The 65,800-nt window shown below is 40.5% G+C and overlaps 3 protein-coding genes and 1 long non-coding RNA gene across 8 annotated transcripts in view; 2 read left to right on the top strand and 2 right to left on the bottom strand.

The window, feature by feature from the left end:
- The first annotated feature begins 7,299 nt into the window (after window positions 1–7,299).
- snphb (syntaphilin b) lies at window positions 7,300–37,742 on the top strand. 5 transcript variants are annotated; one of them, XM_036007806.1, is made up of 8 exons: window positions 7,300–7,477; window positions 18,790–18,921; window positions 22,421–22,597; window positions 28,803–28,982; window positions 29,609–29,716; window positions 30,252–30,401; window positions 31,476–32,145; window positions 32,200–37,742. In XM_036007806.1, exons 2-8 carry the CDS (start codon window positions 18,872–18,874, stop codon window positions 33,490–33,492), a joined length of 2,628 nt encoding a protein of 875 aa, XP_035863699.1. In that variant the 5' UTR covers window positions 7,300–7,477; window positions 18,790–18,871; the 3' UTR covers window positions 33,493–37,742. The 5 variants fall into 5 exon arrangements, with proteins under 5 accessions (XP_035863699.1, XP_035863698.1, XP_035863701.1 ...); XM_036007805.1 differs by having other exon boundaries at window positions 7,301–7,477; window positions 31,476–32,156; window positions 32,199–37,742; XM_036007808.1 differs by lacking the exon at window positions 28,803–28,982 and having other exon boundaries at window positions 7,301–7,477; window positions 31,476–32,156; window positions 32,199–37,742.
- Window positions 37,743–40,835: 3,093 nt separating this feature from the next.
- On the bottom strand, window positions 40,836–61,061 carry sdcbp2 (syndecan binding protein (syntenin) 2). Its single transcript, XM_036007811.1, has 9 exons — window positions 60,900–61,061; window positions 54,985–55,035; window positions 51,753–51,849; window positions 48,640–48,740; window positions 47,189–47,353; window positions 45,012–45,187; window positions 44,332–44,503; window positions 43,711–43,802; window positions 40,836–42,633 (listed from the first exon to the last, which is right to left on the bottom strand). The coding sequence occupies exons 2-9, from the start codon at window positions 55,033–55,035 to the stop codon at window positions 42,579–42,581; spliced, it is 909 nt and encodes a 302-aa protein (XP_035863704.1). The 5' UTR covers window positions 60,900–61,061; the 3' UTR covers window positions 40,836–42,578.
- Window positions 47,007–47,295, top strand: LOC116040636. The gene is made up of 2 exons (XR_004102723.2): window positions 47,007–47,093; window positions 47,156–47,295. It is a non-coding gene; the product is annotated as an uncharacterized LOC116040636 (long non-coding RNA).
- Window positions 61,062–62,760: 1,699 nt separating the features above from the next.
- fkbp1ab (FKBP prolyl isomerase 1Ab) overlaps window positions 62,761–65,800 on the bottom strand; it is a 9,298-nt gene continuing 6,258 nt past the window's right edge. Inside the window, exons 4-5 of the mRNA XM_031286697.2 lie at window positions 65,327–65,492; window positions 62,761–64,173 (exon numbers count right to left, since the gene is read on the bottom strand). Coding sequence (XP_031142557.1) covers window positions 65,364–65,492 — 129 coding nt within the window. The 3' untranslated portion in view covers window positions 62,761–64,173; window positions 65,327–65,363. The remainder of the gene's footprint in view (window positions 64,174–65,326; window positions 65,493–65,800) is intronic.

Here is a 65,800-nt window from a genome sequence, read left to right as displayed (position 1 = left end):
TACATGATTCTCTGAAAATGAGCCTCGATACGAAGCTTCAGCAGAAACTGCTATAAGTACTCGACACGCTTCTGAGCCTCGGTATCACACACAACACCACAAGTTACCAGAGATGTTCACAAGTTATTTTTTGGAAGTCCAAGTTGAGTCTCAAGTCTTTGAGCTTGAGTCCAAGTCAAGTCTCAAGTCTTTGAGGGGAAAGTTCACGTCAAGTCTCAAGTCTTTTGCCACGAGTCCAAGTCAAGTCTCAAGTCTCTGGCCATCTGATCTGTCCCTAACACTCTATTGTTAAATCTTATGAATTCAAAGCATGTCCTGTAGCTACCATCCATACAGTACAGTATCAAAATCAGTTGTAGGATAACTGTATGGGGTCTACTGCAATGCAATCTGAAAAAACACAAATTAAGAACTCTGTTATAATTTCATAACTGTATTTTTCAACATTTTGGTATCTGCACCAAAGAATACATGTTTGTCTGTGTTACTAACTGGCTGTAAAGCCCAACCTCATTATGCATTACATTTTTCAATGTTCAAAGTTTGAGGGAAACATCTGTATTGAAAGTTAATACACCAACCATGGTGCAAACATGTGAGAACTGATACTTTCTGTATTGCTTAACAACAACCTGGTGAAATATTAACCTGTCACATCATATGGATACAACTATAAAGATACAATGTGCCTGTTCCCAGCATTAGCACAACACTTTGCGATGGTTAGTTTGTTACCTGTGATATATGCTAAATTTAACGTCTCTTTCACATTAACAAGTGACTGACCTATCAGGGTGCGTTTCGAGATGCCTGATGAAGTTTGACGTTGTTGATCCGGCATCATTTATCTTGGTGCCACACACCTTGCATGTAGCTGTTCACTTACTGCCACTGTTTACCAAGTTATTGAAAGCAAAACTAATGACAAAAGGCACAACTCCGGGAGGACTTGGTGTCGCCATCGTCAATGCATTTTTTGATATGTGAGTGAGCGCACATAGCCATAGCGCATGCGTTATGTTGCACAATATGGCAAAGGGCAGGGGACATGCAGCTCGTCATACGTTTCCCCAACATATATGCGTCAATAAAAGAAAATAGAAATACATGAATAATTTTAGATTTAAAAAGCAATAATTGAATGAAAACAGGTTGTTGACGAGTCTCGAAGCTCGAGCCCAAGTCAAGCCTGAAGTCTTTTGGGTCGAGTCGCAAGTCAAGTCTGAAGTCACTGTTTGTGCGACTTAGGTGCGACTCGAGTCCCCATCTCTGCAAGTTACCAGGAAAATGGATTTAATTAATAACATAGAGACTGGAGCGTTTGATTTGTCTTATAGGGCACAGGTTAGCACTGTGACACTTGGTTTTAGCCTTTAATGGGATTTGTTGACAATAACGACTATAGCATATCACCGGCCTTATCCTTAACCTTTAACATGTTTAAAAAATATATTAATTTGAATTGTTCACACAGAGTGGCAGCAGATGTTGGTCTAAGGGCATTTTTACACATCTTCTTGAATTCTCCTTTTAAGGGTATTTGCATTTAACCTGATCCCTGTGTGTTGCATATCAAAATGTTCAGAACAAACTCAGCTTTCTGTACAGTGATGCCCAAATTTGTTCCAGAGCAATGTATAAGGAGATAATTTGGCCCTAAAGCTGAAAAAAGTTGTTGATGTTCGCTTTTTAAAATTTCTCAAATCTCTTGTGAAAACATACCTTCACTTAATTGTTTTGGTGCTTGAAATAAGTTTACAAAAGTCTTGGGTTCACAAAAGTAGCGTAATATATGAAGGAAATAGTAAATAAATGTCTAAAATGAAATTTTGTAATATAGCTTTTTGAGTAGGAGTGTTGTCAAACATTGCTTGGACTCGCGTCTTTCGTCCTGAGAGGGTTAATTTCAGAGTCATATTTATGATCAAAGTAGGTTTTTACTTGCAAGAAATTCACCTTGGTGTTTTTGGTGCATACAATAAACATTAAAGAGGGAACTAAAAATAAGGCTATGTACTACTACAGTCAGGAACATAAATACAGAGTAGATACACAAGATAACAAATATGTACAATATAATTGTTTCAGAAAGGAAAAAGAAGGAAGGCTGTACAGTTTAGAGCAGGGTGTGCTATAATATTGATATATATAATATGTGCAATGGTGTGAACAAATACTATATAGTCCTGTTGTCCTTTTTTCTTACCACTTGGCTGCTGCAAGTGCCTCTGTGCTGCATGAAATCTAAAACTTTTTTGTCAGAGAATGCAGGACTGTTTTTGTTGCATGATACAAAAAACTGTTCTCCTCAGAATGCTCCCCAATGATCCAAGCAGCACTTCATGCTGTGGTGTTAGGATCATTATTTATCAAAGAATGGACAAAAATCACTGGAGTTCTCTCAAAGTTCGTTTTTACTTGCCAGCAGAGTCAGTTTTACAGCACTTCAGAGTAAGCACAGAAAAATGACTGACTATCTGTTCACAGCAGTGTATTTTTATAACAATCAGGGAGTATAGCACGTTAAAAGAGATATTGTCTTTATCTCTGGTCAGGGCCAGCGTCGCCTCCACATGCGCTCTGCCTTCTGGGGCATTATGTGCTTTTCACAGGGTCGGTGGCTCTCATGATTATCTCATGAGAGGTAGAAATAGTTTGCACATAGACTTCATGCAAATAGTTTAACACTAAAAGAAAAACATCTGGAAAGCACAATGACCCTCCCCCAAGAGAAAACGTGATCCATAAAACCAGAGATGCTACCACTGAATTGTAATAAGAAGACAACAGGAAGGAGCAAAGCATAATCAGGCAGTAAAATGAGTGAGACTTCGTCACGTTATGAAGACCACCTCTTTGTCTTTATTGAACATGAAAACACTTGTGCTTTAGAGTTGTTAATGAGTCCATTTTAATGTTTTATTGCCAATTATGGGGTTTTCAACAGAGAGCCCAAGTGACGCCCTTCTACTTCCAGAATTGAGCCATGAATTACACATATGATGTTCATCAGTTTAATCGAGAATTTCGCATGTCAAGAAAGTCAGTTTATTGTTAAATTGTTGAAGTAGAAGACTGTGAAAATATGTAATTAGAAAGACTACACACTTCAAAGTCGCATGGATGACGTATCCCTGAAACTACGATTAGTAGACGGGCTCTGCTACGATGTATGTGTGTATCGTACCGGGGATGTAACGTTACTCAAATGAGCAGAGGACCTTGCTTGTTCTTTTGCTTATCTTCTGAAAACACTTCACTGGATAAAACACATCTGGTAAGATAACGTTACATGTGTTGTGGAACAGAGCTATGCTAGCTAGCTAGCGAGCAAGTGGAGCATCAAGCTAGGTGATGTAAATTGTGTGAGACGAGAGATGTAGTTCACTGAGCGGTTTCACACAAAACTAAGTGGTGATATGACAAACCTACGGCTAACTGAGACTTTCTTCGGTTGAAAAATTATCTTTTAAATTGACAAACATCATATTTGTAATCCATGGCTCAATTCAAACGGGATCAAAAGATTATTTTCCTCTCCCTCATATTTTTTCGGAATTAAGGTCCCATGAGGTCCACCGGAAGGGGAGGGACTTCGCCTCTCTATAGCAGGAGTCATGTTCATGATGTTTGAAATAGATGCGTATTAGCAAATTTTCCTTTAACTGGCATGCCAGACAAAAGAGATGAATAACCACAAAATGCATTTTAGATGTAAAACAGTGTTGATGAATGCCACATACGACAGAATAATCAAGAAACCAATATACCTCAGCAGGAGATAAAGTCAATTTAAAAAGTGTGTTTTTTAAAAATCAAAATGGGCTATTTTAGAAAGATTTTCCAGTCTTAATACAATTACAATCCCATTTGTGCTTTTTCATAACGTCACTGTCAATGTCAATTTATTCATATAGCACGTTTAAAAACAACTGGGTTGACCAAAGTGCTTTACAAGGTAAAAACAACAATAATACAACAATTGAATACAGAGTACATCACAAAGGAAAATAATAAACGAATAAAAGTTAAAGGTGCTCTCCCAAATCAAAACTGGCCAGTGCAACAACCCCCCCCCGAAAAAAAAAATATATATATATATATATATATTTGAATAAGTTAATTTCCTTTACATAAATAAAGACATTTGCTCTGAAACAATTTGCAGAAAAATTCACCAGAATGCAGGAAATGAAGTGATTGATGTGCTCAAAAGGGGAGATCTTACCCCCCCCTAATGTTGAACCCAAAGTTACGCCCTTGATGTGATATGATGTCAAAGGTTGCAGTTTGTCAGGAGTCCAGTCTGCTGTGGGATAAACACAAAGGTTATAGAGTTGGCACCTTGTGTTGCTTCTGTGTTTAGAGTAATCACCTCATCACGTTTAACATTTACTTTTTGTGGTTATTAATTGGACAGAAAATCTCTAATGCACAAAATAACACCACCATTGTCCACCTAAATCCAACAGCCTTTACAAAAGATGTGTTGTTTGATAGAATTAAAAGTTGAACTAAAATCAATAAATAGCTTCTAGCATACTGTGTAGGATGTTGAACATGCAGCGACAATGTTAACTATAGGTTAAAGTTGCAACATCGGCAGGCTACCTAGATTTTGTTTATATGCAAAGCAGATGTTAAATGCTTAACTCTTTCCATATATTTGCAAAGAATATATGTAAGTGGCCCTAAAAGTGTTGAACTGATTAGCTCTGGACTTGTTTTAAATGAAGTATTTATGAATTATGCTTTTGACACTGATTAAAAAATGTCTCCGAGTTGATAAAGTGGACATGATGAGACCATTTAGAGAAAGTGGTGTGTTAGTGACCTCTGCTGGTAAACAGTTAGTATTACAGCCAATGGCATTGAAGAATTAAGTGAACAGTATCTTTGATCTACAGTACATGTAATCTCTATACTATAGAATAGATATAGTAAAGCCCCAAGCCATCCATTTGGATGCAGGATCCCACAAGCCAAGAAATACACCACACCATGTCTTACTCATATCATTTGTATAGGCCTGTATCCAATCACTCGCAGTCATTTATTCATTTCTAACATGTTTATACATATTTCACCACATGTCCACGGCAGAATGCTAAGTCCGTAATATTTTCCCTAGAGAGCAGCATCGAGAAGAAAAAGAAGACATCCAGGCATGAGTATGACATCACACAGTGACATAGTAACTGCAGACTAAATGCATCATTATCTGTGCCTTTTTAAATTAATATTTATGCCTGCATGGGCTTGTCAGAGAGGGTAGTGATGGCGCAGTGGATATGACACGTTCCTTTGGTGTGGGAGACCCAGGTTTGATTCCCACTGTGATACATCAACCAATGTGTCCCTGAGCAAGACACTTAACCCCTAGTTGCTCCAGAGGCGTGCGACCTCTGATATATAGCAATTGTAAGTCGCTTTGGATAAAAAAGCATCAGCTAAATGACATGTAATGTAAGACAAAGTCAAACAAGCCAGGGCCAGTATCCAGCCTATACATTTTCCAACAACGAATATTTTTTTTAAACTAATGCTGTAACATCATGAGTTTTGTTTACTTACCTCTTGTGGAAGAAAATGTTATTTCCGATCCAAATGACTTTTATTCACTGTACAGTGGAGACAGAAGTTCACAAGAAGCTGTAGAATTATTTCTGATCAAACTGAGTTTCTGGCCATGGATTTAATTATTCTAATTAGGGGTGGTAAAAAAAAAAAATCGATCAAAAATCATGATTTTTTCACTAAAGATTCACCAACATATTTTTTCTGTTTATACGGTACCACTGACTACATCTGGGGCTGGTCCTCCTGCTGCTAACACTGGGTGAAACCAGGGACGGACTGGAACTTTCTCCCAAATAGGCCCATCATCCGGCCAATACTGTAGCCTATCAGACAAGGTATTCACATCTCAAAACCAATGATGATAATTGGGGTTGTGTTTATTAATGAAGCCTCAGCCTTCAAATAAAAACAAAAAATGTACAATGCCATTACATCTGCATTGCAAATAAAATACAAATAATGAAATGTCACTGGCTACAAAAACCCTAAATTACACAAACTTGTAATTATAAAACATCTAATCTAAAAACAGGTTTTTAGGCTTTTGGTAAGCAAAAAATTGTTCCAGGCTGTGACTATCTGACTTGGGCCATTTGAAATATTGTGATGTAGAGCATCCTGGGACATCCTGGCACTTCTCTGCACTCCCCCTGTCATCTTTTGTGCTGCAACTATCTTCAACCTTCAATAAACAAATGATTTTAAAGATAGGTTATTCGCTATTGTTGATGATATTAGTATATGTTTTGCTTTGTGTTAAAGAATAAGCATTGAATAACCTATTTAATATTTTGTCAATGTCATATTACACTTTTGATTCATATTAAGGCTGTGAAATGATGAAAGTGACTAGGCCCTATCAATTTGTCTGTGAAGCTTTCACAAACAACCACCAGGTCTTTGCCAGTTCCACAATAGTAAACGTAAATATGAAAGACAAGAAAAAACTGCACTCTGATGGAAGACAGACAGAAAGTGCAAGCTAGGATTTTTTTGGTTAAACTTTTGGTTAAATTTGGTGAATTATTTAGCCCCCTTCCCTGTTTGTTGGCACGTTTAGAGTGGTACCAATGCATGTCTGATGTTTTCCCGTTTAATTCAATACCATAGTCTTCATCGTAGCAGCAAAAGCGAGCTCATTAAGTTCATGACAGCACTAAATGGCACGATCATTTTCATAATCATTATGCACACCCATGTTGATAGCTGACTGCAATTCGCTAAGATAGGGATGAAGGCAGCCTATTATAAAGCCTCTTGCTCTGTGAGCTTTTTTTTTTGCATTTTGCTGCATCAGTCTCGAGAGACTTGGCCCTCTTTTCTCTGAATTTTTTCCATCCACCTTTCTCCTTACGTTTTCTACTAGCTGTGTCTAATGATGTAGGCCTACTCTTCTTCCTCAGTTTTTTTTTTTACACGTAGCATATAAGTGATCGTATTAGCGCCCCTTGCTGTTGGCTGTTAATGTCGCTTTATTAGACTTTTTTTGTGCCGACCGTTCTGGACTTTTCCCGAACGCACAGATTGTCAGTCCGTCCCTGGGGGAAACTGAAGACGCCGCTGGGTCCGGAAAGAATGCCTGTCGAGTATCCAACTCAAAACTAACTTCACTACGGTGTGTTTCCCTTTAAAAATAAATAAATAAATAAAAGACGACGTAACGTGACGCATATGCCTCCATCCATATACCCTTGCGTCCTCACGCGTCAGCCATCCAGCGCACCCCTCTCCTCTCCTCTCCTCTCCTCTCCTCTCCTCTCCTCTCCTCTCCTCCCCTCTCCCCGGGTGTGTGAGCCAGGATCACCGCTCCATGCAACGGAGAACCGCAGGGAAACGATGACACCGGAGGTGATGGAACCACGAAAGGACTAACAGCGTTACGGGAAAGGGGGCACAGGTAAGCGAGGCCTAATAGTCTTGTCATTGAACTCCTCAGTGCCGTTAGCCGCGACAGAGCTGTCATTTTGCGGAGCCTGGCAAGTGAAGAGCTGGAGCGTTGTTTGTGCATCAAGGAAATAGAATAGAAATAATCTAAGAATAGAGTAGCCGTGCAGGGAATGTATGGAGCTTGTTGGTGTTGTTGTGTTTTGTTTTGGAGCCGGGCGTATTCCGCAAGGCTCAAGCTATTTTCAGCTGTGTATGTTTATTTTGGTGCAGCTGGTGGAGGGATGCTGCTGCGCAGTGCGCTCCGGCAGATGTTTGCGCGTCTTGTCATCCTGTGCGCCCATATGTCCCAAGGGCCTTTGGGCGTCAGTTCCATGTTGTGCACCGGTGTCAGCGTCATTACAGGATATAGCCTACTAGATATTAAATCTGACTTTTCATGGTGAATGGAAACGTCCCTGACTGCTTCCCTGGCTCTGCATGCAGAAACTGCTCACTGTTTCTTAAACCCAAAGTAAGTGACATCCATGTTTGTAGCAGGGAAGTCGGACTGCAGTTTGACCTTGCAGCATTTCTGTTTTTCAGGAACGCAGGTCCCACCTGACAGATAACAGAGGCACAGCTCCTTTTTATATGTTGCCACTGAATTACTGTAATAATATTAACGGTTTATCCAATTTCCAGGAGGCTCTATGGAGTTAGCTCAGTGTTCATTGAATTTACTACCACTTCTCTTCCACAGCTTTAATATAAAAGCCTATGCCTTAATGTAACAGAACAGCGCACATTCGGAAATCAATGGTGTGTATATATAGAGCTAAGTTTGGTTGGAGATTCTGTCCGATCTTGGCACAAAAACACATGCTTTATTTTGAGAGCTAATACTGACTGATGGTTTCATAATTGGCTTCTTATGTATCCCAAAATGCTCAAATGTTGTCAGAGTTAAGCATTTGCATACAGCAAAGTGCACCACATACAAGCAGGCACTCTTAAATAAATACTAACATGGACAGATTTTGAGACAATGGGCCCCTGGACACAGACAAGTAAAAGGCCCCCCACCCCATTCCAAACTTGGAGCAAGACACCCAGAATGAAAAGGACACTTTGTAGTCATTTTTTTTCTCTCTCTTTGTAGTCATTTTGCGTCTTTTTGTAGTGTTTCAAGTCTCTTTGGAATCATTTTGTAACTCTTTCTTATGTTTTTTTAGTCACTTGTAGTCATTTTGGCCCCTGGCCCTGTAGGCCTGTTCAGTAATCCGTCCATACGTATGAACCTTTATTGTGTGAATCTTTTTCACATTAGTGGTGTTATTCAACTTGTCAATGAAATTCATACTTATTAAAACCATTCCCACTTTTCCAACTATTCTCACTACTTCAACTTCTTCTTACATATTTAACCCTTGTGTTGTCTTCCCTTCAACCTTGAAAAAAACACTTTTTTTCTGACATTTGTAACGTCTTTTTTCACAATTTGTTTTTGCTTTTTCCAACGTTTTAAATGTTTAAATTTTTCTTCTACACATTTTCAGCACTTATTTCTACATGCAATATTTTCTGATTATATATTTTATATAATATTTTATATAATATATAAAATAATATAATATAATAAATAATATAAATAATATAATATAATTTTATATTATATAATATTTTCAAAAATTTTAAACGGGCCAACGTGACCCGAAGTCAACACAAGGGTTAAGCTATTCATCCAGTTTAGCTTTAGCAATTTAGCTATTCAGCATTCACACACATTTTCTGCAGGAAATGCATTTTCTAGTTTATTTATAATAGATCATTTTGATGATGAATAGAAAGATTTGTTTCCACAGCCTGTAAACACATAAGAACAATAAGGAACATTAATCACAAAAACATAGCCACAAGGAACGTAGTCTTGCATTGCCATACATATCTCCACAGCGCTGTGTCAGTGCTGCAGTATTGTATTTTGGGATAGGGCAAAAAACGCCCTGGCTTGTTTTTGTATTTCTTTAAACCAATCATAACTGTCCTGGGCAGCGCTAAGCCCCGATATCGGAGATAGTGAGAGGAGAGGGACATCCAGCACGTGAGAGACACGCCGGTATCAGGCTTTATCCCAGCAGTGTACATCCATTGAGCCAGACTACAAGGAACACAGTGCATTCACAGGAACATGAGTCCATTGAGCATTATTGCTATCTTGCTTATTGTAGTGATGGCAGAGGGAACAAAGCACTGTGTTGTTGACTCGCTGCAAAAAAGCCAAATCTTCCCAAGTATATTCATCTAATTTCTAGTCTAAATATCACACTTAACACAAGACACAAACACCTAACAAGTAATATGTCAGTGAGATATCGGGACTTGTTTCCACACAATGCATCTTAAACATCTTGTTAAGTAAAAGAGTCATGGAAACATCTTGTTTTGAGTCCTATCTCAGATGGAACAAGCTTTTTGACATCTCATAAGGTTTTAAAGCTGCTTTGTTATTTGTAAAAGATGGATAATCTTGTTTGAAGATCATATCTTATTTAAAAAAAATATTACCAAGTGCATTTCACTTGTTCCATTGGCAGATTTATTTACTTACTACAAGCAAAAAAAGCACCTTGTATTCATTGTTTTTTTTTAACTTCTTTTTGAAGTGGCCTTGTTTCCAGTGCTGTCCTTTGGAGCAGGTCACTGTTGTCCTGTGCAGCATGGCCATCTTGTCAGCTGCAGGCTCCTCCATCCTGTTCCTCATGCGTTCTCAACCAATGGCAGCTCTCCTCCTGCTCACGTTCCACACAAGTGGTGGACTGACCGTTGCCATGGTGACTTGGCAATCGTTTTCACAGCATGGTGTTTGCTCAGAGGCGCCCATGGTGGGAAAATCTTTAATTTTGGTTTTTTTTCCTGTGATAACTAGCCACACACAGAACTATTGATCCCTAATAGTGTAACACTGCAGCAGTGATCTCACAGCACTACATGCAACAGTTCATTTCAGATCTTTATTTGTGCAAAATCTTGTTGTTTTTCATTCTGCCATCTGTCTCCTCTGAACTGTTGGCTGTAGTGCTAATCACACCATTTAACTCTGTTGGCTGCTGTTACTGCAGGGGAGGAAACCACATGTCCATATAATCAATCAATCAATCAACATTTATTTATATAGCCTTTTACAGCAACCAGCAGGTATCCAAAGTGCTTGATAAAACATAACATACAGTCAATTTAGACAATGATAAAACATAACATACAGTAAAATCAGAAAAGGTTACATAAAAGCAGGAGGAAATAGGAACATGTCACAGCAATACTTTGTATTAAAAGCCATTTAAACCATCTAAGTGGTTTACGCTGGATGGGGCCGTTCTGTGTGGAGTTTCTTCCAGGTGCTGCATTATCCTCCCTTAGTCCAAAGACATGCAGGTTCATTGTCACCCTAATCACTGTAGGATTGTGAGTGTGAATGGCTGTCTGTCTCTAGCCATGTAGAGACAGACAGCCACTGCCAATGCTCACCAGCTATTGAATTGAATTGAACTGAATTGAATTGCTAGTTGCTAACAGTGTCTGTCTGTTTGTTCGCTAAGCAGGTAGCGTACAGTGTACTTTTTCACTGAAAACATCTGTCTGCTGGGGCTAATTAGAACAGACTGAACCAAAACACTGAAGTTGGAGGCCAGAAAACCAAAACAATGAACTGACAGTTGCTATAAAGGTATAGAAAACTACACATGATGACATTGTTTTCCTTTGGGGAGAGCAGCGGAGATAACTCGGAGGAGGCAGCTGGGGCGCACTCCTCGAAATTGCCGCTGAGCGCTGTGCTCAAATTAATCAGTTCAAATTATTTCAACTTTATTATTATTTCAAAGCCGCTGACCTTTCAAGGCGCAACCAAAGCAAGAAGCAATGATGACGTGTACCTGCGCTGCGCTTTGCGGAGCAGAGGCTCTGTGCCCTACCTCACGGTTTTACCTCTGATCAAGTGTTCTGTAGGTGGCTTTAGGGTTAGGGGTTAGGGTTAACAGAAAGTTTGTGAATCCCGGACCGCCCCGACTCCTTGCTGAATCAGAAAACTTTCTGTTGCTGCCGTTAGACCCAGCCCTGCCACTGACCACGGCCCGCTGTGACCCTTGCTGCAGGCTGAATTTGAGTTGCTACCGCCGCTAACCATCTCCGGGGCTGCCACCCGTTCTCCTCCTGCTGAAGTTGTCTCCTAGCAGTGAGGCAGAGGGACCCCGGCGTATGCTAGCTAGCTAATTCTTCTCATTTGTTGTCTGATAAACAGTAAATTCATCTAATTACTTGCTCCATACCATTATTTGTTCAAGCTACAGTAGCACGGTTTTCATGGGACCGCAGCCGCCCGGACTTTTGTTCCTGTTTGTCACTCTGCCTGAGGAGAAAATGCTGTACTTTATTACGCTGTTGTTCATTTGGTTGTCATGACTTCGCAAGTGATTGGCGTCCCATCACTCTTGCAGTGGCTCATCCTCAAAGTGGAGAGAGAGCAGACGACCGTATGTTAGATTTCAGTGGAGCGTGGGAGTGGAGAGTCTGTAATTGCAACTTCATGACATTTCATAAAATTCTGAAACAGGGACAGCAATAATTTAGTATTGTATATAACAAAACAACACCGGCAATGTGATCCATTGTTATTATAAAAATACTGCTTATAGCAACTAAAAGCTTTTCTCTTAAAGTTGTAATATTCAACGTGTGTGACTTTAGTGTCTTTGAGCTCATTGTTTTGGTTTGACAGTCCGCAACTGTTTTCAGCAACAACAAAAAAGCTCTGATAAACACTGTATTATACAGAGACCGAAACAGAGCTAAAAGGAGAGTGGATATTGGTCTTCTATTTGTCCAATGGACCGAAACACAACTTTAAATGCTAAAGCTGCTGAATGTGTAAAAAGGCAACTGTTGGCTTACATGTTTGCTATATCATAACAGGGATATATTACTATTTTTAACACAAAGAAAAGGATTCAAACTTTAAAAATGACTTTCATAGTCTATCATTGCATCTTCATCCTAAATGTAGCCAGAGAGAGCGAAAGACATTGTGTGTAGTCTTCAGTCTCCTCCGACATAGCATTAACGTGATTGTGAATATTGATCTCCTGTTTTATATATGCTCTTTGCTTGTATTGCCTCTGAGAAAAATAGTTCACACAGACTATTAGCATGATCACTAAGGCTGCAGCGCTCTGGCATGCTTTTAATTGCTGCTGCTTGGCTCACTAATGACAAATCCATGGTGTAAGATATTTTGAGCCTTTGACCTGATTAAAGTCGCCGTGTGCCTTTTTTTCTACCCAGAACTTGCAGCCAAATGAGGGCTAAATCGTGTTCAAATCTTGTGAGACCATGGTGTAAGACAACTGTAAAAGAAACCCTTTGCTGGGCTTAACATCGAACAAATAAACAAGAAAAATTCAAGTTTTAGTAGAACGATATTACGTTCGCCTCTCCCTTTTTGCTTTCGCCCTGTGTGATAAGTGCTGATTGATGGTCCTGTAAGAGCTGTGCTGTAGTTTTATTGCTGTGCTCTGCTGGATCTTAGCTAAGCTAGTATGCATCCACTGCAGCAGTAGGGTGACTCTGCAGGATTGGCCTGATCTGTGTACACTGTAAAAAAACCAAAAGTCACTGTTTGTGCTCTTTACTGAACGCTATTTCCATCTTGCGTTTACTGTGGAGAGATTTGATGAATGTGTTAGTATATGCTTGACCCTTCTCCAGCGATGCCCTGCTTTTACAATTATGCACTTTTCATTCTTGAACTACCTGCATGTCCATGGAGCAACAGAGACTGGAAGGAAAGTGTAACTGCTCATTGTGTTGCTCTCCAGTCTGCTCTTGTGGTTTATGTTTTCCATTAGAAGTGTCGCCACTTCGGTGGCACTAACAATTTGCGGTGAAGGCTGTCTAAATGTGAGTGTCTACATATACCAGAATGCATTGCACATGAGCTGCTCAAACGCAAACAGAGTGGCCCAGTGTGTGGAGTGAGTATGTTTATGTGCTTCAGCATGAGTTCTTTATGATGCCTACTGTAAGCCAGTGTTTTTGCTTGCTTGACAAATGCAAACACAACTCACCGAAATGTTATGACTGAGTGGGCAGCTGGAGTTCAAATACTACCAGTCGACCCTTCCTCGCAGCTGTTTCTGTCATCCTACTGTCCGCTGCACATTTTGGCCTCCCTCCTAACCCATCACATTTTAATCTGTTTTGGGATTAGTATGACTTGATAATGTGAATTATAAAATAAACATGTGTGCAACCCAGTAGTGAGACTAAAATGTAGTGTTTAGAATGATGCCAATTAAACTGTTACTGTGCCACAATAATATCTGAGTTTCCACTGGCCGAAAGCTATTATGCTAATGAAAAAGAGGAGTCTGGTTAAACACTGAGCAAAACACTTTGCTCTTATCAGTGTTGATAACAGATCCTTAAACATATATTCATTTGGGCTGAGTCTGCGGTCACTACCACAAATGCTGAAAAGCTTGTGAGTAGTGGACACAATAGGTCTTTTTCCACAGAAGACATTTTTGACATGTCACAGTAGGAAAAGTACAGGTGTCAATATTAGAATGAATGATGGTTAAGATTGTACATTTTCCAGATTTTACATTGTCTGATTATTTCTTACCCCCAAGAGAGGAACATAAGATATATGATACGTATGGTTCCATGTGTTTTATTTTTAAAGAGTATTTTTTTGGGGCATTTTCGGTCTTTATTTTGACAGGACAGCTGAAGAAATGAAAGGGAAGAGAGAGGAATGACATGCAGCAAAGGGCCGCAGGTCGGAGTCGAACCCAGGCTCACTGTGTCGAGGAGTAAACCTCCTATATATGGGCGCCCGCGCTACCAACTGAGCTATCCGGGCCCCCGTGTTTTATTGTTTTCTAAAACACAAGAAGCATTTTTCAACCACAGAGCATCAAATACAGTAGATGCATCTCATATCTGTAACTGATCTCTGTTTTTAATAAACAGAGGAGTATTACTGTTTATTTGCACAATTGTAATGCTTAAGGGTTTAAAATAAAGAATAAAAAAGGTTAACGCTAAAAATAAAAGGATAATACACACAGTAGGTAAAGAAAATCTAATTTGTACATGATGCAGTGCTTCTCACTGATCAATGTTGAGATAGGGAAAGTGTTGGGAATGACCAAAGGGGCTTTTGGATGAGACACAACACTCAAGACACAAACATATACACACTCAGTGTTGAATGGCTCTCCTGGTTTAACAGTAGTGACTCAGTCTTGTAGACTGCAGGGCTGTAAAACCTCTTTGCCAGCATTTGCCTCTTTGTCGAATGGGAATGCACAGAGCATTCAAGGAGTGAGTCACACTTTCCCACACACAGATACACACCCCTCCCTCCCCCACCCTGTCCAACCTATGGGGTGCACGTCGTGAGTTGCTTTACCACTGCAGTCTGCTCTGTCCCGGTGAGGAGGGAAGCTATGTTACACCTTTGTGTCTCTGGCAGCATCATACTCTTTTCTCGCATTATGTTTTGCTACAGCCAGTATTGTGCTCTCTATTTAACCCTGTCATTGTTTTTTCTACTTTCAATATACTGTAAATGGATTTTGATGCAAACACACACACACACATGCTCCAACTGTGCAGAACAGTTGTTTTAGCTATACAGAGATTAGTCAGGGTCATATCATCATAGACAGCAAGGACGCACTCTTTCATAAGAGAAACCGCAGTGTCTCCTCTGCTGCAGACAGTGTGTGTGTGTGCGCGCGTGCGCGTGTGTGTGTGTGTGTGTGTGTGTGTGTGTGTGTGTGTGTGTGTGAGAAATCCCGTCTTTCCACAGTTCTGCGTGTGTCCAGATTAAAAGCCGTTGTCCGTCTTCATCTAGCTAACATCCTTTCCTCATCTACTCCTACTCCACCTGTCTTTCTCTCCTTTCTCACCTTCACAAAGTCCCTGACACATGCCTCCTCCTCCTTTCATCTCATTGGCTCTCTCCTCTCCTCTCCCATTTCCTCTCATGTTCCCTCTCCTCTCCTCTTCTGTCTCCTCTCCTGTTCCCTCTCCTTTTTCCTCTCTGTCTCTTCACTTCTTTCTGCCTCAAAACCCTCTTTCTCCCCTCTCTCACCCCCTCATCTCTTTTCTCTACCTATGTGTTTCCTTCCTGTCAGCACAGAAGCTGCTTGCGTGTCTACCTTACTCAGGCTGTCCGTGGTTGGGGATGGTGTTACATAACAGGCCTAACTTAATAAATCCTGTATGATGTGCTGTGATGGGCTTTCATCTGTTGTGACAGCAGCCAGAGCTGGAGAACATGCCGGGCATACTGTATGTCACACTGTGTAGAGTACAATTGTAAAATCGCAATTCATTTTAAAAACTCAAATGATAACTATGTTACACAATAAAAGTGTATGCACTGCTTTTCCAAGTCATATTAATCATTTGTACATTTAATCTAGTAAAAAATAGGCATGACCGTGATTTAATTCTATCTATGTCTGTGTGTGTACGCATTTCCATATGTGTGCGTATGTGAAAGGTATTCATTTGTTTCACAATCGTCATGAAACCGTCATACTCCCTGTGGCTTTGATCTAAACAGTCCCAGCAGCCAATCAAATGTAAGTAATGGCTGCAGGTTTGTTCCCATTCATAAATTCCACGACTTCAGCCTTGTTTAACATACATAACATACTTACTAAGTAAATCCTGAAACAAACAGTTGTATAACTTAAATTCATTCTTAAATGAAAACTAAATAAATAAATAAAAACATATTGACCTTTGTTGCTCCCCAAGTGAACAGTCCTAAAATAATTGCTGACTGGTGCTGACACTGGTCTGGGACCGATAATGTTTCTGAACTATAACTACTCGGATTGTTCATAGTGAGTCTAGACTGAGTCCGATGTGGACTTTAATATTAGTACAGTAATCAAATAGCAGTGCCTAGACCTTTAATCATTTTGAAAATGGATCTAAATATAGAAGGCAATCATGAGAAATGAGACCACAGGTGTGTGTGTGTGTGTGTGTGTGTGTGTGTGTGTGTGTGTGTGTGTGTGTGTGTGTGTGTGTGTGTTCTCACCAGCGTCAGGCTTTGAAACAGTGTGCAAAATAGGGAAGTGTCTCTGGGGGTCTTGTAGCCTGACAAGCCAGACCCACATCAAGATGTTGGGTCTGGGAACTCACCATTGGCAGGGCTCAATCCGAGGGGCTGGATAAACGGTTGTCTTTCAAATTCCCTCTGCACGCAATGGGATAGTGCTACAACCAGGCAGAGCAATGCTAGTTGATAGATTATCCGGTCGGCAAAACTCCGAACACATCTTCCTTTTTTAAGAATGACTTCAGTGCCGTTCTTTGTTCAAGTACCAGGGAATTCACGTGGAACCGTCGCAACTCTGCTGTCATTATGTTAAGCCCGCCCACCAACTCTATACACGATGTGATTGGCCTTACTGAAGTTTGGTTTTTCCAGCTCGCAAGCCAATGGAGAGTTGCTAGACTCACCCTGGCTGCAAATTACATTTGCTGCCGCTAGGGTGCGTCTAGATTTCTAGGCTAGGGGTCTTGGGCTTCTTAATGAACAACTAGGACCCCCTTCAACCTGGTCTCACTGATATACGTACCCCTGGACTCATTTTTCCAGGGCTACAAATACATACCGGTACATTCTGCCACCCCGGAAGAACTACAAGTATACCGTCTTTGTATCATGTTCTATGGTGCAGCTCTAGTGGGAGTTGTAGTTTTAAAATACATTGGTATATTTCTTGTAAGTAGAAGTTGGCAGTGTAGACTTTCAGATACTCCCTGGGTTGTTTTTGGGATGGTGAACACATTGGTTAAATAGGTGAAAATAGCTTATTCCCGTATTTGACTATGGCAATTTAATTTGATTTAACTTTACTAATGATCGGCTTATCGAAATGATGCAGCCACAACAGCAAAAAAGAAAGAACATTTTATATAGGCTCTTTCTCCAGCGGGGCAGCTCAGCCAATTAGGGCAAACAGGTAACGCAATCCTGTTAAAAACATGAAATGAAAGAGAACAGAGGAAGAAAGCTAGATACATTAAAGAGCTCAGATATGGATAAAGTTATACGGAAAGTAGCTTTATATTAACATCATTTGAATTAATAACTGTTTAAGTGACGCAGCAGAAAGATGAGAATATAAGGCTATATTCCCATTAATCCACCTGTCCTCATTCACTGATTGTAGTGGGAGAGAGGTTTATTGTGTCAGTCATGGTTGGCACAGAGACAACACAGCATTTAGAGGTGTTACAGCAGGAAGGTGACTTACAGCGGGTGCCTGGCAGTTACACACATACACAAACCTGGTGTTGCGGCTGTAAGCAGTCCCACAAAGTGCTGCCGCGAGGGACTAAACACAGAGATGCATAAACACACTGTGACGCGCTCGAGATTGTATTGCAATGATTTATTCCTCCACACGTAAAATACAACTAGCACTGCAGTTACCAAATGTAAAGTTACTGTGTGAGTCGAAATAAATGCGTTAGTGCGGCGGTCAATAAGTGTTCGCTCCCAGGCTCACCCCCTCTCTGCCAAAGCCCAAAAAACCCAGGTGAACAGGTGAAGCAAACAAATATGTTATCACTTCCACTCAAACAATATACAATATAATAATCAATAAATGATATAAATTAGACCATAAACAACATACAATATGTGGCTCCTACACCTGGTACTCAAGAGCCCACTAAGTTGTGTATGATGTATTATTGATCCGAGTAATCCTCTTCTTTTTCCTTCCATTTGCTTTTTCATTATGTCTCTCTGATTCTCACTCTCAACGTGCCTCTCTATCTCAGATGCTGGCAGGATTTCATTGCATATACCATGAATACCACGGCTGTGGCAGAAACCAATTTTCAATTATCAATCAACACACACATGAACAGACTTAACACACACAGATACCTGTCCTCACATGCAGATGCAAATTTTAGTTCCCTTTGCTCACTTCTGCCACTCTAACCGATATTCAGCCTGAGATGAGACAGATGAGTGATGATTGGTTAAGCCTCCGACATGACTAGGAAGTGATTGGCTGCGTGTCCAGTCTTAGCCAGCTAAGTGTCAGCTTGGGTCAGCAGCACCATGCTGCATGCTGAGGCATCCAGATCCGAACGCAGAGGCTGTCAGCAAAACCCATCCCTGATTTGTGTGTGTGTGTGTGTGTGTGTGTGTGTGTGTGTGTGTGTGTGTGTGTGCGTGTGCGTGCGTGCGTGCGTGTGTGTGTGGTCACTCACGGTCATGTCTGTGTTTCCCTCCAGGCTCTCAGTGTGGAGCTGAAGAACAGCGAGACAAAGTGAGGACAGAACAAGCTGAAGGTTGCACAAGAGGCTGTCTGGCCCTATGTCTGCCCCTGCTCCAGCCAATCGGAGGTCTGCGTTGGGCTCTCGCCGGTAGGTAGCCAATAAGGTCCTGTCATTGTTTGGGTATTCAGTAAGATAGCCACAGTTGAAAATAAGCATCTCTAGGAAAGAAAAGTGTTGACCTCCAGGAGGGGACCAGGGCCTGTTTTGATTAAGCATCTCAGAGTAGGAAATCACTCCCAACTGGCCAAAGATTCTTAGAGTGATGCAACTTTGGTCCCACTTTTGGGACTAGGAGTAAAACCATTTTTATCAAGTTTCTAAACTGTGGAAATGACTCTGCTGATATTTAGGAGTCACTGCTCTGTGGGAGGAGAGGGAGGAGAGACATTCAATAATGAGCTTATAAACAGATACAGTTTTGTCAACAACTTAAAAAATATAATTTTTGTGACTGACCTCATGCAAAATGCAAAATATGACACAGAGGTCCTCCCAAACTCACAGCAACACAGAAAATGTAGTTTTGGAGCAGTGATGATTTGGATCTGTAATAACCACATTTACAGCAGTAATAAATAAAAGTAATCCATAATACACACATTCATTCCATTTTCTACAAGCTGCTTCATATTGTTCATATTGTTACCTAAGATTAGGTAACATTAAAGAAATAACCTGTAAGGTAACAGGGAGTGTTGTTGAACAGTGAAAGAGAACACTCCATGTTCCTCACAGTGCACAGAGGCTTTGCAACATCCCTGCTGCTCGCACAATACTGCACAATATATTCAAGATGCAGCACTAATATAGATATGAGGATATGTCACGCAGCCAAGTGAAGTTGCCTGCTATTTTTAATTTGTATACATTTCTTCAACTATATGAGTGGCTTTTTATTTAGATACAGTCTACAATACAAGTGTCAAATATCATTATGACTAACTGACTGAGTAACCCATATTTACCTGTACACATAACTCACATACACATAAAATGTTGATATTTTCTGCATTTGGAAGTGTACCATTGTCTAGTATCTTAAACAGCAAGTGTCATTAAAACTACAATACATAATCATTTCTCTTTTGCGGGTGAGTGTGTCGTAATACAGCTGTGTCACTCTCTCCCTCTCTTCGGAGGAGTCCTTTTCCTTGCTGAAAGTCCGTGTAGGATGCTTCATACGTTACACTCACTGAGAGTCTCACCCTAAAGTAGGAGTGTTTATAGTGGTAGGTTAACTGTCAGTGTGATTCCTAGAAGGGATTCTGAGAGGCTTGATAAATACAGGCCCAGATGTTTTCTCCAGCACGAGGCCCAGCTGGAGCTGCACTAATGACGCACATGTATTAATACATCCTTATTCTATTCTGTTCTATTAATATTATCCTTATTTACATTTTCTCTTCCTTTCATCAACCTGTGTGTGTGTGTGTGTGTGTGTGTGTGTGTGTGTGTGTGTGTGTGTGTGTGTGTGTGTGTGTGTGTGTGTGTGTGTGCGTGCGTGCATGCATGTTTTCTGTAGCTCAGTTATGTTGCTCCCTGTCAGATTAACAATGCAACCTTGTGACATGATCTTTTTAAAAACAAAAATACTGTATGTGCTCTGTGTATGTTTGTGCAGCATAATTATTTGTAACACTTTCTGAGCACAGCTTTCCTCCAGTTGAACCAGCTGTTTTAAGAACTTTTACCCAACTCTGTAACACTTTCTAATTATTGGCCTGTTATAAAGGGTTTATGAGTTGTAGCCACTTCCTTTATTAATGGTAACAAACCATTTACTAAAGCTTTGTTGAGCAGGTATTAGCCATATATTAAAACAAATGTTGCGTTGCCAGGTTGGGAAGAACCTCCCTGGCTGGTGTTTATCCCCCTCCAGCAGGACACTTGCTTTGACTCTTTACCTTTTCACTTTATGAGAGAGACTGCTCCAATAGGCTGACCTTCCAGAAAAGTGCTGCACAGCATGTGGAGCAAAGTTACTAACAACTTAATAGCATTACTAATGACAGACATGTTTTGCTGTGGGCTGTATAGAAAGTAAGAAACCTATGACCCTTGATATTAATGACGTATTCATATTTTTTTGATTTGTTTAACCTTTATTTAACCAGGTAGGCCGCTGAGAACATGTTCTCATTTGCAACGGCGACCTGGTTAAGAAAAGTGTAGGCGTGCAAGACAACATACAGTTTCACATTAAATACAATACAAGAATACAGTGTATATATATATATATATATATATATATATATATATATATATAGCCTACATATATATATATATATACATACATACATACATACATACATATATACATACATATATATAATATATATATATATCTGCAGCCTGCTTGGCGTATTATAATAAGAAGAAGAAGAAGAAACATTATTTCTATAGCACTTTACAATGTTACAATGTGCTTTTCAGAAAAACAATGAAATAAATAATCATAAATCATAAAAACATAAAACACAAAAGTGATATACTCCTTATCCTTTATTATCAACTTTATTAATAGCTTTACTATTAATGACTCAAAAGGCAGAGAGAGGTTTCACAACCTGGCAACCCAAAAGTTCTTCAAATTAAAGCATTATTAAATTATTATTATTTTTTTAACATTAATAAAATGATTTACAACCTTAAATTCCTCTGTAAAAGGTGCCATTTTAGAAGGTGCCAGTGGTACCCTCAACTCTTACTCAGCTCTGTCTTTCTTTTTTATGAACGTGTCAGCATATTACCCCAAAATGTTTCTGTACTTTTTTTGTCATTAAGCTCTGATGATCCTGATGGAGGAGCTGTGGTGTTAGTGACAAGATGGACTTCAAATAAACTAGATGCATTCAGCTTCTTCCTGCACAATGACCAGTGAACAGCTAGTTTACTAGAACCTGATCACAGTTTATTGACGATATTGATGTTTTCTCCTACAGCTCCAGCAGCTTCCGTGGCCTGTTTACTGGACACAGGTTAAAATAAGGCTGTGTTACTGAGGTTTTGTTTTCCACAGGAAACAGTGAAGACTTTTTCCACATCCATTAAGCCGCAGACTAAATGTTCTCAACTCTGCAATAATGTTGTATACAGGATGTATGTCTCATACCTAATGTATACAATATGATTGTTCTGCATTGATTTACATCTGTGCTCCAGTTTTACACAGTCACCACTTTCAGGTTCAGATTACTTTATTGGTACCCGTAGGTAAACTAGGTTTACAGTCTAAGAGGCAGGACATCCTTAAAAATATGGAGAGCCTATTTGGCATTAATATTGGCTGATGATCTGAAGAATCACCAGTTAAGTATAGGTCAATGTACTGCATATTGCCAAAAATCAATTTATACTAAACGTGATTTTAAAGTGTTTTAATCAGTAGTCTCATCCAGATGTTTCAAGGCATATATTTATGACAGATAATCACAGACAGATAAATGCACTCCTAAACTGAAGCCAAGACGTCTTGTTAGCGGTTGTAGTGGTTTTAATGGTATGGTCATACATTATTCAAACGTATATATGTAGCGGTTCAATCTGCAGCTGTGGTGTCCTCCTTTCTCTCGTCTCTTTTCCTCAGATTCAACCCACTGAAGGCGTTGCAGCCCAAACGCCGCTTGCAGCAAATACTGGCGTCCTCGCCCGTCCCGGTGCCCAAGCCGGCATTGGGGTCGGGGACAGGGACAGGGACAGGGAAGGGGACGGCTGTGCCAGCGGCCACGGCACCGGTGGCCATTCCTGTGCCAGCGCCCCCTGCGTGAGACTCACTTCAGTTTCAGTCTCAGAGAGCATGCTACGTAGCTGTAGCTCCGGCATGCATTGTAGCCACTAAAACCGAGCACACAGGCAACATGTATGCTACCTGTCTCACTTAGCCACGTTTTTCATGATATGATATGATAACAACACTGAGATCCCAACTGGAGCTCTCAGTGTTCACATGCAGCTTAGATGTTGGCATCAACAACAGCAAACAGCACAGACTTGTGTGTGTATGTGTAATTGTGTCACATCACCTTCAGGTCTATTGATGCCCTGGCAGGAAAAAACATGGATGTGCACTGAATGCATCACTGACGTGTAAATTAATAGAGTCAGTAAGTAAATTTCATAGACTCAAACAGACTGTAAAAAATAATGGACGAAGCTTCCGGGTCTAAAAAGTGAAGCCAATGCAGAAGTGCCTTCAACCTGCATTATATCTTTATATAAAACTCCTAATGAATGAAAGATGTGGAACATGTTTAGGCTAGAATTAAGTATGGATCCGTAAATAAGACTTGATTAAGCATGGAAAGCAGCTAAAGCAGTATAAATAAAAAATAATAAAAAAGTTGGAAAGGGATGAAGGATGCAAAATAAGAGTAAGAAATGATAGGGGTTCAAATGGTTTGCCTATCTGCGCCACTATTTCTTTACAGCAGACAGAGATCAACATATAGACCTATAGATTGTAGAGAGAAGCCCCGTTTTGACCTGGTGTTAAAATGTTGAGAGATCGGATCACAAGTAGACAGCTCTAAGTACAGTTATTGCAATAAATGCTCGCTCTTGGGTGAATTGTTGGAATTGTTGGGTCTTTGTAGTTATAGTGTGGTCCAGAAGATCTACTCTATCTATCTAGTATGTCGAAAAAAGTGATAAATAGTGTCATAGTATAGTACATCGAAAAGGTCACAGTATAGTATGTCGAAAAAAGTGATAAAAAAGTCTTAGTATAGTATACTGAAAAAAGTGATAAAAAAGTCTTAGTATAGTATACTGAAAAAAGTCTTAGTATAACATGTCGAAAAAAAGGTCACTGTATAGTATGTCAAGAAAAGTTATAAAAAAGTCATAGTATAGTATGTTGAAAAAAGTCATAGTATAGTATGTCAAGAAAAGTTATAAATAAGTCATAGTATAGTATGTTGAAAAAAATCATAGTATAGTATGTCAAGAAAAGTTATAAATAAGTCATAGTATAGTATTTTGAAAAAAGTCATAGTATAGTATGTCAAGAAAAGTTATAAATAAGTCATAGTATGGTATGTCGAAAAAAAGTGATAAAAGAGCCATAGCATAGCATGTCAAAAAAAGTTGAGAAGAACATGCAAACTCCACACAAAAAGAATCTGCCTGGACCGGGTATTGAACCAAGGGTCAAAGTTTGCACTGCCTACTTGCTGCTGTAAATCAATTCAGTGCTATCACTAGGCCACTGTACCATCTATTAAATATGTTGAAAACAATCGTAGCATAGTATGTCAAAAATAGCCACTGAAATATCATGGTATAGTATGTTGAAAAAAGATAAAAAAGTCATAGTATAGCATGTCAGAAAAAGTAATAGTATAGTATGTCGGAAAAAGTGATAATAAAGTGATAGTTTGGTACCTCAAAAAAAATTGATAAAAAGTCATAGTGTAGTATGTCGAGAAAAGTTATAAAAAACTCATAGTATAGTATGTCGAAAAAAGTCATGGTATAGTATGTTGAAAAAAGTGATAAAAAAAAGTCATAGTATAGTATGTTGAAAAAAGTCATAGTATGTTGAAAAAAAGTGATAAAAAAAAGTCATAGTATAGTATGTCGAAAAAAGTCTTAGTATAGTATGTCGAGAAAGGTTAGAAAAAAGTCAAGTCATAGTATAGTGTGTTGAAAAAAGTGATAAAAGAGCCATAGTAGAGTATGTCAAAAACAAGTTGAGAAGAACATGCAAACAACTCCACACAAAACAAATCAGCCCAGACTGGGTATTGAACCAAGGGTCAAAGTTTGCACTGCCTACTTGCTGCTATAATTTGCTTCAGTGCTAACCACTAGGCCACTGTACCAAACCTTAAATATGTTGAAAACAGTCATAGCACAGTATGTCAAAAACAGCCACTGAAATGTCATGGTATAGTATGTTGAAAAAAGTGATAAAAAAAAGTCATAGTATAGTATGTCGAAAAAAGTTATAGTAAGTATGTCAAAAAAAGTCATAGTATAGTATGTTGAAAAAAGTCATAGCATAGTATGTCGAAAAACGTTATACTAAGTATGTCAAAAAAAGTCATAGAGTAATATGTCGATAAAAAGTTATAGTATAGTATGTCAAAAAAAGTCATAGTATAGTATGTTGAAAAAAGTCATAGCATAGTATGTCGAAAAAAGTGATAAAAAAAGTCATAGAATAGCATGTCATAGTATAGTATGTCGAAAAACCTGTTAAAGAAGTCTTAGTATAGCATGTTGTAAAAAGTCATAGTATAGTATGTCGAAAAAAAGTGATAAAAAACTCATAGTATAGTATGTCGAGAAAAAAAAGTGATAAAAAACTCATAGTATAGTATGTCGAAAAAAAGTGATAAAAAAGTAATAGAATAGTATGTTGAAAAAGCCATTAAAAAGTCATAGTGTAGTATGTTGAAAAAAGTGATAAAAAAAGTCTTAGTACTTAATGTCGATAAAAGTCAAATATAGTATGTCGAAAAAAGTGATAAAAAAAATCAAAGTATAGCATGTCGAAAAAAGTCATACCATAGTATGTCCAAAAAAGTCATAGTATAGTATGTCGAAAGAAGTGATAATAAAGCCATAGCGTATTATGTCAAAGAAAGTCGAGAAGAACTTGCAAACTCCACACAAAAATAATCAGCCCAGACCTGGTATTGAACCAAGGATCAAAGTCTGCACTGCCTAATTGCTGCTGGTATTTGCTTCAGTGCTAACCACTAGGCCACTGTGCCATCCATTAAGTAGGTTGAAAACAATCGTAGCTTAGTATGTCAAAAAAGCCACTAACATGTCATAGTATAGCATGTCGAAAAAAGTCATGTAAAAAGTAGTGCTGTCAAACGATTAAAATATTTAATCGCGATTTATCGCATTAGTATGTCAGAAAAAGCCACTTAAAGTCATAGCGTATGTCGAAAAAGTGATAAAAAAAGCCATAGTATAGTATGTTGAAAAAAAAGTTATATTATTGTATGTCGAAAAAAGGCATAAAAACCTTTGATGACATCACTGCTGCTACGTTCACTATTTTTCCAGTCTTTGGTAAATTTGTACACCAGAATTTGTAACATCATTTGGTCCATGTTCCATGTCATTTTTCGTAGCATGAAGTTGTGTTTAGAAGCTACATGCACGGTAGAAACTGCGCTGTCATTGTGCTTTTGAAGCAAACTGTGACCACATGTGATCACTGGTTCACCACAGCCGCTCAATCAACAGCACCCTGTTTACGAACACTAACCAGTTCGACAGCAGAATGTTGGTGAGACGCTGACATTCCCTGAAATACGAATGTACTTTTTTGGTTTATTTAAAAAGGAGAAATGGCTGGAAATCTAAAATGATTTCAGCTTCTTGAAAAGAAGTCTCTGTCTCTACCAGGAACAAACCACAGCATAAAGGAATATTTATGTACTTCACCCACTACTACACTCGACTCCTGCAGCCTCCCCACAACTGCCTCCAGCAGACTGTCACCCAGCACCCACAGCCCAGACACATGTTCCATCTCAGCAGATGGATGGGACAGACTGACAGACCTGAAACACTGTTGTACTGTCCCCTCCAGGCTCACCGCTTCAGCTGCTTCCCTCTGCCTGTTTCTGTTCCGTCTTGGCTTTTGTCATATATTGATCTTCAAAGAAATACCCAGTAGTCAATATCTGGCCTCCTCCCTTATTGTATCACACAGGACACGTTTACTCAGCAGCACAACTCCTGCTAGAAGCTTGGGAAGGTTGGGGTAGCCCAAAAAAAATAAATAGATGTAGTCAAATGTAGCCACTACGGTGGTGTGGAGTTATCGGGTCCTGTGTGAAAATCCCTCACGGCTGCTCCGATTGGTCCTGCTTGTCCCCTCCTCCCCCTGTGGAGGCCAGTGATTGGGCAACAGTCATGTTCTTTAAAGTAAGAGGTCATTACAACATTCGCTATGTGACGTATTATATCACTGATTATAAAACATTTACAATTTCTTTAATTTATTTAGAAGTTGCCCATCACAGATCACCCTTCCTTCTCCTGGCTACTACTGATGTAACTATTCTATGATACTCAACTTTATTTTCTTTAGCAGGATGGTAGCAATGGTTAAAGGTGAAAATATGATTATTTGACTTTTTTTAACCTTATTATTTACGATATGTGTGGCTTTACATGGTCTCTAAGGGTATTTTTGCAAAAATGTCCATTGCCTGACATGGATTAGTTTGGCATTTTAGGAAATGCTCTTGCTAAGAGTTAGATGAGAAGATCAATACCACTCTATTTTTGTTTGAATGTCAAGCATGAAGTTAGAGTCAGCATGCTACTTAGCTTAGCTTAAAGACTGTAGGCACTGTAGGAAACAGTTCACTCAAAAGCTAGAAAATCCATCTGCACTGCTAAAGCTCTCTAATGAACACAGAAAAGGGGGAATTACTGCAAGTGTTGAAACTATAGAAAGGACAAAGTCCTGACATCACATCCTGGTTAGCCATTGTTCCACAATATAATCTCTCATTGAGGTGTTATTATGGATCCCACGTAACTTCTAGGCAAGTCCCGCCCTACAAAGCAGCTCGATTGGTTGGGTTTAGGCATTGACCTCGAGTGGTTAAGGTTAGGATAGCCGATTGGTCAGGGGATAGGACCTGAACAAATCGGGTTACGTTACCTTGCAAAAGCATGGACGCCTGGCCAGTAGTAGTGTGTGAATGCTATTGAAGGGCGGGGCTTGCCTAGAAGTTGCATGGGTTGCATAATAACGCCTCATTGAGCACTTCTGACAGACAAACTGGCAACCACTACAGCACTTTATTAGACATCGAAACCTTCGTGATTTTAACAAAGTGATCCATAATATTCCCCAGCAACATTTTAGCTGGAATCTCTGCTGTCTACAAACGTCTACAGTGCTCTGTCTTTCTGTCTCTCCTGGGCTGTGGTGACATCCTGGATTCTCCACGAGTCGCCTGCCAACCTCACTTTGGAATGAGTGAAGCTAACTTCTTCCAGTTTTTATGCTAAGCTAAGCTAATCACCTCCTGGCTCTGGCTTTACATACAACATCCCACTCTCGGCACAAGAGCAAATAAGCATATATTCCAAATTGTTGTTATAAATTATAGATGATAATCTGGCCTCATAGTGCAGGATGATGTTGTTTATATTATAGGCTGAGGAGGGAAGTTAATTTTTAGCAGCGGTTACTCTACAGACTGGCGTAGAGCGTGGAGAGAGAGACTAGCAGGGATGTTGGATAGTCCAAAGGGGTTGGATTGGTCTTTAACATTTCACAGCTGGGTAAATCTGACACCATTTTGACAATTGAACAAACCTTTCTGTCCTTCTAAAAGTCTACCCAGATATTAGCAAGGAAATTAACTTGTTGTGATAAGAGAGATTATATTGTCATGTTCTGACAATCTTTTGATTTGTATATCAGATGTGTCAGAGGTCGAATTTCTGCTCGATTATGTCTTTGAGATCCCCCAAATGTTTCAAAGCACATCGGCTGTGTGTAGAGACATTTGTGTGAAAGCTTGTTTGGAGTGAAATCCTCTGGATGATGAGTCTCTTATGAATAATGCTAATGCTGTTGCCGCTGCTTCTCTAATCATTAGAGTCTCAGAACACTGTATCTCTTAGTGTTAGCTTATGTTCTGTGCCAGTAAACGCTTCATAGCTGCAAATGACTTCACATAGACGTTTCACATGGGAAGCCAAGGAGAGCAGCCTAAACGATTAAAGCAGAGCTATCTGCCTTTCCTTTGGTAAAGCTTTTAGAGAGCCACCTCTCTTGGGCCCCATCAGTGTTTGAGTGCTTGTTGCTATTTAGCAACGACCTGCATCTCAGGTTCTGAATGAATTAGGAGAATCCTAAAACAGCTTTGTCTCACCTCAATAGTGTGCATACATTTGAAGCATGCACATTGTATCAGTCCGGTGTGGTCCTCTGCCGTCCTCTGTGATTTGACACCCTGTTGTCTCTGCCTGGTCAGGTTTGACTACTGCAGGTTCATAGAGCTAGACTACGTTCCTATGGAGACAGGCTATATGGTCTCAATGCGCCCGACTAAAGGCTACGCATCGAACAAGTCACCGACTAAAGGATACGCTGCCACCAAGTCTCCAGATCGCCACAGCCGTTCAACGAACTCTCCCTCGACCCCTCGTTGTCGGTCTGTTCTGAGTCCCTCTTCTTTCCTCACGATCAGTGTTGACTTTTTCAAGCATGGGAATGATGAGAGCCTTTGCACTGTGTTGAATGTTTTTCTGACAGAATTGTTTCCACAGCATCATGTCTAGTCTGACCTGTTACTCCCTTATTCTTTTCTCTTTGTTTGTCCTCTTTTTTATACTCTTTAGTGAAAGCTATCCTCATGTTATTTCTTTTGAGGAATGCTTCCTGCATTGACTTCCTAATTCCTTTGGATTCTTGCTTTGGTTTTCATCTTTGCAGAGCACATTTCCTTTTTTTTAAAAAAACTGCTGCATCACTGTCATTGCCCAAATGAGTGTGTGTCCTTGTTTCTAAGGCAGAACTGTTGTCTGTTGGCAGTAACTTTGGCCTCTGTATTCATAATGTGTCTGTGTATATTTGTGCATTGCGGTGTTGTATTGGCATGTTAGTGGACCTGGATTGACGTGTGCTCCATTCGTGTCTTCTTTGATTTGTGATTTTGAACAATTGTTCACAATGTTTTTGCTCAACAGCTCACAGAATCCACTGTCACCTTGTTGTTTGGAGTGTGGTTTCATGGTGTTGCAGGAACAGGTTAACATGTTTCCTCTAACTTTGGACCAGGCGGACCCCGGCCGCGCCTAGTAATAGAGATCCCCATGGCAACACCTCCCTTAGCAACAGCAGCAACTCAGGCTCTTGCAAAGGCAGCGACTGCAGCCCCACCAAAGGGTAAGACATCAGAAACTGCATGGTCTGATCAGTAAAGTGCTCTTGTCTAATATACTCCATAGAAGGATTGATTGCACTCCTTTCAAACCAAAGTTACAAATAGAAATTAAAACTTTGCACACTTTCCTCACATCGGTGAAAATCAGAACTAATACGTGTATTTACATTCTCTAGCTGTTTTATTGTAAAATGATTTACCCCACTTGATTTCCTATAAGTGTCCTAAGTACATTTTCAGTCTTTTAAAGCTGCTCTGATAAATCATTTTATAATAATAGTGGATCAAACAAGTATATGTTATGTAAAAGGACTTAGTGACAAACCGGCAGAGAATTATCACCCGACTCATTGTTTTGGTCTTACAGTCCAGTTTTATCTCATCACAGACAGGAAGTAGCTGTTTAAGCAAGTTCTAAAAAAACACTGTAAATTTTTCAATTACCAGCCCTACCTACAAGACATCAAAAAACTAAAATAAAGGTCACTGAAGTGTAATCAGTTCTAAAGAAAAACTCCTTTCGTATGATTGTCCTAGACGTCATCAGAAGTACACGTCATGTACGGACAACCATGGCATCCGGCCCCCTCCACCAGAGCAGTACCTCACACCACTGCAGCAGAAAGAGGTGTGTATCCGACACCTGCGGGCCAGGCTGAAGGAAACCATCAACACTCTACAAGACAGGTGAGATGCTTACTGTACATACACACCGCTGCCGACTTGAGCTTCTAAAGATACCGGAAGTCATTAATTTTCAATGGAAGCTGGCTTCTCTCAGCTGCAAAGAGCATCAAATCTGTCGGCGTCACGTTTTGGGCGTTTTGAGCGACCAGAGCGTCAATCAGAAAGTTGAAAGTAGGTCAACTTTATGGGAATTAGCTATGACACGGTTCAGCGGAAAGCAGCGGCAACCAATCGGAATATAGACGTCCTTCACGCTGGCTGATTCCAGAGAAACATACGATGTAAACTTTCGTTCCTACAAAAACATTAGTTCCGAGAAAAAGGAGGAAAAGCTCATCATCGCCGTTGCTGGGTTCCCTATCATTTATGATATTTGCGTATAGGGACCAGTTAACGTTACCTGCCGGTCACATCGTCTCTAAACAGTCCGCTCACGGTGAAGTCCTGCATGGATCAACAGCTGGCGGCTGCTCGCTCTGCCTGCATGCTGCTGCGGTTCTGCGGCTAACGAGCGAGTTAACTGCTAACAGACACCGCTGAGACCAACAACCAATACAAATGGGGGGGGCATACCATGGTGGGGGGGTCTGGGTGTCCTCCCCGAGGGAAGTTTTGAGCATCAACAACTTAATTTCCTGTATTCAGATACACTTTTATGCACCAATTTATGGTGGAAATACCTTCATTTAGCCTATGTGAAGAAGGAAAAAAACAGATGACAATTTAAAATATATCAAAATTATAATGGAAAGTATGTTGTTGTGTGTCATTGGGCATTTTTAAGTGGGTATATGGAAATCCTGGAGCTTTCTTAGTGGGTATACTGCGTATCACGTAGACTACACCACTGGTACCTAGGTGCGTGGAGATACGGACATTACGTCCGAAGTATAAACTTCAGGCCACTTATGTAGGCTATGGTGAAAGTTCTGCATGGAGCCTCCGCAGAAGCATAAATCCCACTTTACACTAGGCCTAATATCTGAATCCTCATAATTATTTTGTTCTCTCCCCTTCTCTTCTCTTCCGTTCTTTCTTTCTCTCTTTTCTCCTCTCCATTTCCTCCCCTCTCAGGGACACAGAGATAGATGAGCTGAGAGGCCAGCTTTACAGGATGCAGGAGGACTGGGTTGAGGAGGAATGTCACCGTGTTGAGGCTCAGCTGGCCCTGAAGGAGGCGCGTCAGGAGATCCAGCAGCTTAAACAGGCTGTGGACACTGTTCGCGCCAGTCTCAGTGATGCTGGGGGGCTCAGCGGGGACATAGGGGTCCAGAAGTACTTTCAGGACATCAACACTCAGAACCACAAGCTTGAGAACCTTTTGCTGAGCATGGACCTAGCCCAGGCTGGATTAGCCAAGGAGGGGGAAGGCATTCCTGGCTTTCGGACCCGTGTTGGAGGTTCGGCACCAGCATCGGTATCAGGGGAAAGTCCAGGGGGAATACCCAAACCTGTAGTAGGAGGGAGGGGGTCTTGCTCCTGCGATGCTTCGCCAGCCCGTTCTCTGACCCGGAGCTCCACTTACACTAAGCTGAGTGATCAGGCACTTGCGGACCGGAACGGCAATGGCCTGGACTTTCCTTGTCTATCAGGTGACGGCACCCAGGACAGCGGCTTTGTGTGCTGTGGGGAGAGCAGCGTCCCCAGTCAGACCGACCTCCTGCTGGAGGCAGCCTTCCTCTCTGAGGAAACAGCATCTTTACTCAACTCCTACGCACAGACCTTTTCCCATTCTCTGCCCCATTCTCTGCCCCACTCTCTGCCTAGTAGCTCTCTGTCCCACTCTCTGCCTAGTAGCTCTCTGCCCCACTCTCTGCCCCACACTTACTCCCATACCTTACCTCATTCTTTCCCTCACAATTTGTCCCACTCTATGCCCCACACCATGCCACACTCCTCCACCTATGACAAGCTGTGCACAGGTGAGCGGCTAGCGCCCCTTCGTTGTGGCCTAGGTGGAGTGGGCTGTATGAGCCATCCCTGCCTATCCCACCACCACCTCTACCTGCACCCCTTGCGGGAGACAGGCATTCAGACCGAAAGCTGCCCGGCAGGTTACCCCTCTGATCTAGATACCATTGCGGAGCAACGCACTTTCCGCTCCCAGGCCTGCAGCCCCACCTCTACCTGGATGTCTGATGAGGGGGAGGAGGAGCTGGACTCCATCACCACCACAACTTCAGTAACCACAGCAACGATGATGAGTACAGCCACAGAGCCGATCCTGGTCACTAAAACTCCTCTGGTCCCTCCCTTACCACGGTCCGCCACTGTGGCATGTTCCATGGAAAGTCCTCTATATGGGGAGGAAGAGGAAAAGCAGGAGAAAGAGAAGGAAGAGAAGGAAGCTGCAGCAATGGAGCAGCAGGAGGAAACATCAGTGATTAGCTTGGCAGAAGAAGAGCAGCAGATGCAAATGGGCTCAGAGGGAGCGAATGAGGCGGAAGTTCAGAGTGCAGCAGACGAGGTAGCACCAGGAAAACCCTGCGATTTTGCAGAGACGTCAGCAGGGACGCAGTGTGAGCTTCAGTTTGGAGGATGCTGTGGAGAAGGCAGACAGGGTGGGACGCTGGAAAACCTCAGCATGGAAGACAGGCAGCAAGAAGTTAGTTTATCAGCAGGATCGACCCAGGTAGAGACAGCAGAGCTGAGTCCAGGTAGCCCAGGATTCTCGCCAGACGTAGAACAGCCTCACACCTCCCAGCCGAGGAGATCTACTTCCCATGAGGAGATAGCTGGTGTCACTGTAGTGGAGTTGCATGATGAGAATGATGATGATGAAGATGAAACTAAAGAACAAGGCGCCACAGGGGGCGCCACAGCAGAGGAGGGAGATTCAACCAGCTCTGGGACAATTGAGAAAAGCTACTGGAGTCGTCACTTCCTGGTTGATCTGCTGGCAGTGGCCATCCCTGTGGTGCCAACAGTGGCGTGGTTCTGCCGTGGCCCAATCCGTGCCGGACAGCCCATGTATCATATAGGCTCGCTGTTGCGAGGCTGTTGCACTGTGGCGCTCCACTCACTGCGCCGGGGAGGGGGGTTGAGGCATTACCCTGCAGGCGGGGGTGACCTGGGCGGATCACAGATATAACAGGAGAGTCTGTCTAGCACCTCTGTGGTCCTTAACTACTGCCTCTCCTGTATGGGTCTTAGCTTGTTGGAAGATACCTGTAGTGTGAGGAGAGGAAGAGGAAAAACGTGCTGTCCTGCATTCCTCATCAAGGTTAATAGCTGAGGGGAGCATCAGGAACAGGAAATGTGCATTTATGACTACGATCTCTGACTATTAAAATCTGTTCTGTTTGGTCTGCTCCTTATTGTCTCTCACCCACTGGTCCTTGCTGTTGATACCAAGATGTCTACTAACACTACTGACTTGTGCAAAACTGAATGAGCTGATTGAAATTAATGATCTATGCTTGGATGTTTAACACTGATTGTTTTTTTTCTTTTTAAATGCAGGGAAATGTTAAAGGTTCATTGATCTGTCAACCTACGTGTGTGTGTGTGTGTGTGTGTGTGTGTGTGTGTGTGTGTGTGTGTGTGTGTGTGTCAGCCTTGTGCACAATTCAGAATTGAATTGAGAATGACTCCTAAAATGTCAAAAACAGGATCTAGAATTACAATTCGAATTTAAATTAAAGGAAGCGGAATTGCAATTCAATAAAAATTCATAATTTAAGTGAAGTGTTTAACAATGAAGCTTTACAATATATGTCAGATATGAGTGCATTACATATTCTATAAATGATATTAGTTTGAACTACTTGTACAGATATTTAAAGGAAAGTTGTTCCCCCAGCAATGAATGTTAAAAGCTCTAGTCACAGAACAAATAATTAAGTTTGATTAATTGTAATTGTAATTTTGTGGAACATGATGGAACATGACTGCATTTCCCAGAATGCTTTACTTCAACCAAGTATTTAAAATGGTTGCCAAACAATTTGAGGTGGACATTTGTTTGAAAGCTTCTTTTCTACACACTTTGATGGTCAATACTGGACTTTTTAAGTTACAGAAGTCCCTTACAACTTCAGATTACAAACGTTTATAGATTTGACACCTGGAATCACAGCGACATGGAAAATAATAGCAGGCCTAAAGGGTCATCTGTTCTAGTTCATTTTGAAGAATCAATTCCAACACAAACACCTGGAAACCACAGAGCCATATGCAAGCACTGCAGTGCTCCAGTCTGTGGCTCCATCAACGCTACTTCAAATTTCAAAAGGCATCTTCAATAAATTAACAGGCAGACAGTCTTTTATTTTGAAAAGCATCTCTTGATGGTATTATGCTACTGATATTTGATATCATCAGTGTTGGGGTCACTACTCAAGAACCTGTAATACACATTATTCACTTTAAAAAAACAACAACCATAATGCATTACCTTACTTGTTATTCTCTATGGATAGTAACTCATTACTCATTACATTACTGTAGCGCAACACAGCAAGAGCCAGGCATATAGCTCATAAAGAGCTTAAACACATTCAGCTCACAACAGTGTTGTGAGCTGAAGGTGTTACATTAATGCTGAAGGTGTTACATTGCTCAGTTACAGCCAAATGTGATTATATTATGGCATTACTTCGTAAGGAGTTACCCCCAACACTGGATATGATATGTGTTTAAAAGCATGCAAGCACACCTTTTACTTATTACTTACAGTATTGTAAATCAAGAAAACAATTCTTGTCAATTGTGGAATTAATAGAAATATTTGTTCTCTTAAAGAGTGATCTATATTTTGGAACAAAATGTATGCAGGGTTGAGGAGTGACTAGTTACGTGTAATGAAATTGTTATTAAATTACAAAATTAATGTAATTGTATTTAGTTGTATTACAGAGGTAAAATGTGTAATTCAATTAGTTACTAATCAAATTAAAAGGAAATTGCTTTGCATTGATAAAGTAATCCAAACCACATTTATAATGGGTAACTTATAACAGTAAGCAATTACATTTCCAAAGTAACCTTCCTAACACTGAATGTATGTGAGATTCAACACATTCTTTCTGTTGTGTGACTGTGTGGAATTTCTTTGAATTGCCATGAACTTAATTCCATTTCCTGTCATTCCAATTCCAATTCAACTTCCTGTGGGGCGAAGTCAATTCAATTCAAATTTCAATTCATGAATTGAATGGAGGCCAATTCTGAAATTCTGAATTTTGCACAAGCCTGGTGTGTGTGTGTGTGTGTGTGTGTGTGTGTGTGTGTGTGTGTGTGTGTGTGTGTGTGTGTGTGTGTGTGTGTGTGTGTGTGTGTGTGTGTGTGTGTGTGTGTGTGTGTGTAAGAGTCAATGTGTAACCAAATCAGTCAGTTTCAGTGTAACCAAATGGTCTCGTTGTCTGCAGTGGATGAGCTACACTGCTCAGTGACTAAGGCAAAATCCACCCTAATTCAGACTTCACATGTGTGTCCTTTGACTGTTTTCTGAGTCTTCAACATCTTAGAGACTGAAAACAGGGAGGGCAGATCCAGTGCCTGAAATGGCCCTTACTTACCATTACTTTTTGTCCACATGAGTATTCTACACTTCAACCACAGTCAATACTCTTGGATATAGATTAGAGACTGTATTGTGCAGGAAATGAATAACTGTCTTAGCGTGGTTGTTGTCATATTGGATAGATAGATAGAAACATCTGACAATCGCTTGATTTTGCTTCTAAATTCCACTCTCCCAAAGGACACATCAACATCTATTTTTCCTATCTTTAAAGTTGATTTCACAATAGAAGCTGCTCTTTTAGTTCCCTCCACCCAACCAACCAGCATGCCAAGAAGCCCAGGATAGCCCGTCTTCACAATTCTGTTAGCAACACAACAGAACAGTCAAAAACTCATTACTAAAGTCAGGTCTTGTGAGGGCTTTGTCGCCTCTCGCAATGAATGGGAGCTGGTGGCTCCACCCAGCTCACTGTGTTCGGTGTGTTTCTACCCTGAGATTATTGATGATGATGATGATGATGATGATGATGATGATGATGATGATGATTATATTATATCTCGAGAAATCAAACAAAGCTGAAAAACTCAAACTAAAGTTCAATGAATCCCCCAAAGTTGTTCCCCAGTAAAGGTCCCCAGTTAATTATCCCTCATATTTACAGATGTATTCAACTGAGCAGAAAATGCTACTTATTTTATGACTGTAAGGAAACCTCATATTTTCTTTTCTTTTTATCTTCTACAGCCACGGCTTACATAGTTTCTACTCCTTCACTGTTTCTCTCAACCATTAAAGGAATAGTTTGCCATTTTGGATAAATGTGCTTAATTGCTTTCTTACCGCGAGGTAGATGAGAAGATCAATACCACTCTCGTCTCTGTACTAACTCTGTATTCTGTAGCTTAGCTTAACATAAAGACTAGAAGCAGGGGAAACAGCTAGCCTGGCTCTGTCCTATCCATCTACCAGCACCGCTAACGCTCACTAATTCAATTAAATCTTGTGTAATTTGTACACAACCTAAGTGTAAACGACAAGTTGTGGTTTTACATGGAGTTACGTGCTGGAAGTCTTTGTTCTTGGGTTTCAGGCTACGAGAGAGAGAATAGAACAACATGTACATTCTGTTTTAAGGTGGATTTTTTTCCCTGTTCTCAGTCATACGGTTGGTCCTTGTACACTGAAGCTTGCAGTCGAAGCCAAATCAGCTGAACTATTGAGTTATTGAAAATAATTGAACTCAATTTGGGTCGCTTTCATTTCACATAACACACGTAGGGAATGTCTTCAATTCATCAAATCTAATAGGAAAGTCATATAATGATCAGACACTTGTTTGTACTGTAGATACTCACTGGCTCAGTTTGACACTTTGATGTAGATCTGAAAGAAGTGAGTTGTGCTCGGTCTGTGCTCTGTGCTGTATATTTCTGCTAACTTAATGCTCTCTTGGTGTAGTTTAACTGTCACTCTGGTAGTGTGTATTTCAAGTCCACTGTACAAGAGTTAGTCAGTCACTGCGAATACATCAACTTGACTTGTTTAATGGATCATTCTGCAAAGCATTTCTAGACATGGAGTACTACGTGTTAGTCAACACTCAAAATGTAAATCAATAAGATATCTGGGTTGTAATCGCATTTAGGATCAGGGTGTTTACTTTGTGTGAATGTGTGTTTCTTCAAAGGACTTTAATGAAAGTGGCACCTGATGGCATTTCCCTCTTGTTGCTGATCTTGTGCAGATATTTTAGTCCATGTGTTATAAGGGCAAATAAGCCGACTGCAACTGTCAAATCGAAATTTGTCTGATTGTCTCATGAGGACTACGTGGATCAAGAAACACCCTGACACAACCAGCAAAAAAAAAAAAAAGAGTCTGACGCCAACTGAATTGTTAAGTTCTTTGGTGAAGAAATAAGCAACATGAATCTTTTCTTTTCTTTTTTTACTATTTGGTTGACATATTTTGCACTATTGTTCACTTTATGAATTTAAGCAATTACTTGAAGTTGAGATTGTATGTGTACGTGTTGTATGTCCACTGAGTTCTGACTGATTGTTCTGTTGGTCTGCAGTGTCAATTCAGTTTGACATAGTGCTGATCATGTTCAAGGCAAAGATGAAACAGGTTTAACTAAGATAATCTAGACATTTCAGGTAGATCCATGCCATTATTTCTGTGAATGTCATCCATGATAAGAGCTTTTGATCTCAGCTCTCTACATTTGACCACAATATGTATCTACAGGCCATACAAAATAAATGGACATTTAAGTCTAAATGATGTTAAAACACACTGGTAGAAAATAAGCAGTGTTTATGCTACGTGGTCAAATTATGTAATTGTCAGACGTCAGTGACAATCATGGCAATCCCTGTCTGTTTGGTTTTCACTTCATCGATTTAACGGGTCCACAAAAGCAGCAGCCGTTATCAATGCATTGTGATCCATAAAAGGTTTGAAGGAATCCCTTAGAGACACAAAAGACTGCCTCTTCTCCACTTCCACTTTTGCTCATCCATAACTTGAACATCATTCTCATTATCATGAGTTGTGCACTAGTTATGTTACCATCTCCTGACTGTGTGAGCTGTTTAGCTAAAGTGGATTAGGAGGCTATAACTATTTTATGTTTTAGAAAAAGCCATATAATCCTGTGAGGGAGCAGGTGGGAGGCGGCCTCCTCCTCTACGTATTGATGTTTTGTGAAATGAAATCTCTAATGATGAAAGTCATGTGAATGAGAACTACTGTATATCATCATTGTAACTGATTTCAGTCAGTCCAACTCTGCTTCTGGCATTAAAAACAGGCTATTGTAACAAACAGGGTGATGGAGGAAAGGAAAGGGTTAATATAGTGAACTTGTGATGCTGTATTAAGAAGTTCAGGTTTAGGAATTCAGGCTTGTTGTGCCTCTCATCTAGCCTGGAAATCCAGACCCAAATACGAAAGATTAAGGGTCTGGCATTGAGTAATGAAAATGTTGCATTTGAAAATCTCACTGCACGCAAATGGATAACAACCAATCACAACAATACACGGGGTGATGTATCCAGAGCCCCATATGCTTAGCTACCAGCGGAGCTAACTGGTAGATTAAACTGTCGTCATCTGTTTAGCTCGCCTCTGGCCCGCCTATATCAGATACACCGATGTGATTGGTGCAGCTCGGCTATAAGGGCATAATTAATGAGCATCATTACTCAATGCCAGAGTGACTCGCTGAGAAAATTCAAATTGTACTCTCGCGAGAACTCTGGATTTCCAGGGAAACCTCTCATCTCAAACCCTAATCACAACAGTCTACACTTCAGCTGCTTATGCGGTCATGTATGTGAATGTCTTACAGAGCCCCCCCAATGCCCTGAAAGAATATTTTCTTTTATATATATATATATATATATTGTGTGCTTTGGATCTTGTGCACACAAGATATCTTGTTGGCGTATGCGTAAAATGTGTTAACACATGTATACTTAATGTCATAAGCCGTTTTTTTGCTTAATATAGTCTTCCATAATTTTTGTTGCATTGACACGTAAAAATATATTGTGTTAACACAACCACACTGTGTTAAAACGCATTTTAATGTTGTCTAAACACTAAATCTCTAAAATGCTATTTGCGTTAATCACATTCCATAAAAACCTGGGTTAAGAAAGTTGATAACCTCCGTCATCATACCCATTATATCTTGTGTATCTAAGATACACAGGTTTTCATTTAATACTTTTGTGCACAAGTTATCTTCTTAACTTGTTTGCACGCGTTAAAATAATAATTTGTGTGTGCAAGAAAAGAATGAATGTTTTTCTCTATATTTAAAACTATATTTCTTTGGGGGGGGCACCATGTTCAATAGCTTTTTGTCTTTTGCTTTTATACATTTAATGTATGCTGGTGTTGCTAACAGGCCTGTGTTAACACCTTTATGCCTCCACTTACTTAGACCCTAATAAGGTCTGGTGAACATAATCACATCCTTGGAGCCATTTTGTCCCCTACATTTTCCTATCGAATGGGTAACAAACGATATGGCTTGCAGTGTCCTTGTTTAGGATTCTAAACCTTGTTATAAATGATTCCGTTCCAGAAGAGGCTTGAAACTCTTCAGTGTGATTGATTGATTGATTCATTAAAAGTTTAATCTGACTTTCCTCGGATCAATCGTTACTATACAGCACTTTATCAAAACCCATTCCACGATTATTGCAATGCCAAGAAGGCCATTATGCCGAGTGTCCTACGTCGGCTCTGCAAGGACCTTGTTGTATCTCACAATGACCCTGTTTTCTATTTCTGTCGCATAATACACCTGAACGTCCTGCTGTAGTGGTGTCAGTGTACAGTATGTGAGCGGAGGGGGGTGATTATATACTACGTATATCCTTAAACACGTATGATGCTGAATGTGTCTTGGGGAAGACAGGAGGGGGGGGTGTCTGGCTTTTTGTGTCAATATTCGAATATGTATTGTCATTTTATGCTTTATTCCTGTCCAAATTGTCTGAGTATGTGTGCCATAGCCTATGTAATGATAATTAATGTATACAGAGGTCATACCACATCCTACCATCGAGGGCATTCAATGCCTTGTATAAAAAAAAAAGTAGCTGACATCGATATCTACAGATAACCTAATGTAAATTAATTATTTTAATGGCAATAGTAGTGTGTACAGTTAAAGACATCAATGGGCTACTTCTCCATTCACACTCCCACCACACTGTATAAAGATAGACCAAAAGCCCCTATATTAAACAGCATGGAGCAAACGTTTCTGTTGTCTTCATCTGTGTGTTTGTCTGAATCTTGTCTCTCTGGATGTTTTTCTTACTTGATTTTGTCACCTGAAATAATTCATCCCATTTTCCCAAACCACAGCGATTCTAAAGAATGTTATGTTAGTATGGAGATAAACGTAACATCCTGAGTGGAAGACAAACACCACCAAGCCAATGTGAACAGAAAGACTGTTTATTTGTTTTACAATATTATCTTGGTTACATTCGTATATAAACTTTAAGATTTTTTTCTAGCATTTTCTTACAGAATGACAGTGATGTTTATCAGATTGCATACCTAGAAAAGTAAAGGAATACATGCATCCAAACATGAACAGCATTAAAAGGAGCAACTTTATATAACAAGTAGAAATTCACAACTGTGAGCTGCGCTCAGTCTCAATGTGCTCATCAGTCAAGGAAGGATTATTACATAGGGGCGTCCTCTAACAACACTTAGGCAGAGGAGAGCAAGTTCAATGGCTGAGCTCATGATGTGGAAGTTAAATGCCTTCAATTTGAGCGGATGATTTTCAGCATCAAATTTCAGCAGTTTCCTATGGTTAACATACAAGTTTGTTTTCATGAGTTCTCTCATTAACATGAGGCACCACAAACATTAATAAAAAAGCACAACTGTTGAACTTCACTGGTGAAATGGATACAGGAAAGACAACCTTTTAAAAGGTAGTGGAAAGTGCACTTAGTGGGTCCGCCCAGCACAGACCCTGCCCAGACAAACGCCAACAATTCCCTCGAAAACTATAGTTAGAAGCACAAAACCATATCCGACAAACACCTTTTCAACTAACCTCCAGCTAGCTAATCACATCAACGCACTGTGATCTTGCTTACTTGTGCCTTCCACCATCTCACAGCTCCTATAGTGTTTGTGGACAGGGCTAAGTTCCAGCTGCATGGGGCAACAAACATCTACGGCTTCCTCTTTCCCTACACTTTCCCCTGGAATGTGCACACAGTGTTCCCAGTACCTACAAATTCAACACATCAGAGCCTCATCATGACATTTGCCCGCAGAGACAGTAATTGTGGTACAATTATACCTCGCCATCTCTTGGAGAAGGTGGAAACCGCTACGTCGTAACTCTCACGTATATGTTAGAAATGTTGGGTATCTACAAAAGTAAAATAAAAATAATCTCTGTGCCAACACCTACACTGTTTTCTTGTACCAATATATGGTATAAACTAAAAAAAAAAAACGCTATTAGTTTTACTGGCCAAGTAAAAGAGACACTGGAATCCGGAATCCAGTCAGCAAACGTTTTGTCAAATGTGAGGCCCCAGATGTTAATTCAGCTCAGTTTATTTACGTACACACATTAGGGGCCCGAGTGCAGGGGCTGGGAGCACAGCCGTGTAATCTACATGGTAGGGCTCTGATGACTGACCGTTGGATTTTACAGCATTTTGACAAGATGAAACGTCACATGCAAATGATTCATCTCCACAATGAGGAGGAAGCTCTGGACTTATGATAGTAAAAAAAACTAAAAAAAAAAAAAAAAAACATTTTGTACTGTCCTTATTCCTCAAATACAAAACAAGAAAAATAAAAGATGTAATACTTAGACTACAAGGTTAACCTTCAAAAAGTACTAGATATGTCAAAGGAGATGAGGGTATGTAGAAAAGGTAAAGACTCTACTGAACTGAAAAATAGAAGAAAGAAAAAAAAGGCATTTTAAGATTATGTTAAAGAAATGGCGACGATGATTGTGACGCAGGAGGTGGTTTGGTATGAAGGCAGAAAGAGACAGAGAGAGACAGAGAGAGAGAGAGAGAGAGAGAGAGAGAGAGAGAGAGAGAGAGAGAGACAAATATATGGCTGAGGAAAAGAGAAAGAGAGACATATCGATGTATTGTAGACATCCTGACAGTTTACAGTCCTCCTGGTCTTCACACCTCTGGGACAGAGTGATCCATGGCTGACCGCAGGAGACCGGAAGACATCCTGGAGGGGAAAAAAAATTAAATTAAATCACGCCCATCAGCTCGTCAGTGATCAGTTTAGTCGCACTTAACAGATTTTTGGTCGCATGTTCTGGTCCACTTTGTGCTCCCGCTGACTTATTACCAGTCGTTCCAGAAAAATTGAGGTTTTTTTTGTGATTGTTGCGGGCAAAAATCCTTGATTATGCGGCACGTTTTCTTAAAAAATGCGATGGAATATGCGGGATATTTATGCATTTTATGCGATGAAATTGCAGGAACTTGCAAAAACTGCAGTTTCATCATGGCTTCATCGCGGGGTTTGCAGCTTTTCGAAGATGTTCACGTCGCGTAATTACGTCACTTCATAACGTTCCCATGGCAACAGGGGAAAATGGCTGCTCTTGTGTGAAGTAAACGCAACATTTTTCAACTTTCTGCTAAGATATATGTGACTTTTTTGCAACGAAAATGCGGGGATTATGAAATCATGCAAGCCCTGCATATTTTGCGCGGAAATCTGCAATTTATGCGACGAAAGTGCGGCGTATTTGAAAAGAATGCGGCCCCCGCATAAATATGCGGACTTTGGCTGATTATGCGTTGAATTATGCAATAGCATAATCGCGTTTTTCTGGAGGGACTGTATTAATACTGAGCTAGTCTCGCTTTGCCAGACCAGGCGCTTAGTCGCGTGTGAGAAGAAAACTCAGATTGGACAGATAGTCTAGCTAGCTGTCTGGATTTACCCCGCAGATATCTGAGGAGCAGTTAACCCTAGTCCTCAGAAATCCGCCAGAGTTTAGAATTCCAACACAAAGAAAGCGGAAGGAAAAGGACATCGGCGAAAATAGCGGAATTTCCCGCGGCACCGGAGCAATCCCAGACGTGGAACGTCGAGGATATAAGACGACTAACAATAAACTAATAAGAGCAAACATGAAGTCATATTAACCAGCAGGTAACTCATTGATTGGTACGTTTTGGAGAAGTTTTGCATCACGCGGGAAAGTGTAATTCTGTTGACTGACAGCACCTTATGTGTAGTTATTAATGATAAGGAAACGACACTAGAGTCACTGAAATGCTGAAGTCCTACCTCTTAACCATGTGTTCATAGATGAACTTGGGCATGATGGTGATGGTCATGGCAGTCGGAGAGGTGCTCAGAATGTCCTTGATCTGAGAATCCTGGAATTTTGCACACAGGGACAGTTTCATGTGAGGACCTCATGTGATTAATGAATTGCCATTGACATTGGAGGTTTCTTAAAGAACACATGCAAAGCCTTCATCACAGGGCAGAATGGAACTACACACCTGCCAGAGAATAAATTGGACTAGAAGCAAACTATGGCTACATTGCTGACACAAACTAAAAAACCATTTGACTTCACTTCACATGGACTTGGAGCTGGTGAATGCTGCACTTACTTAAAAAACGCTGCACGTTCCCGCGTTATACTACATTCCGCAAGGATGTATGCAGCCATCCCAATGCAAAATTCAAATTAGCATCAACTTAACATTCTATAGGCATCACACGTTCTGTATTTCTTATCATTTTTAGTCCATGTATTTCAACAATGCAAGATCAACAGAACCCATCTTGTCTTACAGCACACACATTACTAGCTCATATAATTAGTAAACAGTTTGTATCCACCAATGACCAGAGTATTTGATGAAGAGACTCTATATACAGAAACAAGTGTCTCACCTTGAGTCCAATAACGTTTTGGCCATTAATTTCACAGATGAAATGCTCAGTCAGCAGGCCGTTGCGGGCTGCAGAGCCATCCTTGACCAGTGAGGTGATTTTACCAGACTTGTAGATAAAGCCCACGTGGCCAGAGCTGTCTTTGTGCATGGTGATGGTGCGCTGAAATGGCCTAGACACACACAGACACACACAGGATTAGGAAACCACTTTGTTTTAAAGAGCCCTTTAATCAGACTATTTTATTTAAAAATTAAAAGTGTACAAGTGTATCTTCATGATCAAGAAAAAATAAAAAAACAAGATAACAAGAAACTATGTGATAATATTCGTAAAAACAAAAACAAAACCAGAAGGAGAGCTGAGCAGCAAAGTGCAAACGATGAAGCAGCCAGCAGAGGGAGCCAAACCGTTCAGCTTCTTTCAGCTACTAAGATGCTGCATAGCAGCATAGCATGGCCACTGTACTTTATGTGTGAACCATTACAGTCTGGTATTACCAGGTAAACCTTTCCCTTTAGCATTGCGATAGATGAGAACAACACCTGTAACCATGGTAGCTGTACACATCAAAGATGATGACAGCTGTAGCCTCGCAATGCTTAGGAAACATAAAAAAATGAGACTAAATGATAAGACACACGGTTATAATCGTATGTCCTGTATTGAAAACTCCTCACCTGTCCCTGACCACGAGCTCAATGCGGGTCTCTGCGGCAGCCTTCAGGGCCTTGTGGGCCTTGTCTACGCTCCAGCCAGCACAGTTCTGCCCGTTGATCTGAAGAACCTGGTCCCCAAAACGCAGCCCGGCCAAGGCCGCAGGAGAGTTAGCCTGCACCAGCTGGAGAAACACTCCCTGAGAGAGGACAGATAAACAGATTAAACATTCAAAATGAGTCCAAGGAATGGCGAGGGAAGAGACAAAAGACAGACAGCGATAGTGGAGAGAAAACAGAGCAAATAAAGAGGAAGGAGGCAAGGACATAGAAGAGAGAAAATGTCCATAATGATATAAAGATATTGCTAGATATTTTGAAACAATGAAAGGAATTAAACCAAACAGAACCAACAGACGGCTTGTGTCTAAACAACTCTCAAAGTTACACTCTTTAACTTGATGTCCATGCAATATAATTAAATCATTTGATTGGAATGATGTCTTTCATTTTGAGGATTCGGCGCCCTGTTAAGTCAGGTGTGTGGTGTCATTTCAGCAGTGCATCGATCATCAATACACTGAATCTTCTCTTTTTGCCAATTCATTTCAGTCATCTGCCAACTGTATTAGTGCAACTCAACACAAACGGAATAATGAACTACTTCTTAACTACTTCAAGAGGCCGTTACCACGCACAAGCTGGCCGAGTATCGAAATTCACTCGTAGTTGTTGTTTTTCTTACAGCACATGAATTCTTGATTGCTCTTAGCACTGATAATAAACACCCAGTCCCTGTTTTAGTTGCTAACTTTACCCTGGTAAAATGACTGTACAGTCATAGCCAATGCACATATGTCCCAGGAATAGTCCATGATAATAAAAACAGGTCATCATTAGGGGTGTAAGAAAGAAAACGATACACTTGAGTATCGCGATATTTTTTTTTTTTACGTAAAAAAATATTCATGTAAGACAGTGGTTCACGTTTATGTTGTACTGCTAGATGGCTATGCTGAGACGCACCACTAGTGTCCTTGCCTAGCAGTGCCTAGCAGTGCCTGACTTTTTTCTAGAAGCTAACAATGTAGCTATGGCTGAACTTTGGCCTACTTTAGCATATAAACATTAGCTCACTAAGAACCTGTGAACCACAATCCCAAACTGGCAGTTTGATTTTCTGTGTACTGAATTGTTTCCCTAAAGTAAACTTCTTTGACTTTTATGAACATCATGTCTTTTTTTAAATATTAGTTTTTCTAAAATGATACTTTCAACAAATCCCAATATATCACCTTACGCACAGTATCGAAATATATTTCAATATATTGAATCGTGACCCATGTATCGTGATACCTATCGTATCGCCAGATTCTTGCCAATACACAGTCGTCATCATCATCATCATCAATTTAAGGGACACTCAAATTGTAACATCAGTAGCAGGTGTGTCCAAATGTGCAGCTCGACTTAATCTAAAAATATAGCTACTATTCATACTAACACTTTTTGCATGTGTTTCATAATACATGTGTTGGCAGTGGGACGCCTTTACAACCCCGGAAAAATTAAGCTAACGAATGTTTGAATTGTCACTGTGTAAAATGTATTTTCATAAAGTGTATATTGTACTCAAAAGACTGAAACTTAGGAAGAGCCCTACTTGAACTGACTACGATTGCTGAAAGCCCATATTAGCTCTGGTTAAACTTGGACATATTTTTTCATAGAAAGACGACTGTGGATTTTGCCCGCCATCTCCTACATTGGAATAATAGGAAGGGATGCTTTTTTGTGAGTATGTTCAGTGTATGGTCGCAGGACTAGTAATAGGATATGAGAAACCCTGGCTATAGAACTCAGACGTGACGGTTCCACCACAGTGACCTTTCATTAAAATAGATTTAAATAAATACATAAATACCCCTATAAATAACACAACAGCCCAAAAAGTAGTCGTCAGATTACTTTTTGCAAAACTCAACAAGTATTAGTTGCTAAATTACTACTGGTGAAACCCCTCGTGATTAACATGTCAGATCATGATGCTCCAGATGGAGAGTAAAAACTGGTTCAACATTGATGGAAGAGTAGAAGAAGTCATCAGTGTGTTGTCAAAGGGGTGTTAATGACAATGAGTCTGGGCTGAATAATGAATGCAAGAAGAGGTGCCGGTCTAAGAGTTTGCGATGCTGACTCACATTGTCGATGGACCTGAGCCGGATTCCCACCTTCCCATCCTGGTCCTTACAGAGGATAATCTCCCGCAGCCCTGGGCGGATCTCTGCCCTCCTGATGCCTACGTCCGCCCCCGTCACGGGCCGCACCATCCCCCCGACACCTGAAATGGAGGGCACTGCCACTTGCTAAGGAGGGGAGGGGTGGGGGTGGGTGGAAGAAAGCCAGACAGCAAGGGAGGTGAGAAAGTAAAAGAGGTGGGTTGAGAGAGAACCAGGGAAATTGAGTGGGGGTGAGACAGAGGCGAGAGGAAGAAAGGATTAAAGAGGCATGTTACATTAACATTCAGGAACGCTGCATCAAATAGAGGCATGTGGGAGGATTCAATTTCATCTCCTCCTCCACCAGTGAATAAGATCAGGAGTGCTTCAGGCACTGCTTTTGAAAACATTCATCATTAATATGCTCTGCTGCACTGCAACAATGAAGAAACTAAAAACACTAGAAAAATAATGGTAGGGGTGAAGATATCAGCAAATGGCAGAGAACACAGATGGTTAAATGCCAGCTGACAAGCTAGGGTGTTGTGAGAGACTTGGCATCTGCAGCGCGCGCACACACACACACACACACACACACACACACACACACACACACACACACACACACACTTGTTTCACTATCTTTGTAGGGACCCATCATTGACATAATGCATTCCCTAGCCCCTTACCCTAACCTTAACCATCACAACTAAATGCCTAACCTTAACCCTTACCCTCACCCTAACCATAACCTAATTCTAACCCTAATCCTAAAACCAAGTCTTAACCCTCAAACAGCCCTTTAACCTTGTGGGGTCCAGCATTTTGGGCCCCACAAGGCTGTGCAGACCCCACAAGTATACTGTATTCCCCAGTTTTTGGACCCCACCAATATAGTCACACACACACACACACACACACACACACACACACACACACACACACAGAGAGAGAGAGAGGGTACTGAAGAGCTCACACCCTCCCACACTCTGCTCAGGCCCGCGGTGAGTCACTCAGCAATGTGGATCTCCAGGAACAGAATAGTTTTGTGCTCTGATAGATCTACAGCTCATGGCTCTTTCCATCTACTAAAAACAGGTTTTTAGTCAGAGGGCTGATTGTTTTAAGTGAGAGGCTTTAATGTGACCTGAAATCTAAGAAGTCATTATGAAATAGGTCTATTTTTTGGTTCCAGGCACGTCCAGCAGGGAGGAGGCCTCGGGGGAAGACCCAGGACCCAACATGATAAAAACAGATTTCAGATGGAATGGAGATATAAATGGGGAACTCCACTGATACTATACATGAAAGTCTTGGTGGTGTCGCTTGAGTCAGTGTTGGTTGGGGCTAAAGACTACATGTTCGAAAAAGAAAAGAAAAGAAAACGATTGCATGCGCTGACACACATCCCCAGGACGTACACAACTACTTACATTGTCAGCCACAGGCATCAAGGCCAGGTTCCTTTGAACTTCATCACTGTTGAGGGCCAGACCCATATAGTCTCCTAGCTCCTCTAGGTTTGGGTACAAGCCTGAGAGAATAGAGAGAGGGGTGGGAGGAGAAAGGTGGGAGGATGGGTGAAAAAGTGAGCCGAAGAAAGATGGAGGGAGGCAGCGCAGGTGGGAGAGGTGTAGAGTGAGAGACAGGTGGTTGGTAGGGTAGAGAGACCAGAGGAGAGAGAGAGAGAAGATCAAATTACATTATAGTTACATAATGAACAAATGTATACATATGATAATACATTATGCATGTCCTGCTTACACCCCTACCTCTGCTTCCTACCCAGGGTTTCTATTAGCACTTCCACTAAATCGCAGCACTGAAGACAAGCCATTTATGGCGTTTTCACACCTGTAGTGTGTTTGCTCCGGTTCGAATCAGTTGATGATTGTAAACTTTTCCCCCTTGGTTTCTTTTCACACTGAGAAAAATCTAAGCAAACCAAAATGCATTACTATAAACCATAGGAGAATGTTCCCTCCGGTCAGTTGTGTCTAGTTGAGCAGGAAAGTAAATATAGGAAGAAGGTCCTGTGTTCTGGACTAGTGCAAATTTATGACGGTCAAGCTAGTCGTCTCCTGCATTTCCATTGTCAAACCAGCTCATTTCATTGGAATCGTTTTTTTTCCAGACATTGCTTCGCAAGCAACGTTACTACGTCTACTCGCTGAGACTTCACTCTGCTCTGTCTGTGTCCGTCTCCATCTTTAGCTGCGGCTAGGTGTGACCACGGAGATGCGATTGACGGAACGCCGCTACAGTTTGCATGCTCCGCTGCATCGCAGACTGCAAAGCAGACCCGACTACAGGAGCTGTTTAGCTTAAACTTGTGAAGTACACGGTAGTTGGCTCGGAACACGTTCTTCTCACCACAAACGTTCCAACGTTTCGGGCTCGATTCAACTGAACTAAACAAGGCACGCCCATTGGTCTACGTCCAAATTCACAAGGTGTACAAACATTGTTATATTAGGCACATCTAAAGCGTATTTTTTGCTGATCTCTCTCATTTTTTCCTACACTTTATATTTTATTCATGCCATCACAGTAGGGTCCTGCTTGAGCCATTGGAAGAATGCTGATAATGAGCCCTCTGTGTTGCAATGTTCCTGGCATGAGTAGTCACTTCCTTGCTATGATGGAAAGTGTTATCTATGATCTGTGTGTGCGTCAATCTATAAATACACACACAAAGCTTTAAAGCAAATGAGTGATGCCTTGCAGCGTGTGAGTCATGAGGCCTTCAGCTGGTCAGGTAGCCGCCACTTAACTTTTCCTCAGGTAAACTGAGAAACTGATTAACCAGTTTTCTCCTTTGAATTCTAAAACTCTATTACAGACGTAAAACAGGGGTTAGGATTAAGCTTGGTCTTCCTGTTTTACTGTCTCTCTCCTCGGTCTTCTCAGTCAATACACATATCAACCAACAAGACCTACATACAATACCAGGAAGTAGCTAAGTGATTCTGAATCAATACTCATTATCATTATTTGTTTTTGTCAACAACAATGAATGTACCAGGTGGGGTCAAGTGTAAAGTTATTGTTCGAGTAAGTCACTTCAGCCATGTACATACTCCACCCAAGCGCTCAGAAATCACCCACTGCAAAAGGTAGCTCTAATCATAGTACAGAAAATAAAAGAAAGAAAGAAAGAAAGAAAGAAAGAGAGAGAGAGACTGAAACACCCACACCTTGTTGGCAAAACATAAAAAGTACAAATAATAGAGATCATGATTCATCCTGTACAACTAACATAATTTCTCGCCTGAACCCTTTCTTCTCAGAAGTCTATCTTGAGCTACAGTGTTTGGGAAACAGCCCCTGACCTCAAACCTCTATTTCCAGAGTAGTCAGTGAGAGACGACCTGGATTCCACTGGCTGATTTGTGACCCTTCAGTTACCAGACACATGTGTCTTATTGATGCTTTAAGGTAAGGAAACGACTACAATTCAAATCACAATTTAGATTGTTTTGCAGCTTTAAAAACAAGCAGATGAAGGTTGTGTATGAATTTTCCTATTCACTTGGAGTTCTTCCTATAGGGATGAGAAAAGAAAACTTTGACAGGAAGAAGAAAAGTCATTTTGTTGAGGTGATTTCAAGGCAGCAGACACCATTTACAGCATTAGTATATCTGCCTAGGCTATGGTCCAATGTTGATGTTAATCAGTCCCCTTTCACCTCCCCTGTTTCTCCTCCCATCTCTCCTCTAGCGCACTCTACACCCCAATCCCTCCCTACTTTTCAAATCAACTCCTCCTCCTCTCTCTTTCTCCCATCATGCCCCTGTCCCAGCACAACTGCCAGAGCCAGTCGCCATGGTGACTCATAGCTAGCTCTGCTGAGGTAGAAACAAAAGACTAAAAGCTAACTGGACTTTGCATCCATAGAGAAACTGAATGAGTGGGAGAATAGGAAAAGGGGGTGAGGTGATGGAATATAAGAAGAAGGGTTGTGTTTTGTGATTGCTAAAAGGGCCCCTTGCCCATCTTTTACACACTTTAGATATTCGATGGATGCCTCCTTTCTTTCTCTTTTCTTCCATCTCAGCCTGGTTTACCGCAAAGTTCATGTCTACTTTCACACAAACTCAGAAAAACATTTCCCCAGAGCAGAAAACAATGAGAGAAAAAGACATAAATAGTCACAAACACAAAGGGAGAGAAATCATAGCCGGTGTGGGGGGCCCCAATTTACTCCTGTTATTGTCCAAAGACCCCATAACTCCTCCTCCCAGCCCAGTCCTCTCACTCCACTCGTCTTTATCCATCCCTAATACTACAGAGCTGTTCTTCTCGAAAGAATAGCACAGGCTCAGAACCACAGACCCCCCGCACACAGACACCAACAAATAAACAAAGAAGTACAGGGGAAAAGAGACAGAATGACAAGGAAAAAAGGAAAGCAGATACAGATGAAGGTGTTACAACTTAGAGAAAGAGGGGTTTCACTGATTTTTCTGAGCGTAGACAAGTTAGGAACACAATAGAGGGATAAAATACGCTCTAAAAACGTTCAACAGTATATGTGAGACTCACTTGATCCTGGCATCCCAGCAGTGGCGGGCTGAGGCAGATAGGTTCCCTCAGCGATAGCTGGCATCGAGGTGGCAGACTGGGCAAACTGGGCCTGGGCCTAGAAAGTAATCAGACACACCAGTCAACTGGAAGTGGACTTGGACTTAAAATGGTAAATAGTGGACGAAAGGGAAATGACTGAAGTGGGGTTTCTTAAGGAAACATTAATCTTCATTAGAAATGCATGTCCATTTACAAAAAAAAACAAAAACATATTAAGTCTCAAACCCTGAATGAATGGTTTTAATTAAGTGTGAGAATACAACTATTAGTAATCAGATTAAGTGATTGCGGAATACTTCTTCCTCCCCAGCAATGTACTAGGGCAACAAAGGATACCTGACATGCAAATGTTGTTATAATCCGTGATTTAATACTCAGCGACTTATTTGATGACTTTAATTAAGATGGGGGACTCACAAGAGACAGATTAAAGACAGAGGGCCCTATTTTAACGATCTGAGTGCACGGCGTGAAGCGCATGGCGCAGGTGAGTTTAGGGCGTGTCCAAATCCACTTTTGCTAGTTTGGCGGTGGAAAAAAGGGTCCGTGCGCCGGGCGCATGGTTCAAAAGGGTTGTACTTAGTGTCTTCATTAATTCATAGGTGTGTTTTGGGCGTAACATGCAATAAACGAATCAGAGTGTCTCTGATCTCCCATTCCCTTTAAAAGCCAGGCGCGTTTGGACCTTGGTGCATTGCTATTATGATGGCGGATTTGCATCGTAATATTTTTATTTTTTATCTTTTGCATGTTTGTGTGCTGCTGTGCTTCACACACACACACACACACACACACACTATGCTTGTTACACACACACAGGGTGTGTGTAACAAGCATAGTGTGTGTGCGCTGTGCATAAGTCTGTTGACATGACAATGAAATGCTGCGTTATTGACTTCAGACCAGGTTTTTGTTGGTCAATGGCGCGATCACTTCCCGCTGCCTCAAGATAGCAATACACCAAGAATTCACCTGAACACACCTCTCTGTAAGACCAGCACGCTCATGGGCACACAGATGGGCGCAGGTGCATTTGCTATTTAAACGACATGGGCGCTGGACGGTCTTAAAATAGCAAAGACGCTTGCGTGGGGCTTTGCGCCGCACTGCAAGATAGGGCCCAGAGTGGTCAAAATCAAGCAGTAGAGGCCAAAACATCCTAACTTTTGGTCCCTAATATGGGTCACCAAAAACACTGGATCCTACATTTACCATAAAATCAGGTTGTTATTTTTTAGGGTCAGAGCGCCGACAGCGGCGAAGGCCCTATTGAAACTGAAGGAATTCTTCCTTTCCTTTCCTTTCTTCCGGCAAATGAATCGCCTTGTTGAACGGCTTAACATACTCAAAAACTCAAAAAAATTGGCAGTCGCATCAATTCTGGCGAAACTTTGCGTACTTTAAGAGTTTCAGGAATAGGCGCACAAAAATGGATCGCTAGCGCCCCCTACAAAATAAAAAAAAATTGAGCCCCGGCAGTACATTTAACGTAGATAAACGAAACTTGGTACACATATGTAACATGTCAAGACGTACAAAAAAGCTCATTGGAGCCATACCCTAAACCCAACAGGAAGTCCGCCATTTTGAATTGAAAGTTCAAAATTAGTGTGATTTTGGCCATTTCCACATGTCGTACTTTAACGAACTCCTCCTAGAGATTTCATCCGATCAACTTCAAATTTGGTCTGTGCCATCTTAAGACGTGAAAGATGAAAAGTTATTAAAAGAAAAACTTTTCGTCATAGGGCATGGCCGTGGCGGACTGGCCATTTTGTGCGTTTCGCCATCGAAACAGGAAGTGGGTGTAACTTGAGTGTACATTGTCCAGTTGGCTCGAAACTTTTCAGGATTCATAAGAGTCCAACCCTGAGGACATCTAAAGGCCGATATTTACTTAAAGTCATAGCGCCCCCTAGTGGCAACAGGAAGTAGGCCTAAAAGTCAAGGTGCTATACTTTAACAAACTCCTCCTAGAGATTTCATCCGATGGACTTCAAATTCGGTCTGCGTCATCTAAAGATCTTGAAGATGACAAGTTATTAAAAGAAAAACTTTTCGTCAAACGATGTGGGCGTGGCGTGGCGGCCATTTTGAGCATTTATTGATGAACGAAGAAGTTGTTGTAACTTGAGTGTACGTTGTCATATCTGCCCGAAATTTCTCAGGTTTGACAAGGGTCCAGGTCTGAGGACATCTACAGGCCTTTTGGTCATAGCGCCCCCTGCTGGCAACAGGAAATCAGCCTTATATGACAAACATCATCCTATTTACATAAAACTTATAATGTGTGGTATACATGTGATACTGAGCCGCTGCCCTATACTTTAACCACACCCATGTACTTAGGCCACGCCCCCCCCTCTCCTTATGGCTTTTGAACCGTTTAAGGTAGAGTCTTGTGTGAGGTATCAGTGAACTCAGCAGAGAGTTCCTTCTTCATTGGTGATGGTTTGGCCCGCCCCCTTATGATTAAGCCACGGCCCCTTTCATAACTGGTAACCCGTTTAAGGTAGTCTTATGTGAGTTATCAATGAACTCAGCAGAGACCTCCTTTTTTATTGGTAAAGGTTTGCCCCGACCCCTATGCTTCGGCCACACCCCTTTTCACAGCTAATGAACTGTATGACGTAGAGTCTTGTGTGAGGTATCAATGAACTCAGCAGGGAGTTCCCTTTTCATTGGTGACGATTTGCAATGTCTGAGTCCCCTGCTAATGCACAGTCGCAAGGAGTGGCGTCCGCCAGTAACCCCGACGCGCGCAGAGGAGCGAGGGCCCGTCCAACGCTGCTTGCAGCTTTAATTTAACTTGTATTTTTAGACAACTCCTCAAGACTAAGGCAAAAAAAAAAAAAATGATTTTCATTTGAATGATCCAATGTCGATTCATAAAATCCTGAATCGATCTTTGTATCATAGGAAACTAAAAGACCGAAGAAATCTGTTGGTCCCTACCAATCATGTCATGCAAGCTTGTCGGGAAGGGGGTTAAATAACGCTCCAAAGAAGCTATATTTTGGCATGGGGAAAAACAGCTATGATCATTTTAACAGGGGTCCCTTGACCTCTCACCTCAAGATATCTGAATGAAATGTCACTCAATACTCGGGACTATGCGAATCAGTGGCGATACCCAGCGCTACTCAAGACCCAAGCCAAGTTCTCTAAACCGATTCGCCCTAACCCTTACCTTGATAACCTTGTCGACCTTGAGGTCCTCGAGGGATGGATACAGGGACATCCTGAGGAGAAAACACAAACAGCTGTTAGTGGAGGACCTTGGGGAAGGGAGGATGGCATAGCTGTATGAGATAACATACCAGCCAAGTAAGCCTCGCCAGACTACTGACTGGGATAACCTCATATTACCTAAATGCCATCAATTACCTTTACACTCCATTAAGCCATACTCTATAATAAGATTGAATCAAATGACTCTCTGTGATGTAAAAGGGATGCTATGGGGTGCTGATGATTCCACTGAGAATCAAAACCAACTCTGTCGCTGCATGCAGCTTTCGGCAACATGCTGTTCAATCGTTTTAGTTTTCTGGATGACAAAACCGTGAAAAACGCTGCTTACCTGCCTGGCATGAAATGGCACAGAGATGACATATGTGACTGACAGATAAAGACATTCAAACATTCAGCAAGTCAAAAGAGAGCCATATGTTCTGCTCAGAATCTGGCAGCACAAACAACATCTACAACTACTGAGGATGCTTGTCATAGATTGGGAAGACAGCCAATTTCGTTCAAGCTAAATCTCAAACTCAGGCTGCATTGCAAATACAGTTTAGAAGCAGACAGAAATGTTAATAGGCATTGACAAGTGTATGTGTGTGTTGACTTTGCCTTACTGCTGTAAATGACAAAGTTACAAACATTTAAGGTCTTTCCATTGAATTCATTTACTCTCAAGCTCAGCACCGTTTTCATGATAAAGCTTTCTGTTGAAGGTCAAACAGTCACACTGAAAAACACATACAGGTGACTTGTGTGACGTACAGGCTGCCACAACACATAATACAGGAGTAAACATGGGTGGATGGAAAAACACATAAGAGCATAAAAGGAAAGAAAATGGTTAATGGCTCTCATAGGGTCCCTTAATATTGTAAATCTATCTATCTATCTATCTATCTATCTATTGTAAAAGTCTACTCAAACCAAACTAGACTCAGAAGTACTCAGATGAACTCACTGCCACGGTACTACAAAACAGCAGCCTGAAGTGGGAAGAGGAAATTAAACAGCTGATTGATTATGCAATGAAACAGCTGACTGAGATTATGCACATAGTAAAGCAGAACAGGCTGAAACTAGAGCTGGGCGATATGGAGAAAATCAAATATCATGATATTTTGGACCAAATACGTCGATGTCGATATTGCGGCGATAATGTAGGGTTGACTATTGGTGCTTTTACAAAACATTAACGCAATGAGATTTTTGATAAATAATCACCAATAATGTGGATATAATCACTAAGTCTGGAAAATGAAATCACCTTACAGCCTGTAAAACCAGAAACAGACAACACTTATCATGTCATATATACAGTCATGTGAAAAAATTAGGACACCCATGCTAAAGTTGACTACTAAATGTTCTTCCTTAAAATACAGGGGGCATAAGTAAGTACACCCCTATGTTAAATTTCCATAGAGGCAGGCAGATTTTTATTTTTAAAGGCCAGTTATTTCATGGATCCAGGATAGTATGCATCCTGATAAAGTTCCCTTGGCCTTTGGAATTAAAATAGCCCCACATCATCACATCCCCTTCACCATACCTAGAGATTGGCATGGTTTTATTTCAGTTAGCCTAATAGCTGGTTTGATTTGCATTGAGAGATGATTTTATGGAAAGTACCCCATGCCAATCTCTAGGTATGGTGAAGGCTATGTGATGATGTGGGGCTATTTTAATTCCAAAGGCCAAGGGAACTTTATCAGGATGCATACTATCCTGGATCCATGAAATAACTGGCTTTTAAAAATAAAAATCTGCCTGCCTCTATGGGAATTTAAAATAGGGGTGTACTTACTTATGCCCCGTGTATTTTAAGGAAGAACATTTATTTATTTACGATACATTATTCATTCACAAAGAAAATTGGTGTCCTTAAAGATTGGATTTTTCCTCATTTTTTTAATTAAGGCATTAAGATCAATTTCCAAAAGATGATTTTTTTTATTCCTCTTTTTAGTCAACTTTAGCATGGGTGTCCTAATTTTTTCACATGACTGTATATAGCCTCATATATCGATGTCGATGTAATATCGATATATTGCCCAGCCCTAGCTGAAACATGCAGTAGTGGGATGTCAGGTGATAAACACAAGTGTGTTTGAGTCTGACATATTTCATAAATCAAATTCATCCATTCATTTGCCTTGGTATACACTAATGCTCACACTTCTCTCTGTCCCCCGGTGTCTATAGTGATTTGAAAGGCAGTGGTTGCTTCTCAAGCATACTGATTACATCTAGTGTTAACATTAAAAACGCTGGTGGTTTAAGACGCTTGCAATGTAAATAGCAACAATCCCAGTTAGATTCAAGCTGGGGACCTTTGCTGTATTTCATCACCCTCTCCCCACATGTTTTCTTATCTGTCTCTACTAAAGTTCTCTCTCTCTCTCCCGGTTTGGGCTTCTACTATTTTAATTATCAATTAATCTACTTTTTTTTTTTTTTCAACTGTTTGGTCTAAAAAAAAAAAAAAATCAGAAAAGTGTGAACTAGTTCTTCAAATATCTGACCATTGACCAACATTTAAAAACCAAAATATTCTGTGTTATTATCATAGGAGACAACGGAAACCAGAGGCCTGTACTACGAAGCAAGATTTGGCGTTAACGAGGTACCTTCAGGTTCAACCCAGGGATTTCTGTATCACGAAGGTGGATCACTTGTTACCGGGTTAAATCGCCGTGGTAACTTGTGCTAAACACCTAACCTGGTCGGGAGCAGGTTATGTTGGAGATTAGAGATCAACTGGTGTGAAAGCACCGCCTACTGACCAATCAATACTCGATTGATAACGGTGTCACAGTTCTTAGAAGATCAGCTGGAGCTCGGTGGGCGGAGAGAGAGAGAGAGAGAGAGAGAGAGAGAGAGAGAGAGAGAGAGAGAGATGCGCTCAGAAAAGTTAAAACGTTTAGAGACTGACAACCCCATTAACATTCCCTGATGGGTATTTTTATGAAAGATAAAGATTTTCAGCGGAGGTAATTACGTAGGCCTATAAGCTATTTGTCGGCTTCTTGAGCCGTGTGTTGCCAATGCGCACATCGGTTTGAATTATGTTTTTATATTTTTTATTTGCTCTCACGATTGCTTACCACTGCCAGGGTTGCAACTGAAATAATAGGCTAAAGCAACAACAGTTAATGGAAAGGACAAGTGTAATTATGGTCAGATCTTGGTCCTGACTGATGGGGAAGTGATATTGATAAGCGTTGTGATTTACACATCTACAGCGTCGGCTATTTTTTGCCAGCTTTCCTTCCTGTTTTAGGAAGCAGCGACTGTATTGCGTTTTGCCTGCAAAACCGTGTCTGTGTTCTTCATATTTATGTAGAATTATAGTTTGCTCTTCTTATATAAATTATGCGTCTCTGGCAGATGTTTGTGATTGGTCATGCTGTGTAAACACTGCCTCTTTTATGTGAACGCGCGCGCCGCTGGATTGGGAAACCCTGGGTTGATTGAACTAGTTGTTAACCACCGTCGTGACACAGCTTATGCGGGACCGTGGTTGTTAGGGTTAGTGAAGCCGGGTAACTGAAATCAATCCAGGACATGTTGATCTTGATTCGTAGTACAGGCCTCTGATCATTTTCACATTTGAGAAGCTAGAATCTGAACATTTTTATCTTGAAAAGTTACTATTTACTACTTAAAGCTCTAGTGAGTAACTTTTTGATATTAATCAACGTCCGTTACATTCAAGCCATTGCTAAATGAGTTGCTACATGTCATGTCATAGCCAATACACGATCGACTTGATAAGGTCAGTATTGGCTCAGAAACCAATCCAATGTATTGGATTCCCTAAAATAAAAGGCATAAATGCCAACAAATTATCTGCACTTTAGTCTTCCCAGTCACAGAAGCATTACTGATTTCTTACACATTTTCTTCATCACACCGTGACAACTGTGTCACAATCACAAGACACTGTGGACACATCTCTTACTCAATAAGGAACAGGAAAACAAAGTGAGGAGAATGGCAGTATTATATAAAAACAACAGATATCATGACCAACTACAGAAAGCCAAATACCTAATGATAGACATGACAGACACAAAAGACAACATGTAAAAAATCAAGTCAAGCAAAAAGACAACTTCCTTTTGTATTGATTTACCCTATCACAAATATATTTAAAAATATATATATCCTAATACACCATACTGCACCAAAATAATCAATCACAAAAAAGTCTATATAAATGTTTTAAAGAGCAAAACATAACAAATATGACTATGTGTTGATATGTAGGGCCGGGAACCAAATTCAATACTTTTTAGGCACCAACCGAATTGCCTCTAATGCATTGAGTATCGAAAAAAATGCCTCGTCATTCAATACCTATTTTCAATACCTAAGGAGTAAATCTCATCAGCGTCAGTACGTCGTAGAGGCATGCTGGAAAAACGACAGAGCTTAAAAATAAATAAAAAGATGTGTGCCATAATGTGTAATGTTGTAATTTCTTTACGAAAAAAATAATTTAAGAACAGGTTTTCAAAGTCACAGTATTGATATCGAACATTTTTGAATGATACCCAGCCCTATATGCCATGTGTACACAGTGGTAGGATATGTGGTAAAACATTCATTTTGACACCAGTAAGCGAAACATGTTTACTGGTGTAAGTCCCTAAAATAAGCAAATCATTCTGACCACAATCACATTACTGCCACTCTCCCAGCTACTCCAGCCACCTACTCTACTCGGTTATTCTCAGTCCTCGCAAACAAGAGCGTCATTGTGTTGGACACAGAGGAGCATTTTAATACTTTCTAGTGTTTACTTTAAAGCTGTGTTTGTTTGCTCACTTTATATTCCTCCCTCATTCGAACTAGCTGGCAGGAGGTATTAGTGAATAAGCCTGGAAAAAATGAGTTTGGGCTGACATAGTGCAATGGCATAACCTAATCCTAGAATCACTTCTGCCTTTGCAGTTGAAATGAAGTGGACAAGTGACGTTCTTTGAAATGTAAAGGGAAATTATCTTTGTATATAAACGCAGGCTAAGAGAACAGCTTATAAAAAGGCATTGGTTTATCGAGAGGAGTGCTAGCAAAGTAAACGCTTTGGTGGAAACTGGAAAGGAAAGAGAGGGCTAACTTCAGTAAGCCTGAACGAATTGGTTAGATACAAGAATGTGGTCTTCTTGGCAGCTTATTCCGGTCTATTGACATGGCTGGGAAAAAAGAGACAGAGGGAGGGGAGGGAGGAGGACTGACATCGGTAAAACGGAACAGAGGTCTGTAACGGTACTGCTATGGACTGACCCACACCCTTTCTACTGTAACGTTACACCTAAATAGGCCACATAAACAGGCACCATGAGCTAACTTACTGTTTTGACGCTATGACAACACAGACTCAAAGATAATACGTAGGGCTTAACTGACGTTAGCTTAGTTATAACAGAATACGCGTGTCCTTTATATTCTAATATTGAGGTAACGTTAAACGTCTGTATATATTTTAGAGATGAACTAACGTTAGTGGCGTGTCTTTATCACATGACTGGTTAAGTTACAGCATGAATTGTTGCAAATCAACGTTAGCTAACGGCATGGTGGCTCACTGCAGTCATTAAAAAATAACCAACCGCCATTAGCTGGTTAAAGCAGGCAGACAGATCTAGTCGAATATATAGCTAGTTAACTTAGTTGAAATTACGACAGTTTGAAAGCTGAATGAAGACAAAACTCGCTAAGCAGACCCGTCTTTGTTCCGACATAAACAGCAGGGAAGCAAAGAGCTAGCCCGTATCGTTAGCTTGTTAGGTAAACGAAACCTGGATGTAACAGTTAACGTTACCGCTACGGAGAGTTTGGTAGAGACAGTCTCACCTTTAATTTCTTGGTTGTAAAATCAGCGTAAACACTTCGGAATCTCAGACAGCAGCAAACTCCTTTTATTTTTCAGTTGTTTCTCTCTTCGTCGCGCTCCTGAAGGGGAATTCTGGAAAGTGATGTCACTGCTTGGCTTCCTGGTCGTGCAAACCACGTCAATCAATGTTGACGTTGTAAGCCACGCCCATAGACAGTATATAAGAGGCCACGCCTCGTATCGGTCACATGAACTACAGCAAGACCAAAGAGTCATCATGACAGTTTTATACTTAACATACCTTATGACAATCATCATGACCTGCCTAATAGTAGGCATATTTAGCCTTCTGTGTGTCTTTGTGCTTTGCTTCCCTTCCCTGTGTGTTCCGTTGTTGCCCTCTGTCAGGAGTCAGGTACAGGCCAAATTATTGTGACTGTCCTCAGAAATCAGAATCAGCTTAAATGGCCAAGTAGGCCAAAGTGTAACCACATACAATAATTTGACTCTGGCTTTTTGTTGCTCTCAAAGTAGCCTACTCACACAGAAATAAACATATGGAAAAATCTAAGGACATAAACATAAACATTTGAATCAGAATCAGCAAAGGTTTATTGCCACAGTAAGTTACAATTACGAGGAATTTGCATTGGTGATTGGTCCATACATAAACAAACATATTAAACATAAATAATTTGACTACTATGTACAGACATAAGTTTGTATATCAATATACACATACGTAAGCATACATATACGTACGTACACACAAACACACACACACACACACACACACACACACACACACACACACACACACACACACACACACACACACACACACACACACAATTGATTATATACATTTAGAAAAAGTAATGTCAGCAGGTCTATGGAGTTATGGGAAAAAGGACTTGGAGTTTACCTAGAGCCAGTGTTTGGTTTGTACTGTAGAAACATGGCGATGCAACATGGCCAACTCTGTGTATATGTTGATATAACCGGATCATTCTAAGTGCTCAAAAGCATAAATTAATATTTTCAGGTGATTATACACTAATGAAAACAGACTTATTAATATCAAATATCATTTCTGCGAATAGATCCCCTTAAATCCTATACACTGGTACTTAAAAGCAACCCATGTATGTTGACTAATTTGTTAATTTGTGTTTTGCAATTTGGCAATATCTGTGCTGTCTGTTTGTTTGTGTAAAAAAAACGATATTTATTTTGTATTTTTATTTAACCTTTATTTAACCAGGTAGGCCGTTGAGAACAGGTTCTCATTTGCAACGGCGACCTGGCCAAGACAAGCTAGGCGTGCAAGACAACAAATAGTTTCACATTCAATACAGTACAAGAACACAGAATACAATATGCTACATTAAGTGTAGAATAAGTGGGCAATTACAAATGCCGGCACGTAGTGAGATGCAAGTAAGTTGATGGATATGCAATATAGCTACATGAACAGAGAGTCTATATCACTGCTGAGATGGTGTAAAGAGTCAGTAAACAGTTAGTCTAGTGGTCTAATTAGTGAGGTAGATCAGTTATTAACACAATGTATATGAATAGACAGTCTAGATAAATGCTGAGGTGTAGTGAAGAGTCGATCTACAGTTAGTGCAAGTTGCGGTCTATTAAGTGATGTAGATCAGTAATAACACAGTAAGCAGTAATCAATCTATATAAATGCTGAATGTAGAGAAGAGACAATATACAATTAGTCCAAATGGTGGTCTAGGTAGTGATGTATATCAGTAATAATACAATATGCAAGAATAGACAGTCTGTGTGAATGCTGAGATGTAGTAAAGAGTCAAAATTAATTAAAAAATATATATATATTAATAAAAAAAACAAACACAAGAAAAGGCAAGTGGAGAGCACTTCTTTTATTTTAAATATGTCGTCATTGGTTTAGTCTGCATACAGTAACGTATCAGCAAATAACTACACAGCACAGAGGTGGACTGCTGCCGCACCAGTTGCAGCTTGGCCAATATGTAACATTGACAGCCACTGTCAAAATCTGACAGCCAGGCTAGCATATTCCTTCATTAAACTCCATTTAAAACTATTTATTTGAGATACAAAACCACTAGGGTGCCCGTGCGTCTGCTTCTTTTTCTACCACAACACAGACTTCAGTTAGGCAGTGTGGTACTTAACTGACACTGGCAAAAAAAACTGAAAAACATTATCTTTCATCATAGGTTATAAATAAGCTTTGCTGATTCTCAGAGATAGAAAGTTGGCATTTGAAAAATACATGATTGAAGTTGTTACACAAAATAATGGGGGAGGTCACAATTTGATTGATTCCTCAACCCCCTTTTGTAAATTTCAAGCATTTCCTTTTTTGTCTAAGAAAAAAATAATCCAATTGATGTGTGTCAAGGCAAATCCTGTCTTTGCTCTGTTCAACCTGTGTATGGCTTTAAATGGGGTTTAAGGACATGGCGAGATGAGAAGGTGATAATAATGCAAATTGAATGCAAAGCTTTAACATGTACATACTAGGGTTTCCATCGGGCCTAGAACATGCAGACAGGGCAAGGTAGTAACCATGTGTCTGGTGAGAATATTTAGGCACACATTAGATCTATCTACAACTGTGATTGGTTCTCCTTTGGGCCAATTACCCCTCTCGAGCTCGCGCTTCAGTTAACAATTTAAATACAGTGACACTATATAAAAATGGGCATTTAATGTAGCAAACTTAATTCCTGTGTTGAGGTGAAGGCCTCCCTGTCACTTGACATTTCACCACAGTTAGCCACTAAATTCAACACTACGCCTTACTGTGTATCTCTAGCAGTCTCATTTGATCTGATTTTCAACTGGATAGGGATACAAATGTGTGCTTTTCATGTTCTTTTGTATACATTTTTGTTTCTCTAATATAACAAGCACCAGCTCTCGAACATTATAACACTAGTACGCATTGACTCATACAAGATGAATGTCACTGCTAGTGGTTCATTGGTATTTTGTACTTCTCAGCGTAACCATGCACAGCCAACATTTTCAGAAAACACAAAGAAAAGTAAAGCGCAATTCAAAAGAATTCAAGATTAGGAACATGGAGGTTTGTAAGGTTATGGCCCATGGTTTTTAGGAGGAAGAATATGCTGAAAAATATAATTCACTCAGTCACAGAGACAAAAATAACACAAACTGTCATATTTGGATGAAAAAAGTAGTGGAACTATAGACTCAAGCCTCTTATAGAATCAAGTGCAGACTCTCCTAGCTTCTCTCCAGGTCATCCAGGTAGGAAGTCACCTGTGAAGACAACAAGAGGGAGATTCAGGATAAAGCACAAATAACAGCATGCCTCAGGTGCAACTCAGTGCTCGCACCCCAAGCGTTTAATCACACAGCTACTAACCCTAAACTTAGTCCCATATTATGCTAATTTTCTGGTTCATACTATTATTTTAGTTTCCGGGTCTTCTGCATCTGCATTCTTGGCGTCATTGCAGACAGGGAATAACTGTAACAGCACTGTAGCGGTACTTTCTGCCTATATACTATAGTTGTGACATCAGAACTGTTCATTCTGTTCAAGTCCTGACAGCTCATTTAAAGGCACCGTTTTTCTAAATAAGGGCTGTGTGCATTTCTCTATGGATTAAGCGTTTTGATACTGTACTGTACATCATTCTCTCCCTAACAACACAACACAACACAACACAACACAACACAACACAACACAACACAACACAGGGGTTGCTTAACCCTCCTGTTGTCCTCGGGTCAAATTTGACCCATTTTCAAAGTTTCTATATCAAAAATATGGGATTCTTCTCCCAAAAATAACACGGATGGTTCCATACACAAAACAGGCTGTGATTATCCATCAACATAAGTTTCTCTGATCTTAACTATTAGTCAAAATTATTCATAATGTCTATTGTTTTTTTTTTTTAGATAATTTTTTGGGCATTTTAGGCCTTTATTTATAGATCAGCTGAAGACATGAAAGGGGAGAGAGAGAGAGAGGGAATGACATGCAGCAAAGGGCGGCCGCTGCGTCGAGGAGTAAACCTCCGTATATTGTCGCGCGCACTACCAATTGCGCCCATTTCTGGGGTTTTTAACTCAAATATTATATAATTTATTATGAATTAGGTTTATTGAGCATTACATCCAAAAATAAGTGTAAAACTAGTGCTAATAGGTTGGAATGAAGTTGGCTAAGAAGATGTAACACAGAATTGGGTGATAGTTTATACTTTATGCTTCATATATGTGCAAAACAGAAGGACACAAGGGTTAATTAGCCAGTTTCAGTGGAGTCTGTCTAAACTCATCGACATCAAGCTACAGCATGTTAGCTGATGTTAGACTTTCACTGTGCCACAGAAAGAATGTGAATGTAGCTAAAAACTTGTAAAAGTAACCAGCAGATAGTAGTTTGTTGCAGATTACTTACACAGAACAAAAAAAAAAAAACAGGTCGTGAATCTGTTTCATTCCAAACCCAGCAGCTCAACATCAAAGATGAGGGTGGCGTTAGGAGGAATGATGCCCGGGTGGCCTTTGTTTCCATAAGCGTATTCAGGTGAGCAGGTCAACTTGGCCCTTTGACCAACACTCATCTGGAGGTATGAGGAGACAGACGATACAAACAGAGGAGAGAGAAAGAGACAACAGGGGCCATGAGGACCAGCTAGTCTGCAACATACAGTGCTGCTAATTAGATCGCAGTCGAACTTGGATAATAAACCAAAAGTCAAAGTGAAAACATATCTCTTAATAATGATGCTCCTGAATCTCATCCACTCTTTATTTAACAATATATGATGTTGCAGTCATCAAACGCTTTTTAAACAGATGCCCTATTGAGATAAAGGCTGACGCTCTAATAGGGGTGTAAGAAAAAATCGATAAAATTTTATTTTGCAAT

This window comes from Sander lucioperca, chromosome 12 (genome assembly GCF_008315115.2).
Source record: "Sander lucioperca isolate FBNREF2018 chromosome 12, SLUC_FBN_1.2, whole genome shotgun sequence".
Lineage (NCBI taxonomy): Eukaryota > Metazoa > Chordata > Actinopteri > Perciformes > Percidae > Sander > Sander lucioperca.
Note: the sequence above shows the minus strand (reverse complement) of the source record. Positions and strands in the feature narration are given on the sequence as shown.

Bases quoted from the DNA above. Each gene is read 5' to 3' on its own strand.
- sdcbp2 (XM_036007811.1), bottom strand. From the start codon at position 55,035: ATGTCCCTGTATCCATCCCTCGAGGACCTCAAGGTCGACAAGGTTATC. The intron at 51,850-54,984 runs GTAAGGGTTAGG...ATTACTTTCTAG, and splicing joins AGGTCGACAAGGTTATCAAG to GCCCAGGCCCAGTTTGCCCA. The intron at 43,803-44,331 runs GTGAGACACTTG...GCAAAATTCCAG, and splicing joins AAAACGTTATTGGACTCAAG to GATTCTCAGATCAAGGACAT.
- snphb (XM_036007805.1), top strand. From the start codon at position 18,872: ATGTCTGCCCCTGCTCCAGCCAATCGGAGGTCTGCGTTGGGCTCTCGC. The intron at 28,983-29,608 runs GTCTGTTCTGAG...ACTTTGGACCAG, and splicing joins CCCTCGACCCCTCGTTGTCG to GCGGACCCCGGCCGCGCCTA. The intron at 30,402-31,475 runs GTGAGATGCTTA...CTCCCCTCTCAG, and splicing joins ATCAACACTCTACAAGACAG to GGACACAGAGATAGATGAGC.